Source organism: Sceloporus occidentalis, unplaced genomic scaffold (genome assembly GCF_023333645.1).
Source record: "Sceloporus occidentalis isolate IW3139 unplaced genomic scaffold, rSceOcc1.0.p SCAF_33, whole genome shotgun sequence".
NCBI classification, from domain to species: domain Eukaryota; kingdom Metazoa; phylum Chordata; class Lepidosauria; order Squamata; family Phrynosomatidae; genus Sceloporus; species Sceloporus occidentalis.
Genome location: NW_028317013.1, coordinates 2925034 through 2997122, shown reverse-complemented (window position 1 = coordinate 2997122; position 72089 = coordinate 2925034). Strand labels below are relative to the sequence as shown.

General features: G+C 37.3%; 2 protein-coding genes across 2 annotated transcripts; both read right to left on the bottom strand.

Annotated features, from left to right (window-relative positions):
• Nucleotides 1–14747: 14747 nt before the first annotated feature.
• Nucleotides 14748–56452, bottom strand: LOC149298340 (synaptonemal complex protein 1-like). Its single transcript, XM_089487501.1, has 26 exons — nucleotides 56447–56452; nucleotides 53809–53973; nucleotides 52931–52998; nucleotides 47250–47323; nucleotides 45979–46037; nucleotides 44082–44151; nucleotides 38196–38269; nucleotides 37112–37220; nucleotides 34766–34860; nucleotides 33210–33319; nucleotides 30692–30759; nucleotides 30113–30174; nucleotides 29615–29731; nucleotides 27065–27169; nucleotides 26881–26984; nucleotides 23898–23979; nucleotides 23143–23205; nucleotides 22706–22768; nucleotides 21524–21640; nucleotides 20795–20905; nucleotides 20077–20169; nucleotides 18080–18154; nucleotides 17451–17513; nucleotides 16693–16878; nucleotides 15950–16096; nucleotides 14748–14891 (listed from the first exon to the last, which is right to left on the bottom strand). Exons 1-26 carry the CDS (start codon nucleotides 56450–56452, stop codon nucleotides 14748–14750), a joined length of 2430 nt encoding a protein of 809 aa, XP_089343627.1.
• A 6133-nt stretch (nucleotides 56453–62585) lies between these two features.
• Nucleotides 62586–71602, bottom strand: LOC149298339 (bile acid receptor-like). Its single transcript, XM_089487544.1, has 10 exons — nucleotides 71509–71602; nucleotides 69509–69871; nucleotides 68618–68758; nucleotides 68097–68236; nucleotides 67532–67633; nucleotides 66378–66477; nucleotides 64934–65062; nucleotides 64500–64616; nucleotides 62983–63096; nucleotides 62586–62821 (listed from the first exon to the last, which is right to left on the bottom strand). The coding sequence occupies exons 1-10, from the start codon at nucleotides 71600–71602 to the stop codon at nucleotides 62586–62588; spliced, it is 1536 nt and encodes a 511-aa protein (XP_089343670.1).
• Between the last annotated feature and the right edge of the window lie 487 nt (nucleotides 71603–72089).

The following is a 72089-nucleotide window of genomic DNA, read 5'->3' as shown; positions in this document are numbered from 1 at the left end:
TGGATATGCCCTGCAGTGTGCTCCTGTGATCATAAAAACATAACGTGCGGACATGGACAATCCCTCATCATTTCTGTTTTCCTATGTGCATCGTTTCTGTTTTCTACCGTGACCTCCATTTTTTTTTCTCAGAGTTCAGAATGTTTGACAGATATCAGTGTATCGCAATGTTCTAAAGCCATAAAAACCAATATAAATATACATGTGTACATTATTCCTCTTCTACAGGTTAACAAATATATTTCTGTACTTCCAATATTTTTCCAATTTTACTAGCAGTTTATATCTTATATTCCTGTAAAACAGTGAATTTTTTTAAATATTATTTATAAAAAATAATGTCTAAAAACCATCAACATACCTAGTCATATCTGAGGTACAGCTAACCTGTGAGGCACTAGCAAAAAAGAATTAATGCAGCAGCAATCATGGGCTGGTTCCTTAGTAATTAATATTATAGATATGATAAGATTTGCTACAATAAATACTCAAAGCCTTAATTCTGTCCATAAAAAAGCTATAGTCTTGCAGAGACTTTGGAAAGAAAAGATAAACGTCTGTTTTCTCCAGGAAACCCATTGGCGGTTTTTAGATAAAACTGATATTTCTAATCAAAGATTTCCCTTTTCTATAAAAGCATCATTGAAAGCAAATAAAAAAAGAGGCGTGGCCATTTTATTCTCTAAGAGATTAGACTTGAAACTCAAACATGTAGAAATCGATCCGGAAGGAAGATTTATAATAGCAATAGTAGAAATCAATAATCTGCTTTTTACTCTACTTAATGTATATGCCCCAAATCGTTCTCCAGTTAGGTATCTGATTAAGCTATTAGATAAAGTTCTAAAAGTAAAACAAGGTTTTTTTTTTATGGATGGGTGATTTTAATTGTGTTTTAGATCCCCATCTAGATAAAATGTCTCCGAAGGGCCCCATTAAAGATCAAAGCCTTTTCTCACAAGCTTTAAGATTACAATCTATACTAAAAAAACATGCTCTATATGATATCTGGCGAATTTTTCACCCGACTGATAGAGATTTTACATGCTTTTCTAAATCCCACTGTGCATACTCCCGTATTGATTTAATATTGGGGGACAGCAATTTAGCTCTCAAAGCAAAAAATATAAAAATCCATGAAATAACATGGTCAGACCACAATATGGTATCAATGGATTTAGATGAAAGTAGGGAAAAATTTAGAGCAGAATGGAGATTAAACCCTAATTTAGTGAAAAAAGAGATTGATATTGATTACATAAAGAAGATAACGGAATATTTTTTCATGGAGAATGACTTAGAAGGTACATCAGCTTTGAATGTATGGTGCGCTTATAAGGCGGTCATTAGGGGGCATTTTATTAAACTTGGGGCTCATGCAAAAAAAAAAAACAGATGCTAAATTATCCGACCTATATATAACTTTATTTCAGTTAAATACGCTAAATAAACAGAACCCCACTAAATATAATACAGACAGAATTAAAGAAACAAAAGATAAGATAAACTCCCAACTATTAGAAAATACCAATAAAGCCCTGATGAGCTTGAATTCAAGGAGATATTATAAAGGGAACAGGGCAGATAAAATGCTGACTAACCAATTAAAGAAAAGAAGGGAGGATAAAATGATATCTAAAATTATATTCAAAGGGAAAACTTTATTAGCACCTAATGAAATAGGACAGGCCTTTAGTCAATTTTATGCAGACTTATATAATTTATCTAATACAGCTACAGAAATTGAGTTAAACAAATATTTTCAGGAAAGATCATTCCCTAAGCTTCTCAATCAGTCTATAGACAGTCTAAATGGAAGAATCACTTTAGAAGAAGTACACAGGGAAATTCGAAGATTAAAAGAAAAAAAAGCCCCAGGCCCAGATGGCTTTGATGCCACTTTTTATAAAGTTTTCACTTAGTTCAAGCATTTAATGAGGGTATGGAGATAGGGATACTTCCGGAAGAACTATTACGGAGGAATATTATTCCAATTTTAAAAACAGGGAAGGACCCAGAGAATATTACTAGCTATAGACCCATATCTCTTTTAAATACAGACATAAAAATATATGCAGGAGTCTTAGCCCAAAGATTAAGCGTGGTCTTACCACAGCTGATCCATAAGGATCAAGTTGGATTCATAAAAGACAGGCTGGCGGCCTGAAGAAAACGCACGCAAGGGAGTTCCCCACCTGACCCTGTCATTGGACGCTGAGAAAGCTTTTGACAGGGTCAGCTGGAGATTCATTGCTGAGTCTTTGAATGCTTTCGGAATAAAGGGGAATTTTCACCAGGCCACTATGGCCCTGTATAGTAAACCCATGGGTAGAGTAGTGGGCTCCGGCATAAAATCAAATTGGTTCCCCATTTCAAATGGCACAAGACAGGGGTGCCCTCTTTCTCCTTTGCTCTATGTGCTTTCGCTGGAATTGCTGGTGAGGGATATTAGATCCAATCCAGATATTGTGGGGTGTGGAAAGGGGAACTAACAAAAAATAAAGTTATATGCGGATGACGTATTACTTACAATCAGAGACCCCCTAAATTCCTTAATGAAGACAATGGATTTAATACATCAATATAGTTTGGTTTCTAACTATAAATTAAATTTAAAGAAATCCATTGCACTCCCTTCCCACATAGACGTAAAACAAAAGAAAGAAATGGAGAAAATAGGACTAAGTTGGGCTAATCACTCACTTTGCTATTTGGGAGTTAAAATTTCTACTACCCCAAATAATTGGATGGAGATTAATCTCCTCCCATTGATAAAAGAAACTAATCTCTATTTTAAAAATTGGCGTAGTTTGTATATATCTTGGTGGGGGAGGATAAATGTGGTCAAGGCATACATCTTACCAAAATTCTTGTACATCTTCAGAATGATTCCCTTGAGTATACCCTACAGCTGGATGGAGCTAATCCAACGATCCTTTAATAGATTCATCTGGGCAGCTAGGAAACCAAGATTGAAACAGCAATTGATTTCAATGAATAAATCCCAAGGAGGTCTAAGCGTGCCACTTATTCAAGACTATTCACAAGCGGCTATATTTTTACAAGCATGCTTAACACAGAGAAATGAAGCAACTCAAGAACCGTGGTATAGAGCAGAGATTCCAAGAAATTACCCATATAATAATTTACGAACTATTTTTTGGTTAACGACCAAAAAAGCTACTCATATAATGGAAACGGCAAACAGTATGGTTCTGAGACAGCTCCTTAAAAATTGGAATTGGGTAAAAAGGCAGGCAGGATTAAAAGATAAAATCATAATGAGCCTCCCAGTCCACATTTTAGGAAACTGTATGGAGAATATAAATCTGAAACCCTGGAGCCAAAGAGGTATACTCATAATAAAAAATTTGACGGATGGAATTGCTATTAAAGCCTTTTCTCAACTCCAAATTGAATACCAGCTTCCAACCGAAGAATGTTATAATTACTTAAGAGTAAAAAGTTTCCTACTAAAGTCACTAAAGTGGAACTTAAACCCCAAAATACAAGAACTCCTAGGCTATTTGACTGAAGGAGACACTCAGCGAAAAGCACTCTCTAAGGCGCTTCAACTTATAGCATTACTGAAAAAAGATCATACCCCTGTGGCCCTAAAAAAATGGGAGAAGGATCTGGGAAGTAGAATTACTATAGAGGATTGGAATAAATCTTTGAATCTAACTTATAAAAATATACACTGCCTAAACTTGAATGAGGCACAATATAAACTAATGAATCGTTGGTATTTAGTTCCTACAACTTTAGTAAAAATGTATCCAAACAATATACCGAATTGCTGGAAGTGTGGATATTTTAAGGGAGATTTTCTCCACATATGGTAGAATTGTCCCCTTTTAAATAGACTGTGGATGAAGGTGTCGGAAAAACTTACAGATATATTTGGCTCGCAATGGACATTAACTCCAGATAGAGCGTTATTACATTTGAATTTACCTAAAGCCACAAGTCAAGAAATACAACTATTATTACACATACTGACAGCTATTAAGATAGTAATAGCTAGAAAGTGGAGATCTCCAGAGCCAATATCATGGATCCTACACCAATGCCACATGGAGAAATTGATCATAACACAAGATAGAGGTACTATTAAAAATCAGGAAATATGGGAAAAGTGGATCAACCTCATTTCAGACAGCAAATTAGATTAGAAATAAGTCTGACTAAATACTGTATATCTTTTATACTTTTCTCTTGTCCCTGGCTATAGGCAAAGGAAATAAATAAGGCCAATATACCTTAGTAACGATAATGAAATATAATATACACACTATTATGTAAATGCAAAAACCCCAAATGAGTCCACACTTACATATTCAGTATATTTAATCTATGGAATCACGGAATCCACTATAATTGTTGTCTTAATTTTGTTAGTCTTTTTTTTAACTGTATCTTGTCTGTTATTTGTCCAAATATTGTACTGTATTTCCTTTTTTATGTTGTATTTTATACTCAAAAAACAAAAACAAACAAAAAAAAAAGAATTAATGCAGCAGCAATCATGGGCTGGTTCCTTAGTAATTAATATAGTCTTTATTTTTTTATTTTTAGTATAGTACATTATCATCAGCAACACACTTGACAGTACTCTCAGGGACTACATACTATCATCAGGTTTTACACAGAAGACATTTAATTACGAAATTCAAGCTAAAATGTTAGTGATGTTTTAGTAAAATATTTTTATTACAATACTGTAACCTTGAAGTAAATTAACATAATTGTATACTGAACACTATGTCCCTACAAAATCCCTCATGTCTCTTTGTGTCATTTAGTTTTCATCACAGTTCTGTCCAGTGATAAATTTACAGCACAAACCATTTATCTAGTGTTGTCCTATCTTTTGTCAGCAGTGTATACTATGGTGGCAGGTCCTCTGCTGCAACACCTGGGGCAGGTAACCAGGGGTACCACTGCTCTATGGGCTGGTTACAGGGAGATGATGAGTATATATATATATATATATATATATATAGGATGGTGAGGAGCTGGCACAGCCTCCATAGCATTATTATATATATATATATATATATATATATATATATATATATATATATATATATATATATATATATATATATATATATATAGGATGGTGAGGAGCTGGCACAGCCTCCATAGCATTATGTACTATAATTGGTAAACTAGAAAATCAAACACTATAACATGCAGATTTCAAAGTTTGACACAAGCAATAGCACCAAGCAAGGACAAAAAGGACATTGGTTGGTATATTTGCTAAGATTATGGATCTGGTCTGTTTTTAAAGGGAAATTGATGCTTAAAAGCTGTTCATTTGTTAATTGTTGATAACTGCAAAGATTTTCATAGTGTTTTGTTTTGTAGGTGGAGCAAGATTAACTTTAACGCATTCTGAAGCCATTTTGACTTCTGTCTTCAGCATTATCCTTGCTTTTGTTGCCTTGGCCGTCCTTATCTATATTGTCAGGAAACACAGTAAAAGGATATCGCAGTACTCTCACCATCCTCTCCACGAAACTTCATATGAGCCAGGTAAACACGTTTTATTTCAGTCCCAAACTTTTTCAATGTACTATGGTAGGATCTTCTGCCTGTGTCCTTGATGTCTTGCTATTATCGGAAGGACACACTTCTGGTAGCCTTTTTTTCTCCCAAGCTTCCTAGATTTTTATAATCATATGCTCTACTTGATACAGATCTTAAATATACTTATTCCTTTTTTAAAATAACATACAGTTTTGCTGTATTTCCTTATTGAAAACATTTCAGCAGGGTCTCTTAATGCTGTCTGTCTAAATTGCTCAGCCTGCCCATATCTGACATCACAGGCCATCCCTGAAACTTCAGGTAGAGGTGGATGTAGGCTGTCCGATTGCTGTGATTTAATACTTTGGATATATTGCTTTGGAGGAATGTCAGGACTCTGTTTCTAGGCAACTTTATTATTTTAATAAACTTTTACGCACATTTTTTAAGGAGGACAACAAAATGGCACACATTTCTTTTTACTTCTCTCTACATGACACAGAATTTATCTGGGATATTTTAAGAGGCCCACTTTTAATCAATGTATACATTATTATATTTCTCAATATGTATCATTATTAACACTGGAATATAATGAAACCATTTTCTTGTTGTTATAAAATCATTTCATATGTGACCCTCTGAACCAAATTGAGAAAATCATGTTTACAGTAAGAATGTATTTGGATTAACGTCTATCCTTTTTGCAGAGGAGAGATATTTGCCACCCGATGATACACTTGTGATTTCTGGAGGATTATATGATGCTCCCCGAATTTATAATCCTAACATGAGCGTTTTAGAAGAAGAGGAAGTTCAGCATGATTATGTGTCATTTGGAAGACCTGGACAATTTAGACTTGAGTTCTTGCCAGGTGACAAGGAAATAGATTCTACTCATGATGGTTCTTTGCATGGACCTTCTCATTCACGAGCCAGGAATGTCTGACATCATGAAATTCACTGATGGCCAAAACCTACCACCAATACTCATTTGTGCATGAGTATCTGCATCTTATTTTATAAACCTTACTATAGGATAGTTACTGCTTAATATTGTAACTAAAAAGGATATACTAGCAGGAGGTTGCATTGTTGGATATTAAAGTGTAATCCACACAATCAATTCCTCTAATGTATCCAATTATCTTCATATTTTAACAAATCTGATCCCTAAATTCAATTGTTTGTTTAGCTCCTAAACTACCACACGATGGGCCTATTTTCTTATGTATATCAATACACTGAAGTGCCTTGTTATTCTTAAAGGGAATGTCAGCCTTCGATAATAGAAAATCTAAAGTAGATGTAGATGAGCCAGCTATAGCAAAACAGGGCCAACTAATTTGGCTAAACCTGCACATGAACCATCCTACCAGCCATTGCCAGGATCCAAATAAGTTTTAGTCAGTTTGGCCCTAGCTTATGCGCCTTTCCTCTTGACAGGCCAGGCTGAGTAAGATGCTAAATACACCATTACAAAGACACAAGCACAGGTTTGAGCTGTGGGCCATTTCTCTAAGCAAGGGTACGTAGGAAGCTATGCAGAAACTGTACAGTAGCGTTACATTTTGATGCTAGAGAACACTTTTTAGAAGCAGCATATACCAGAAAGAAATAGAGGTGCTTGCCTTTCAAACACTGCTTTTATAATATGGAGATGCACATTTTTAGGATAGAAAGCACTTTAAAACTTTCTTTATGGCAGTTTATCTGCAGTTGTTGTCCTAAAACCAATGAGGAGAAAGTACTTTACTACCTTACTGCCAAAAAATAGCCTGTTGGCCAGATAGTAATTCATATCCTAAAGTGCCTATTATGAGGTGATGATATTACATGCTACAAAATCTAATAATTTTGCTTACTAAATCACTGCCACTGTTGAATTGAAGGTAACAAAATATTATTAAACTATTAGCATGATAAATATCCCATGCTATATAAACTAACATTTAAATTGCTATAAGGTTCTAGGTTCATGGTCTTCCTTTTATTTCATGACATTTAGGCCCATCCTTTTCTATAGCTACTAATACTTGTTACTCAGCTCATAAGTTCACAGTTTTCAGGGCTACCCTCTATTCTAATTATCTAGAACCCAACGTATTAATTTTAACAATTGTTCCATAATGAATATTCAGGTAGACAGGTAGCCATAGGAAACTAAAGGTGTATGTCAATGATGTCCTCAGTATCCTATGACTTCATATCTTATTCTTATCCAGTCGATAATCATCTGCTCCCCTCTCTCCCCCTCTTTCTAGGTTCCTAGTCAGTTTCCATAAATCTAAACATCTGTCCATTGAAAACTTACCATTTTCATTCAATAAGCCTTATAAGACTTAAAATAGTTGGGGTATTCAAATATCCCGAAATATCTCAGAACGCTTATCAATTGAACCACTCTTCCTCAATTGCTGTAATGTATTATTTATTAGTTGGGTTCCAGTGTAAATGTTAAATGAATGTGCTACCCAATATTTTATATATTTTTATATATTATTATTTTTGTGTTTATTATAAATCCTAATCAATTGAAACTTCAGGATCTACATGACCTTTAGAAATCTTTCTCATAGAGAAAATCAGGGACTACTAATTTATGTGCATGCCCATTAAATGCCCATTTGGCATTTATTTCGCAATGCCTGGCTGAAGTTGGGGGATAAGATGGATTGACTTTAAAGATTACCTTATTGGGTTCTAAGAGACTACAGCTTCATTATGTATGACAATCTCTACTAAACTTGTTATTTAGGAGAAACTGATGAATTATTCACACAATAATCTCTCTCCTCTTACCTAATAAAGCATTTTCTCCAAGTCTAGAGACCGATTAAATATTTTATAATGACCAGTCCATGTAGATTTTATCACTTATTTCAAGATGACTCTTTTATCCTCTAGTGATTTGTCCCAGAACTAATTCTTCACACCAATTCTTTAAATAAGGGCACACAGGGCCGCCATTGGGGGGTGTACAACCATTACAGTTGTAAGGGGCCCGGCTGTCCTGAGGGAGCCCACTCAAGGTGACACAGTGTCCCTTCTTTACAAAAAAGGATCTGCCCCCTGCACTGGACGACTTGGAGTACAAAAGCCTTTCCTGATTGGCTGATTCCTTCCACACTGAGTTCAGTGTAAGCTGCAGCCAGGTAAGAAACCCACTGTGTGTGTGTGTGATGTGTGTATATGTGACTATATGTGTGTGTCTAGTAATTAAGGGGGTTAATTGTCTGAGACTGCTCATGTCTGATAATGAATGTATGTATATTATTGTCACCCCCACAGTGTGTTTGTCAGGTCCAGGTTTGGAATCTGATGAAGGGTTCTGAGCAGGATGACCGCTGTCCACCAGATGTTGTGTCCTTGGCTGTGTGCAGCCATGTACAGATCTATTTGTAGTCTTGGAAGGGGACATGATGCATAATCCAGGTCAGAAGGCAGATACAGGATAAGCAAATGGCAGCGCGAGAAACAAACCGATGACAGGGCCACAGGCACAGTAGCAAACTAGAAACAAGACAAGGTCATGGTCACAGGTACAGCTGCAAAATATATAACAAGCCACAAGCATGGAGCCAGCAGAATAGGATGAAATAATGTTGCAGCACTGAGGTGTAGCAAAGGCTGGTTAATATAGAGATGCTAATTAGCATCCATGACAAGTGAATAACTTGGAACAGCTGTGGACAAGAGGAATGTCCAGACTTGTCCTGCAGAGCCAGAGTAATCTTAAAAGTCAGGACAGAGACTACTGGGGACACAATGGTTAGGGTTTTCTTTGGTTGCCACCAGGTTCTGAGTTACATTTCTGCAGGACTTTACAATTATAATATAAATATATTAAGTCTAAAATAAACTTCCCATTTTTAATTATGTATGTATTTTATGTCTATGTGACAGTGTGTGCATGTGTGAATCAGTGTGTGTAGGTGAGATATATATAAATATGTGTGTAATCTCATCCACTCCATACTGTGTTCCTGAATGGCAGAAATAAAGTGTGGAAACCCTAGCTTTCACTGGTAGAGGCGACGCTAGTCTACCGCGATGCTTCAATTGCCTCTTTGTCCCCAAAGCGGCTTGTCTGCCCCAGAATGACTTGTTTGTGCCATCTTTGCGCCCAAATAGCATGTCTGCGTGTTCAAACAGCTTGTCTGCATTATCTTTGCTTCCAAACTGCTTGTTTGCACCATCTTTATGCCAACATCACTTGTCACTGCCCCAAACGGCTTGTCTGTGCCATCTTTGCCACCAAAAAAAAAAAATGAGTAGGAGAGAAAATCCTGGTGGTGTGGAGGGGGGTTCATCTGGGGAGAGGGGGGCACCCTTTGTTCTGTAAGAGGATCCAAAACTTCTCAAAATGTTTGGCAGAACCCTGTGTATCTGATTCAAAGATGTCAAAGGCCACCATAATGCCTCCTTTGCATTTCTGAGAGGTGCAATAACCATACCTGGGAACTTGTGGGCTCAGGCTACCTGGAGCCTTCCCTTGCAGGACGTGGCCAGGACTGACCACTGACGTCAGCGGACGGTCCTGTGATGTCTGGGGGAGGTCCTCCTGACGGCAGAGGGAAACACCCCCATTTAAAGGGAAAATGGGCGGGGAGCAGGGCGAGTCAAGACCCGGCTCCTGCGACCCGAAGGAATCGGGTCTTGACCTGGAGAGGTGGTGCTTCACCAAGCAATCTGAAGCTCCGGAGAGTTCCCAGGTATGGCAATAACGAACATCCCTTTACTACGGTAGATTTGTAGCTGAAAGTGAGAAAATCTTTGTAGCATAAATTAACAGCTTTAATACAGTAATGATCAACTGATATTTTTATAATTTGTTTTTCTGTTAGCAACAGGAACATGCATTTACTTTGAAACTCACTTATAGTAGTGAAAGCAGATGGTAAAGCACAAATTAAAATGAAAACATTCAGTGCAATACAAAATTATATTCTGTTTACAATTGTACATTACAATGTCTTCCATAAATTCAAATCCTGTTATATTAAAATCTGTTTGCACACTGTTTGTAATTGCTTGCATTCACTGATAATATGGGTTATCTTTCTGGCTATGACATTTTAACTAAGCCAAAATGGTAATCCTCTTCTATAGGATTTTGCACTGAAAAGAGGTTTTAGATGTTTCCTTGAATAACCTGTAATGTGCCTCATTTTTAGTTGTATATGTTCTTAAGATCCTAAATGTGCCTATTTTCATATTTAAACAAATGTAAATATTTGTACTAAAATGACCAATAAAATCCAACTATACATTGTACTACCTACATTTCATTTCATTTCAAAGGGTCCAAAAAAGCACAGAAGGAATAGCATGCTGTTGATTATGCTTATTTAGTGTAATTTTAAAAATAAAAAATATAAAGAGAAATAAACAGAGTATGCTTGTCATGAGGTTGCGGTGTTTTAATATCTGTTCTTTTGAACTGCTGTCTTGCGTAACATGTAGCTCAACCTGATTAATCTTTAATAAAGGTAAGTTGGATAGCTCGACAAAAACAAGTATCCATTAAGCCACCTGGTCCTAGCCAACTTCATCTCCCACTCCAAACCAATTTAATACTATATGGAACAAGCATCTCCCTTGCTAACGGCTAGCACGCTGCTAACCACGTGCACAGCATGGCCTCCTTCAGAAGAGGGATATTTTAAAAGACCTCTCTACAGGTTTTTCTAGTATTTTCTAGTACAAACATTCAGGTTGTAAGTACATCATAAATATAATACATACCCCACTATATGGACAAAGGTATTGGGACACATGAACATTACACCAACAGGGACTATTATGACATTGCATTTTAAAAACATAGACATTAACTTGTAGTTGGTCCACACTTTGCAGCTATAACAGCTTCCATTATACTGGGAAGGCCCATTCATCCAGTGGAGATTTTCTGAGGACAGACACTGATGTTGGACGAGAAGGCCTGGCTTGCAATCTCCATTCCAGTTCATCCCAAAGGTGTTCGATGGGGTTGAGGTCAGGTCTCTTTGCGGGCTAGTCAAGTTCTTCCACCCCAAACTCGTCCAACCATGTCTTTATGGACCTTGCTTTGTGTACTGGGGCACAGCCATGCTGGAATAAAAAGGGCCTTCCCCAAACTGTTCGCACAAAGTTGGAATATGCAATGCTTTGGACATAGCATTGTCCTAAATCTCTTGGTCTGCTGAAGGGGACATACCAAAACATTATGGACAGCAGGGGGTAGCATGCAGGGTGAGCTACATCCAAGACAGGGTGAGGCTTCCTGGGGTAGTTGAGCAACCATGTCATTATCTGCCTGGTATGCATGTCAGTGTCCGCCTGCCTGGGTATGCAAGTCAATATCCGCCTGCCTGGGTATGCAAGTCAGTGTCTGCCTGCCTGGGTATGCATGTTATTGTCTGCCTGGGAATGCACTTTAGTGTCTGCCTGCCTAGGTATGTATGTAATTCTCTGTCTGCCTGGGTTTGTATGTAATTGTCTGCCTGCCTGGGTATGCATGTGATTATCTGCATGCCTGGGAATGCACTGTAGTGTCTGTCTGCCTGGGTATGTATGCTAGTGTCTGGGTGTGATAGTGTTTGTCTGGGTATGTATGTTGCTGACTGTCTGCCTAAGTATGCATGTTAGTGTCTGCCAGCTTGGGTAGGCATGTTACTGTCTGCCTGTCTGGGAATGCACTTTAGTGTCTGTCTGGGTAGGCATGTTAGTGTCTGTCTGGGTAAGCATGTTGGTGTCTGTCTGCCTGGGTGTGTATGTCAGTGTCTGCTTTCTTTGGGTATGTATGTTACTGTCTGACTGCCTGGGTATGCATGCTAGTGTCTGCGTCACCTAGGGTGACAAAATTCTTGCACCCGCCCAGCTGATATGTCTTAGTTTACTTACTACCTATTGTGTTGCATGGTATCAAAAGCATTTGCAAAATCTAGCTATATTACATCCACTGCATTACATCTTTATTGAACGTTGCTATTGCATAGACAGCTAGTAAGTTAGTTTGACATGACTCCTATGTGTAATAATATTGTTTCCTGAACCAAAGTCATGAATTTCATCCCTTCAGTTTCCCCACTATGAATGTTTGGCTTACTGGTCGAACGTTTCCCGGCTCTGAACGGGACTCCTTCTTGAACAAACACATCACATTTGCTATTTGCCAATCCAAGCATATTTTAGTATTTTTCCCATTTGTACTATATGTGGATCATTTATATACCTGTAAAATTGTGAATGTGTTTTAAAAATTCATAAAAAAGAATCTTTCATGTATGATTTTTTTTTTTTTTAAGAAACCCTTACTTTTACCAAAAAGCAAAAAAGTACATGTTAAAATTCAATTGTACTAATCAAAAAGCCCATTTTTAAGCCATAACAATAACTGGTTTTTTATGTGTTGTCATTACTACAAATGTAATAATCTGTTACAAGAAGGGTATTGTTTTCCTGCCACATAAATTTAAAAACTATATTAACCATTTATGATGTGTCAGTTGCATGGACCTTGCAAAATACAGGCAACAGAAGGGCCTTTTAAAATGTTGCAGGTACTCCATCCTGTACTCAATGCTCTGCCTGTACACATAGCATCTGGCATGTGATCTTGGACATGCATTCCTTATTTTCTAGAGTGTGCTGGAGACAGCACTGTTCAGACAGCCACTGATTGGTAGTAAGCAGGGCTGCTATAGTAAGTAGAAGAGAAAATCCTCATGTTGTGGAGGGGGGTCATCTGGGGAGGGTGTCCTAGACCATTTTCTCTGCAAGGGGCCCCAAAACTTCAGATGGTAGTCCTGGTAGTAAGAATGTAGTAAGGACCTTGTTCATAGAGGTGAATGGGGCTGAGGGCCAAAAAAAACAGCTGTTTTACAAAAAAGAGAAAGGGGATCCTAGGAGCTACAAAGGTTCAACACCACAGGGTGATTAAAGAAGACTGCCTTTGGGACAATCTTGTGTGAACTACCTAGAATCTTAAACCTGAAAACCCAACCAGAGGCAGGCTGATATCTTTTGGCCTGGGGCAAGTACATAATCTTATCTTGTCTTCTGCTTAAGCATAATGAACAGTTGTGCTGTCCACCTAAATCCCTGAGCAGGCTTTCTCAGCGAATCAGCCTTCTTCTGCCTGCTGACTACCCAGCTGCTCCAGTATGCCTTTTCAGGGGAAAAAAATCTTCTCTCCTGATCACATAAAAGAGTGTGATTAGCAGCAGGAAAAATTAGGAGACCCGATTTGGGTCTCTACTTGCACCCTAATTTCCCATGAACCAGCAGGGTGCAAGGTTTAGCCCTACTGATGCTTAAAGGGACAGCAGGGTTTGTGAAGTTCTATTATGCCCATCACCATAAAGGGTTTAAAATGATTTATTTGTTTTAGAATTGGATACTGAGAAACTTTAATTGGATGTCAAGACCTTAAATGAAGCACAGAGTGAAATTAAGTTGAATTAAAATTGAACCGTAAGGATTTAAGATAGAAAACAGAAATCCAACAGAATAACTAACATTATGTTTTTTCTACATCAGTTCTGCATCCTGCTGGCAGACATCTTTTGGAAATCATATGGGAAGAGTAATAGCATAAAGCCCAAAAGCAAAATGTCAGGGGCAGGGTGCACATGAGAGATTTTGTGACAAAATCACTGCACCAGCCCTGTGTATGTATAAAGGTTGCTTCCATATAAGCATACAATGTGATTCCCAGTCATTATTAAAAATAACACATGAAAAGTAGAATGTTCAAACAGCATCATCAAAAAAAATAAAAAAATAAAACCACACACACAACTATATGTTTAAAGTCTAAGTTCCCATTTTACTATTTTGTTATAATAAACACAATAGCAACTATATTGCTATAGAAACATATGTAGACATAAATAATAACACTAGAAATTGGAAAACAATCTACAATTTATCATTAAATACAACTCCACAGGATATAGATTTTTTTGTCCCTTATAGTGAAATGTATGTGACGGTATAGCTACAAACATTTAAATAAATACAATAGATGAACTCAATAAGCAGTTATTAATGCTCAGTATCAACAAAGCAAGTTCCTAAAACATCGCGTATAACACGATAACAACATGAAGGGAGTCATAGACATTACCAAGTCAACATGGACAAGAAAAATACCAATAGAAAAAACAGTGTTTAGTATGTCTGGCTTCATTGGTTCATTCCAGAAAACATTATGTTATTAACTAGTTAAAAAGGTCCAGAGCAGCTTTCATCTTCCTTCTTCTGTCTATCCTGGAGACTGCAGCCCAGCCAGCTTCTCGCATCTTTTTCATAGCTTGAGACTGGAGGACTGACCCTGGAGACTTCAGTACCGTTTCGGTGATCATCTGGTGGGAACACATAAAAACATATAAGCACATAAAATAGTTTCTAGAAAGATGGTGTGGCCTGATTTATTGTCAGATTTTTTCTCAACCTAAATTATAACCAGTCTGCGATGCAACAGATTAATCATATCAGGGTTCTCTCCACCTAATGTATTGGTTTGTCTTAGTCTGTCAATTCTAGTCTTGTCAGATCTCTTAAATATATTTAAGAAGTGCTGCGTAAGTTGTTGGCGCTATTTAAAAACCTTTTTTTGACCAGAGATGTACCAGGTAAGTCATGCCAAAGTGTTCTCATTGGACCAGTGACGTACCTGGTAAGTTATGGGTAAAAAAAAAAGCCCCATTGTGGTGGGATTGTGGGGGCACTACTGCTGGTGTCTGCCTGGTAGTCTGGACAGTCCAGCAACAAGGACACACAACCTCCCCAAGCCTATAGAGTGGAGTCAGGTAAACATTTAGTCTCTCCCAGTTGCCTCATATAGCACCCCTGAGTACTCTGGTACTTTAGGCAAATTTTTTGTATGTCATATTGGAGAACTGACCCTGAACAGAATTGAACATTTTCATAGGGCTCAGCAATACATTACAAAAACTGAAGAAGTCCATATTTTTACCTTTTTCGGGGTTGCAGCAAAAACTGGAGATGTTCTACTTTTTTGAGTTAACGTTTTGAATATCTTGTCACCACCACAAATACCCTTAAAATAAATATATTTTTACCATAAAAATAGCATATTTTCTTTGTAAAATAAAATGAATAGAAAGCAATGTTAATTTGCCCTACACACAGATAGCTCTGTCCTATTTCACAAGAGGGGAGGCTCTAGGTATTGTTACTCTGGGCATTCCCTAGGTACGTCCGACTGCATTTTTCAGGCCTTCGGGAAAGATTTCTGCCATATGACATTCTTCATGATACATTTGCAGGGGTGCATCATTAAAAATAGTTTCTCGTTACTACAGTCATGTATGTGAAAAACATTTTTTCAGTGTATACCTTGTGTGAATAATAATAGGACACCAACATGTAAGCACAGTATCAGTAATCACAGTTTTACCAAAATGTCTGTTGGCTCTGAGCTATCAGAATGAAAGTCAAATTCCACGGGAATTTTTCTTTTTTTCTTGTCTGATTCTTGCTGTAGTGCATTACATTTTTCATTTTGTAATCTTTCATACTTGCGCGGTGTCTTCACAGTATAAGTCTAAAGAAGGAATGCAGCATTATATTTCCACAGCTTCAAGAAGTCACCATACTACTGAACATGATACTATTATTTGTCTTTTATAGTGTTTACATAATCCTCAAGTATAATATGATACTGCATTTGTAATAAATCTGTCTGTCCAATTATCAGGAATTTAACAAAGAATAGCTTCAAGTGCTTCAATCCATGTTGCCTAATAATATGGCTATGTAATAAATTACAAAGGGCATGATTTGTAACAGATCTGCATAAGTGTGAAAATTGTCCCGAGGCTCCCCAACTTTAACAGCTAGTCTGTGCCATCATTGCCCCCAAACAACTTGTCTGTGCCTTATTTGCCCCTTGCCTCCCCTTTCAACATACAACATATGTAAACGCACGCAGGGGTCGCACCGGGCCCCCAGTGGATATTATTGCTAAGCTTGCCTGTTAAGCTCCAAATGCAATCCTACGCCTCTAATCTTCTATACCCTTCTAGCGATGTTATCTAACAGCTGGAGAGCTGCTAGGACCTGGAGTTTGAACCTATAAGAAGCTCCCAAAGAAGGATATTTACCTGATGCACAAGCACAAACCGTATATCAATTAAATACCTTTGGTGGTATATCCAAAGAACTTTTTGATGAAGTCCACGGAGATGCACTGTTATCCGATTTCTTGGCAACTTCCGTATGTAAAACTAGCTGTGGAAGTTGTGATTTTTTGGAATAGGATTTGGATGTAATGGGGTCTATTGTTTTGTTACTTTGTTTAGGAGTCTGCAAGGGAGTCTGAATGAGCTAACAAAAGAAAAGAAACATATTACTTCCTAAGTAGTATTGAGGTAGGTAATTTTTATGGCACTAATAATGGACAGCTGTACAAAGAGTGCTGATCATTCTATAACAGAGTGAGCATGCAGCCAAAAAGACACATTTATTTGAATGTAGATTTTTTTTTTACTCACCCTAGGACTGTTCTATGCCTCTCTCTGTCTCACGATCACAGTAAGGCAGAGAGAAGCAGCGATCACTACAATGTATAAAGTACTGTGATGTGAGAAACAATTAATAAAAAGATCCCATTTTTGACCACATGGAAATTCCCCCAAAAAAGCAACAAAACCCTTCTTGAAGAAGAGGAGACCACAGCAAGACGTGCAGCTGACTACATCAGTACCTGCCACGGAATGAGAAAACTATATGATTTATATTATTATCAACATACCCCCTTCATTTAATACCCAAGATATCTTATATGGCTTTGGCAACACTGAAAATATATGAATGAAGCGGATTTCATTTAATTTGAATACCTGATATCAAAAGCCTTGCAAGCACAACCAACTTATCTGTTTCAAATTACAGTTTACCTTGCCCTTAGATCCTTTTCTGCGATAGACCTTGTTTTCTTCTGCTTCCTTTGCAAATTTTTCCTATGATTAAATAATTTATATTCATAAATGTATCATCTGTAGTTATACATTACTCCTATTTTATGTGTGTATTGGTGAATGATATTAATCATAGTGAACTCGTAGTTCGTATTCGTATTAATTCGGTGAATCGTTTTAGCATATATACATGGGTTAGTCTTACTGGCATTAGATCCTTGCTGGAATACATTTTAGGTATAGTGTTATGGCCTCTTTAAATTGGGTCCAGAAGTACAATCCCAACACTAATAAAGACTGAGGCACTATAATCTATGAGGTAATATATATATATATTTATATATATATATATATATATACATTTAGTCAGATTGGTATCTTGTATGTTATTCAGTGGTTCTTCTTATGTTTACTGGTATTTTACTCAAACAATAAACCGGTGAAATTAGGTCATAAACCCTAAACCAGTTTAACAGGTATTTCCCAAACCTCTTTAAAGTAGGATGATTCCTGTTCTCCCTCGTGGGGATCTGTCATAGATTCTCCAATCACAAAAATATACAGTGAGAGAGTCCATGTGGGTTCTTATGTGTTAAAGTTAAATTTACCTTTTCTTCTGTTATGTGCTTTAGTTCTTCCTTAAGGGACATTACTTCCTGCTTTGTGTTAGATAAATTTGTTTCCTGGACAAGACAAATATAAAAAAAAATATCACAAACACTGACATTATACTTAACAGCTGGAAAATGTAAAAGTAAAGAAATATTGAATCTACATATTTTTCACTGTGGGAAAAAAGACCCTAGGGCAATTGGTTTTATAGAAAGAATCAAGAGGATTTCCTTCCTACCACAAGACCTACAGCACAGCAATAACAATAATGCTTAATGTGCTTGAGATGTGTATGTCAAATATGCTTTCCTGAATTAATTTGATAGAAATTCAACAAACAGCAGAATAATAAAAACAAAAATAATGGAGAGGATTGATTCACATGGCTACACTGTTATTGTGATCTGTATATATATATATATATGTGGTTAGAGGTCCAAAAGTCTCATTACCACTTTGGCACAAAATAACAGAAGACACTCTAAAAGGGAACGTTCTTTACTTGTGAAGGTTTAAGGAATTTGTGTAGTCTATGATCATACCTTGCCCTGACTGAGAGACTGTCATTAATATGTAGCACACACACACACACACACACACACACACACACACACACACACACACACACACACACACACACACACACACACACACACACACACACACACACACACACACACACACACACACACACACACACACACACACACACACACACACACACACACACACACTCTGCCACTCTTAACAGCTTCCACTCTTCTGGGAAGGCTTTCCACGAGTTTCTGTGGGAATTTTAGCCCATTCATCCAGTAGAGTATTCGTGAGGTCAGCCACTGATATTGGACGAGAAGGCCTGGCTCGCAATCTCCGTTCCAGTTCACCCCAGAGGTGTTCGATGGGGTTGAGATCAGGGCTCTGTGCGGGGAAGTCAAGTTCTTCCACACTAAATTCATCCAACCATGTCTTTATGGACCTTGCTTTGTGCACTGGGGCACAGCCATGTTTGAATTGGGGATTTTCCCAAATTGTTCCCACAAAGTTAGAAGCATAGCACTGCCCAAAATGTCTTTGTATGTCCCCTTCTCTACTGGATGAATGGGCACAATTTTCAATAGAAACTCTCCAAAATCTTGTGGAAAGCATTCACAGAAGAGTGGAAGCTGTTATAGCTGCAAAGGAGGACCAGCTACTTATTAATGTCTATGTATTTACAAAGCAAAGTCATAAAAGTTCTTGTTTGTGTAAAGGTCAGGTGTCCCAATACTTTTGTCCATATAGTGCATATGGACAAGGTACATCTTATTCTTTTGTCTGTAAGTCATTTCTTGACAAGGCTGTTTCACATTTTTTACACTTAGAAATCTAAGTATTTCTAACACTTTTGTTATGTCTTTGCTCAGTCGTTTCCACTACCCACACAAATTATATATTTTTAAGGAGAATCACAGCCTTCATTTGAACCACATTTACACACATAAAGTAATATTTGATAGAAACATAGAATTTGATGGTAGATAAGAACCATTCAGTCCCATTTTTCCTAATGTAAAGTCTTGGACCTAAACAAACCATAACCCCCCAAACACTTCAGGTGTCCAAATCAGGACGCTTATATTGGAAGGTCTAGCCAAAAGTAGAAGAAACAGGGCAGGTGTCAGAAATAGGCAGGGCAAGAGGCAATTTTTAGTTGCTGAGACAAACTGTGCACCTTGTGGAATCACTTTTAGGGCAGGGTTTCTATGGTTTCAATGTAGTATTTTCTGAGCGTTCCTTCTAAAAGGTTTAGGCGGACTGTGTGAGCAGAATATCAGAATAAGCTATGTTTTTTTATTTTTATTTTTTAAATTGTTGGGGACAATTAAGGTTTAATCAGGTCGTTAAATCGAGTCTTGTGAGTATTACAGAGTACATACCATCAACCCCAGAAATGAATAACAGATTTGTAGGATCAAATTAACTGTATACTAGTATTGTAATTATTATATCTCACCAAAAGAGCTTTTTTGGATGTTATTTCATTCTCCATGGCATGGTACCGATCCAGCTCTGCATCCTTTTCTTCAACTAGTTTATCATATTGGTTCTAACAGGAGCAGAAAGGATAGACGGTTGCTAGTATTACATTTCTCCTCTTATACAATTGTATTAATTAATTTATAGCTACCCCTCCATTTTCATAATTTAATATGTAGTTCCATCACTTTATTTAGCAGCCATCGCTTATTGTTGTTTCCACAATCATCCTTTCTCCAGCTGCAATTCAATACCTATCAACTTAACACATGCTAAAGGTCTTATAAGAGACCAGTTACTGATTTAAGATCTGTTTATTAATCCCCAGAGAACATTGAAATCTGTGTTTACAGGAGACACAATGTCAGGCAATACATTTTTTCTTCCTTGAAGATGCATGTGGAGTAACTGGGTAGAACACATTAGCATATTATTTACAAATGTGGTTGAGCATAGACAACTACAAATGCATGTATTTTAAAAGTGCCTGTTTTAATATACCAGTAACGGTTTACATGTGCAGGGAAGGTTGCTTTTTAGCCATTATCCCTTTGTGGCTCTTTGAAAAAAGCCTGAATACTCTGCATTAAAGTGTATCACTCCTTTTGAATCTGGCACATAATCTTATAGTTAAAACAAGAGCTTTTACATTTTCATGTGGCATGTAAATTGCTTATTATTGGAAAATCCCATACTTTATGTTTTTCCATCAGTGCTACCATTTCAGCAATCTTGTGCTGACATCGAATATCACTCTCTTTTTGTAATTTTCTTGCTTCTTCTGCTTCTAACTTTAATCTGTCAACCTATAAAATAAAGGAAGCTTCACCTTTAGTGTGACAGCATATTTTTTTCAGATTAAGCAGTGAGATATATGATCAAACAAGCTATCTCTTACAGTGCTGTGGTAACAATGACACATATAGGTGGAAGGATGAATACAATACAGTGAAATATGCACTGCTGCTATTAAAATGTATACAATCCCACCAAGCCTTTTATAAATTCAGCTGCCGACAGTATAAGACCAATTCAAGTGTGAAGTGATGCAATGAACAGGAACTTTGTGTTGGCTGCCATGACTCTTGCCACTCAGTTGTTATAAATACTTTGTTCTAAAAATTTGATGTGGGTGGCATGGGGAAATTGGCATCTGACAAGAAGAGAGGCATCTGACATGTGATTGCTTGTTTTTTCCTATGTCGATAATAGTTTAGTGACACCCTAAGTTGCTCAATGTTGTCCTTTACATTAAAAAGCTAGATTGTAATGCTCTTAATATTTATTAGTTTTTGTAAATTGCTGAGATTCACATTACTTCAGAAAATAATTTCTTGCCTGTACAATTTTGAATCAATATTTTGTTCTCGCATGAACAGAAAACACTCCAAAACACTCCTTGTTTTTTGGTAACAGCCCCATACCTCTTCAGAAAGATGTTGTTCCCTTGATTTTAAATCATCAATCAGTCTTTGTTTGTTGCTAATAGTTGTTTCATATTGCATTCCAGTATTTTCAAGTTGTTCCTTCAATTCTTTCACCTTTGCAAAGTGAAAAAGAAAATAAAGCTGAATGTGTCCCTCCTAGAGAATAAGACTAAAAGCTAAACACTGTCAATGGTTTGTGCTGAGGTAGTCCCACCCCATCATTAAAAATCATGGTTTTCTTGTGATGGTATGGGGCAAAGGGACAAGGTCGGATTGTTGATTCTACTGTTTCCTTCAGTTATCATAACAGATAGCAATGGGTTAGGCCACTGGTGTTCAGCTCCAGGCTTCAAGGGTAAAGAATACAAATAATTAAGTTAACCATCATTGGCTTAGATGACATTAGGTTGTTGGGGTATTTCCTTATAACCCGAACCCGGGCCTTTTGTCCTGGGAAAACTTTTTAAAAACATTAGAAAATGTTCACAGCACATAGAAGACTGACTAAATTAAACAAAACTGCTGTTATCAAATCTGTACGATTTAATTTAATCAAGAAATAATTATACATTTTCATGAGTTGATTAAAAAATAAAACTTTGCAAAACAAACCTCTGATTCAAGAATATTGCACTGCTTGCTTTGTCCTGTAATTTTCTTTTTCAGAGACTTATTCTAAAGAAACAAATACATTCTTTCCTTATACATGTGATTACTACTGATTGCTTTTAATTTGTGTGGTTGTGTGTGAAAGGGATGCATGTACTAATCATGTTATGATTTAGGCCTGGAAAAGTGTATAGCTATCAACTTTCACAATTTAGTTGGGACAGTCATGTAATATCTATTGACTGGCTTAACTGGCACTTTGAAGAAACACGGGACAATCGATGAGGAAATACAAGAGCTTCTGTAATGGAAGAAAATTGCAAAAAAAACATTGTTCATTAAAGAAAAGTTTCATTTTAACTATTTACTGATATTCTACTAGGAGAATGGGGTAATGTTTGCAGGAGGAGCTGTCAATATTGTGGCATAGCAATGCATAATGTACATGAAGCTTTCAGATAAAAATAATACTAGTCCATTCCAAAGACTGAAACCACAATTCAAATGATAAAATGTGAAAATATTCACTTAATTCATTCAGTTATTAAAAAAATCATAAATTTCACATACTTCCTGATGTAATTCTTCAGTTGATTTGTTTTTATTTTCCACCTGTTTCTTCATAGTGCTCAGCTGAAAAGAATAAAAAAATTTTGAGATGCATGTGGTACAATTGACAGTACTGCCTTTGTTTTATCTAATCGTTGTTTGTTCCATATAGGTAAGCAAAGCGTCCAAGGACATCGGTCTGTATCTTGCGCAAATCATTGGTGCCTTTGTTTTTCCAGGAAATTAAATTCAGTATCAGATTTCACCCCCTTTCCTGATTTTCCCAGTACAGATAAAACTCTGTTGGTGTATTTTTCATAATTTCATTGCTACATTCTAAGTTCCATCCACATGTTAGCAGAAACAATGTATCATCTGTATATCTGTTTATTTCACAGTTGTGTGAATTAAAAATACATTTAATTAAGTATTTGAAGTTAGCGATCACTTTATCTTACCTTATTTTCTAATGTTTTAAGTTGTTTATCCTTTTTGGAGATTTCACATTGGATGCTTCGTGTCTAGCAAAACAAAAAATAATAATAATACTGCTATTTGAGGGGTTAACAATTTTGGGTCCAGCCAGATGTATTTGGAAGCCAGACTTGTCATTTTTGTAGCCAAACAAGAGGCAAATCCAAAATAGTAAATATGATTTGAGGCATACAGAAGAAAGGAGGTTGTTAAGGTCGGCTGCAACACTGGACTGGGTCAGGCCTAGGGTAGCATCCAACCAAAATCTGACCGGTGCCAGAGATATTCTCTTATAGGACTACACAGTCATTTCATAAAACAATGAGCATTCTTTCTTACTATCCATTTATTTTAATCAGGAACCCCTACCACTTTGTACTACTAGTATCAGATTTCAAACGTTTTTAAAATGTTGCATTTTAAAAAAATGAAAACGGCAACATTGATTTTTTTTTTTATCTTATACTAGTAGTAAAAAATAGGAGTTCTAATGTTTTCAGACAGCTGTATATAGCCATTTGTATAAATACTAACTCTTTTATCTTATTCCAATCTAATAGGCAAACAATCTGACTCTTTATTGACTGCCTTAATCATCCAGTCAGACATTTAAATATGACTCTTGAGAGAAATTGGCTTTAAGAACCACCTAAGTATGGTATTTGAGCAAGGGAAGTCACCCCAACTATTTTCTTCCATGGAACTTCCCCTTTAATTAATGTAACAATGCATGTGATACCTTTCCCTCGCACTCGCTGAACTGGTTTTTAACCTCTTCATTCTTAAGTGTAATTTGTTTCTGAAGAGATTCAGTTTCCTTCCTAAAATGAAAAGTTAGAGGCAGTTAGAAAAGTGTTCCTTTACGTAATGTATTAAATAATTTAGGACATGATTTAAACATGCTTAAAATATATATAAATCATAATATCCTTCAAGGACTACTAAGACACATGTTTCTAATAATAAATGGAAAGACAGAATATGTGATAAGATATTTTTAACATGTAGAACTTGCCTTGCCTGGTAATTTCTTGCTTTTATATTTTCAATTTCATTTTTTGCACTCTCTTCTTTTTTCTTTACTTCCTTTAAATAAAATGAATAAATAACATCAACACGTTTCACTAGACATACATATCTGGTTTAAGCTATGTTAGAAACATAGAATTTGAGGCCAGATAAGAAACATTCAGCCCATCTAGTCTGCCCATTTTTCCTGACGTAAAGACTTAGACTTTGTCCTAATCCTGGTTCTAGTCTTATATTCAGGAAAGCTTTATGCCTATCCCAAGCACATTTGAAGTCCCTCACTATGTTAGCTTTTGTGACTTGCTTTAAATTCTTCGAGAGTCTCTTTTTGGGTCAAAATACAAAGCAGTCCCACTGATTAATATCATTGGTAAGCAACAAAGCCTTGAAAAATTAGATTGGACCTGCCAAACATTGATGTAGTTGAATTTGTTGTGTGCAACTGCAGAAAAAAACGCCAGTTTGTGACACCAACATCCCCCCGAATACTGTTATGGGGAAGGCATGGGGCCAAAACTGGAACATGTGCATTTCAGTTTTCAAATTTGGAATTTTCAGAAATTGGTTTGCTGGGCCCATATCCTATTTGGGACAGTTTAGCAGACCCCACAACTCAAATTACAGTAGACAATTCAAGGTTTTTCAGACAACCACCCACACACACACACACATTCCTGACATGCATTTTGGCACGGGAGCGGGATTCATAGATGACATTCCAGGTACCTCCGTGGTCCGGTGGGGCCACTTCCACATGAAGTATCTGGTACGCCTGTGGTCGTGAAGATGTTAAACTGATTTTTATCTAGGCTTTATAAAAAAGTGCACGCTTTCAGGAACCCACTGCATGATAATTCTTTAAGAGTGGCAAAGTAATAGGATCCTAAATGGTGCGCTGGCATGGCTATATAATGCATTATTATCATCATTGTTATTGCTAAAACTGATTATAAGAGATGAAGCTAAACTAGGGCTAAATGTGACTGATGGGCTGCTTTGCCACTTAGAATGAAGGAAACTACAGTAAAAACATGTTTTCTGTTATTAAGTAGTTATTAGGGGACCCCATAACTGTAAACAATATAATACACACGTTATGTTGCATTTAGTTTAATATATTTATGGTTTAATACTTTGCATATGGTTTATTATGAAAACATTATTATAGGGTCATGGTCCTGTGGTCTAGTTTCTGACTTAAAAAAACAGCAATCCATACACCTTAAGTAAGTGTCCAACAGCTAAGTTTGATCTACAATAAGACTTTTTTAGTGGGTAAATTCTATTTACCTTAATCAATGTAATATTTGATCCATTATTGTAGTCTAGTGGAAGAAGGTTATCTAGTATAAATCTATCACATTTTCAGATCTAGTATCAGGCTCAGTAGACGTTACATGAAAAGTGTCATGGGCAAATTTAGAAAAGTCCAGCAACCAAACAAATAAGTCCATTATTAGAAACAGTTAATTGATACATATGGTAATAAGATTTCAAATGATTAATCAGTTGCACGCAGTCACATGTACCATACCTATAGGAAGTTTTGCATTTACACATAATTGCACAAGACTTGTGACATGAAGGGCTCAGTGATGGTTCCCATGAACTTCCTTAGGTGCAAGACAGTACCCTGCACCAGAAAACCTTTGGTAACAGTCCACATAGACACACACGTTACTGAAGACATGACAGTCTATGCTATGACTATATGTTTTTTAAACCCACCTAATTCCTGGCACCATGGAATGTCATGAACAGCTGAAATGGGTCAAATAGTTATAGCTCAATATGACAACAAGTAAGTTTGGAGCTGACCTCAAGTTCATTTTGGATGTTTGTCATCTCTTTAGCCGTGATCTCCAATTTTTTATTTATTTCCATGTTTTTTCTTAAAAGTTCCTCGTAATCATTCAGTAGATCCTGGTGTTTTAAACTGTTAAAAGGAAATGAATGATTCTTGTTCAGTACTAGATTCTATAACCCATGTTTACAAATGACAGCTATATTGGTTTCTGAGCATGAATCGCCTTTTTAAGGTCATGGCGCAGCATCTCATTCAAAGTTAAGTCAGGACTTTGACTAATCATCTACAGAGAAAACAGAATATTATTGGGGGCTTGGGGGTCTTCAAGATGTTTTTTTTTAAGTCCCAGAGCCTTACAAATGGCTTTGTTCCCCATTCCAGACTGATAGATGCCAATGATTTTGCTTCTCATCTGTTAAATTTCTTCTCAAATCACGGCACCATGTGCTGAGACTATTTAGCCTACTTCACTTTTATTTGATTTATGTTTGATTCACAAGGGCTGACAGTAATCATGTCTGGGTGTGTCTAGTGAAATTAAACTCAATTATCAATTCATTTTGCTTAATTAGTTGCTTTAGTTACTAAGGCAGGAAATACTTTTTTTCACCCTTTTTCATGTAGGGTGGATAGCATTTTTCCTTCTTTACATGAAATCATGATTTGAAAACATGTTTACTCAAGTTTACTTAAGTGTGACATATACAAAAATAGAAGAAATCGGGAAGGGACAAATACAGCACTGTACATAATCATGTGACTTAATAAATGTAAATATTATATAGCTGTCTGTTCTGATTTTATAAGTTTGAAAAGATTGTTCATTTTTGTTACAAGCCCTACGCGAATGATGTTTAACACCCAAAAAGAGAAACCAGTTACACACTCTTTCTGCTGTATTTCAGCTTCCAGTTCTGCTATCTTCTTTATATAACTTTTCCCATCCTCAGATGAAATATTTACTTGGGTTCTTAGATCACTGATTGCTTTCTAGAAAAAGAAAGTTAGACAGTTTAAAAAAACCTTATTTAAAAACACCATAAGACCTAAAGATTTGCTAATTTTCCTACCTCTTTCTTTTCCAGTGAGTCAAGGAGCTGGTTGTGGGTTTCTTGTAAATCTACAACTGTCTTGTTAAGGGCACACTTTTCCAGCAAAATAATGTCAACTTGTCTCTATAAAGAATCAGTATATCAAAGTAAGATTTAAAGACCCTATATCTTAAACTAGATATTATTGCAATAAACGCATTCAGTGAATGTCCTTAAAGATATTTAAGTCAGATTTCTACATTAGGGGGCAGCTCTGGGAAAGATTATTACTGCAATGAGAAACCATAGAGCTCAATTCTCTGTGCTCAACTTCTTACTTAGTATATTAAAGATATAGAATATAGAATACAGCAATATGATATATATATATATATATATATATATATGTGATATATAGGTATATCATATTTTTAACCTTGGAATTTTGACAGATCAATTTACAGGGTCTATGTCTCACTTGAGACACAGTAGAGCATGGGTGGGTAAAATCTAGATGCCTTCCTGGTGCCTAGGGTTTGGCAGGGTCCCCAACTCCAGCACCACTGTCCTCCACTTCCCCCCAGGCTCATTACCAGCAAGTCGAGTGTGAGCGTGGATATATGATGTTCCCGCCACTCAGAAGAAACCAATGTGTAAGGACTGCAAGATAGCATGGAGTATTAGAGCTGTTCTAAATCAAAAACTTAGTGATTAACAAAATGCGTGTAAATATGTATGTTACTGTCTGTAATAGACATGCGCCAGCCTTTGCCTATGAAGGGCTTTAAAAGTAAGTCAGGATTTTGAAATGAATCCTGAAGCGCACAGGGAGCCAGTGAAGAGACTGACAAAAAGGGAGAGGTGTTAGTAAAGTGATCGGTGAGGAAGATAAGCCTGGCAGCAGCTTCCATGGTGGATTGTAGAGGGGCAAGATGGGTAAGAGAAAGACCAGCTAAGACAGGGCTACAATAGTCATGGCGGGAGATAATGGCATCTTGTGTTAGGAAGGGACAAATGCGGGCAATTGTTTTAAGATGAAGCCGGCAGTTTTTTGAGACAATGTGGGGGATGAACGAGAGGTCAGAGTCAAGGGTGAAACCAAGGCAGCGAGCATGAGGGGACGGGGAGATAATTGCACCATTAGCATTAAGGGAAACTGACGAGGTAATGTTAGCATCAGAGGGAGGGAATAGGAGGAGTTCGGTTTTGGAGAGATTAAGTTTTAGGAACAGTGCAGACATTCAGGAAGAGACAGATGCCTTACCACAAAAGAGAGTGATATTATAAGTAGATTACTGGACTGTACAAATCAGAAGTTAACAGGATACCAAACATGATGTGAGGGTATCCACCTGCGATATTTAGGTTTGCATAATATTCCAAACTGGGCGGTACCGATTCCAAACATATCTAAAGTACATGCTTGTTATCTCTACGAGTAGTTCTTGGAACAAGAATAGGAGGCGAGGTAATACACTAATTTTCATTTACTACATTAATCCTCCCTTTCCAGTAAATAGGGGTAGGGACCAGCTGAACATGTCCTCGGCAATGTTGTGCAGCTAAAAGGGTAAAGGAATTTGGGGTCAGTTGTAAAATGGGTACCCAGATACTTCAGGATTTGTGCACACCATTTAACAGGAATGTGTGATCTGAAAGAGGAGGCCCATTGAGAGAGGATCTCTCATCTCTTAGGATCTCAGATTTATTATAATTGATAGAGACATTTAAGAGTTTGCCAAAAATGGTTAGTTCTGAATAAAAGGTCATCTGCATGAGCTGCTATCTTATGGGGATGGCCGCCTTCTTAAAGGCCCTGAATATCTTGGTTTGTACATATAGCATTCAGAAAGGGTTCTATAGAGGGGGCGAATGACATAGATGATAGTGAGCATTACTGCAGTGTGTCATTATGAATGTAAAAAGAAACCGAGAGGAGCCTGTTGACTCTCACCCTAGCTGAGGGACCACTGTATAAAGACCAGTTCCAGTAAGAGGCCAGTCTGATTGTAAGAATCTTAGCCATCAGTTTAATGTCTATGTTCAACAGGGAGATGGAGTTTCCACAGAGTTCAGGGTTCCTGCCGTCTTTGTGGATATGTGCCTCTAGAGTCAGCTGGGATAAGGGGGTTGCTATTGAGACAGCGTTAAAAGGGTTAGCCATCCGGGAGTACAAGATATCTCTTTTGCTTGTAGTATAGGATTTGATAGCCAATAGGTTTCCTGTAAATCATGATATTACAGGTCTATCTAGTTGACATCCGTAACTATGTAACTAAAGGTAATCCTGTTTATCTTGTCAACCCTAATTTCCTAGAATTTAAAGCGTCGCTGTTGCCTACTGTAAATCTTGCAGTGAGATTGAGGTGAAAGCAGTATGGGAAATCTTGAACAGATAGAAAGACAAAAAAATTGCAAGCTCTTTTGAAATTAGGAAGTAAATAGAGTGGAGCTAAAAACAAACATTGTGTTTAAGGGGAATGGACTTTGCAATATCCGTGTTCAAAAACATTTATTCAAGAGTCCAGAAGCAATGAAAGCACGCAGCATAGTCTTAAAAAGTCAGATATTTTGGAAGTTTAACATTACCTGCAGCTTTTCCTGGTTGTTGGCCGTATCTTGTAACTGCTTTAACAAAACTTGATTTGTTGATTTTTCTTCAGTGACTTGCAGCTCCAAATTAGTTTTAGATTTTTGTGAAAAATCCTGACATATAAAACATATGTATACACAGTGTGAAATATGTGTTTGTGTGCGTGATAATATGCCATAGTAGTTACTATACACGATAAACATATTAAGTTAAACTTTTACTAAACTGGCCATCTACTTATGTATATTTATTGTGCTGTTTCTATAACATGAATGGTAATGAAGAGATAATATGAGCATCAAATCAAGTTCATTTGATTGCAGAGATATCATTATCATTGATGTGGTTATGTTGTAAACAACGGTTCTTTTCTAAAACCACTTTTTAGACAAACCACTTGCAGGTGACTTCAAGGTTAACAGATGAAACATGATCAGATTTTTTTCCACAAATACTACACTTTGCATAAACGTAAATGAAAAATAAGACGTTACCAACTCAGATTTTACAGCTTCAAGTTCTTCTTTCATATTATCTTTTATTTTGATCGTATCTTCTGTAAACCAAATCACAAAAAAGGAAACATTTGAGCATAATTAGAAAAGAATATGATTTCTTAAAAAAATAAATAAGGAAGCTTATTAATATTATTAATAATACTTTCGCTTTAATTGTAAACCTGCTCAACTTAAAAATCATTCTGTACAAAGTAAAAGTAACAAAATACAACTGGCATCCTTTTCTATTTAGCAGCATATACAGCAAAGTCGGTCTTGGGAGACATGGGCTTGGCAGCAGCAGCCCCTCTGCGAAGCTTGGGTCAGATTGTCCTGTCAAGCAATCAGGCATCACAATTTAACACAGTTCAATAGGCTGGTTAGAAGGGACCCCCTGCCGGCCCATTTACACTATTCCGTACACCATTTCCCCACTTCCTTGATGCCATTTGCTGGCACTCAACAATGAGGACAACAGTAATGGAGGTAAAGGCCTAGGGATGCTACCTTGGGTTAGGCCTAGGGCATTGGCCAATCCAACACCAAACGTACTGCAATCTAATGGTAATTTCTTACCAAGATCTGCAGATTTTCTTTGCATCTCCAAAGCATTCTTTTTCAAAGAATCTTCTTTTTCTTCTAACCTAGAAACAGATATATGTATTCAGATCACTGCTAACTACTATCATTGTGACTATACAATGTATAGTTATGTTTATGGAAGATTGCTAGAAGCAACAGTTTCAGTTGAGAATTACTGTGAGATACCAATAATAATATTCACTTTCCCATGATACCATTGAGTTCTTTTTTTATTATATATAATCATTTTTAACCAAGTTAAAACAATTTATACCATTAATGTCTTTCTCATTCATGATACAAAATAGTCAAGGTATATAAAAACACAATATTTGATAGCATTTGTGCAATATAACCCACACAATAATTCTAGACTGGTCAGAAAGAGACAGTTACCTCCGATCACAACACCACCGGATGGAAAGAGGGGGAACCCTCTTCAGATGCTGAAGGTTTACAGGGCAGATCACTTTCTTCGCTTAAACGGCGTTACTGTAATGCCTCTATGTCGAGGCATTCAGTAACGCCGAGATCGGCATCGGGGGCCATGTCTGGCCCCTCCCCGGGGCGTCAACAGCCGCCATACATCAACGAACTTAAATGGTGTCGCTGGAATGCCTCGATCAGGAGGCATCCAGCGACACCAAACACTTACCTTTGGATGGGCTGTGACCGCTCCGGAGCTGCCGGTGATCTTCGCCATCAGCAAGATGGCGGCGGCCCGGGAAAAAAAAACAATAAAGAAGAAAGAGTTCGCTAGATGGTCTCCAGACCCTCTAGAGAACTCTGGCTCCACTTGCAGGTTGAATACAGGTATTGCATTCAACCAAGCAAAAAAAAAATGGAAAAAAAAAATTAAAAAAAATGTGCTAACATTTAAAAATAATTATGCAGTGATGTCACTTGATGAACCATCCAGTACCAGCAAAATGTGTAAAAAAAATATAAAAAAAGTATAAAAAATAAAATAAAAAAATAAAGTTTATTATTTTGAGCAAGTGCTAAAATTTCTCAAAAATCTCAACAAAGAGTTAAAATAAAAGCACTTCAAATACCCAAGGGGTGTCTAATATATAAAAAAAATGGCTGATGGGGTAAATTGGAGTGGCCGAGCTCAAAGATAGGGCATAGGTACAGACTGACCAAAATGGAGAAAAAAAGCGCACTTCCCAAATGTGGCATTTTAAATCTCAAACAACCCGACAAACCCATGCATGTCGGGTATCACTGCACTCAGGAGATGTTCCTGAACACACATTGGGGTGTTGTTTGACAGTGACATATACCAGAACCTGTATATCTATAACTAAAGTACAATTTGTGTGAAAAAAAAAATTAAAAAAATTACTATTACAAAGTTTGACAAAGTGTAGTTCTATAATTGGTGCATGGAAAGGGTTAAAATAACAGCATTTGGAATACCCTGGGGTGTCTAGTTTTCAAAAATATATGGTTTGAATGGGTTAAATTGAGTTAACCGGCTTCAAAGATATTCCAAAGAGGAGATGGAGGCAGACTGACCAGATTTGTTAAAAAAGATTTGGAAATCATAAAACGCTGCTTGTGCTTATTGCCCTATAACTTACAAAAAACATCAAAAAAACATAAAAACATTGGGTATTTCTAAACTCAGGACAAGTAGTAGAATCTATTTAGCTAGTTTTTTTACTTGCTTTTTTAGGTGAGTAAAAGATTTTTCAAATAAAAGTCATAAAATGTGTTTTTTTTTCAATTTTTCACCATGTTTTTTTTATTTTTTTTATAGTAAATAAGATGATACGATCAAAATAATGGTATCTGAAGAAAGCCCATCTTGTCCTGAAAAAAACAATATATAACTTATGTGGGTACACTAAATGGGTGAGGAGAAAATTACACAAGCACCACAAAAGTGTCAAAACAGCCTCGGTCCCACAGGGTACAAAACGAAAAATGAGCCCGGTCCTTAAGGGGTTAAGTAGATATGAAGTTTTCGTTTAACCATATGGGCTACGCCGTTTGTCTGTTTTCATTCCGCCTTTTACTACGTTTCACTATACGGAAGGGAACATCCATCTAGTTAACTTATATGTTTTTTGATCTGTGTCCTGAAATTTTCATCCAATTAAGTATACCGTGGTGGAAGGGGAGGGGGTGTCAATATTCCAGGGATATAGCTCCTCATAGGAAACCTGTACTCAGGGTGGGCAGTTGTGGATTACTAGAATTCCTCCAGGGCTTTCTGATACCTTCATATCTACTTATCATCTCATTAAGAAGGAGAAAATATTTCTCCATACTACGCTGATAATCGATCTGACACTTACGTTCATCCCAATCTGGAGTGTCCAATCTCAACCAGTATCGTGCTATAGAGATCTTGCAGGCCAGATATCAATATGGAGTATATGTTGTGGAGTTATTATCAAACCAAGACCAAACAGAGCGATCGGCAGATACCATTGAGTTCTAACATACATTATTACCTTGTAGCACCTGATATTAGCAAAGATCATATATTTGCAAAACATACTGTGCCTTCAGGTCTTCAAGTTCTTCCACTAATGTTTGTTTTTCTTTAGTTGCTTGACTCAGCAAATCCTTGGCACACTGTAAATCAATTTCTGTGGTCTTTTTGACATTCTAAACATTAGACAGATACACACTGTATCACAATCACCATTATGGAAACATAACAATAAAAATAAAACTGAGTGTGCATTTCCTTTTTAAGCTGCAACTGCAAGTTTTGTGTAAACAGCTTTTAAATACATGGATACTATTCATTATATTACCAGTTTGGTAACACTCTCATTGTAATTTATATGTTTTTGGATAGGAGTAAGTGCTTCATTTAGTCCTGTTTAATTTATTATTGAGCGTTTGAAATGTCGTCATGCAACATTCAGGTAAGACGTGTAGCTTAGTTTTTCTCTCTGGAGAAATCACAAGCTCCATATTGACAGGCAGTATGTCTCTCAAGATGGTGGTGCCATTCTGCTGGGGGAGAGGAGTAAAACGGTTCCAAGACGGTATTCCCAGACCCTCCTGAGACCTCCAAGCTCCCCCTGCAGGCTGATCACAGGTACTGCGATCAGCAATGCAGGGCAACATATCCTTCCTGCTTATTGATATAGAACAGGTGCCCGAATATTATATTTATATATACAAAAAAATATGCATCCAAACTACAAAAGTAAGAAAAAATTAGTGTAGAATGTAAGGGGCGTTTAACCCCCTATACAATATACTTATTGCCGTATAACTTGCAAAACAAGCAAAAAACATAAAAACATTGGGTATTTTTAAATTCAGGACACATATTAGAATCTATTTAGCAGGTTTTTGCATTAGCTTTTGTAGGGGAGTAATTTTTTCTTCAATTTTACACATTTTTTTATACATTATATATGATGAAATGGATCTAAAGAAAGTACTTTTTGTCCTGAAAAGAAAAAAATACATATATAATTTGTGTAGGTACAGTACATGAGAAAGAAGAAAATTACAGCTAAACACAAACCCCACAGAAATGTTAAAACAGCCACTGTCACGAAGGGCACAAATTTTACAAACAGTCTGGTCATGAAGTCTTAATTATAGACTTCTGTATTATTTAAATATTTGGCTTTGGAGGCTCACTGAGTTATCTGGTGAGTCACAAACAACTTTATTTTATACACTTTGAGCACTGCAGCCCCATTATTTTGTTTATCATAAAAACTAGACACTTTTGTCTCATCTAGATGCTTGGCTGGGATCCTATAGCCCTACAAGGTGCCATGAGTAGCTGCTGAAATTTATGTCTGTAGTTTCAACCACCCCGCTAGTTAACATTTATGAGTCGGATCTTTTAATCCAATTTTCAAGTCTGGTGGGTGCATTGCAAGTCTGATACCTTAGCTGTTGAGTTATGTTCCCTTTGCAGTTCATCATACTATAGGTATTCATAGAGTGACGGACACTCACAAAAGCTGTCATCATTGCAAAGCCAGATAATTGCATGAAAAGTATCATTGGTTGGCTTAAAAAGTCAATTTATAATTTAAAAAGACTGCTCACATGTATGAATTGCATAAATTATAATACCTCTGTATTCCGAAGGGACGCTTCCACTTCTTCTAGTTGCTGGAGTAACTTCTCAGTCTTGTTGTGTGACTGTTTTATTTCAGAATTATGATTTTCTTGCAAAAGGAAAATATTTAAAGTGTATTTTGCAATTATATTTTAAAACAAACTATTTTATTAAGATTCAAATACCATAAATGAATTCAATGTGAATTGCAACTTAAACATTTATATTAATTCTCTTCAAATTAATAAGCTTAGAATTTACAGCAGGGTGAATATTTTATAGGATACCAACAGAATGATATAGATCAGGGGTGTCCAAGTTTTTTCTGCAGTGGGCCACTTCATCAGAATTGTATCCGTGCGAGGGCCGCACTCATTTTTCACTGTGAGAAAATATGGCCTTTCATAAAATATGCAGATTAAAATAAAGTAAATGACACAAAACCTTTACTTTTCCTCTCACTGATTTCTGGGCCTAGAAAGGTTTGTGACTACAAATTCAAGATAATTAAAAATGAAATACTTCTATTTATTCTAGGGATGCACCAAAATGAAAATTCTGGACCAAAACATTCACAGTTCACTTAGCCAAAACCAAAAATGACCCCCACCTTTATAAATAATAATAAAAACTCACATTTTTAATAAAAGTAGGTAACACACCACAATTGGACAAAAAAATTAGCAATATGACTTGGCATGATAGGTGTGATTGCTAACAGCAATCACACTCCTATCATACCCAGGCAACCAGTAAATGCAGGTACCTAGGCATGATGGGACTGTGCTTGCTGTTATCAATCACACTCCTATCATGCCAAGTCAGCCAGTACATGCTGGTACTGCTGGCAGCATCAATACACAAGGGGTGCAGCTAGCTAGGTTTCAGCATGTACTGGCTGACTTGGCATGATAGGAGTGTGATTGCTAACAGCAATCACAGTCCCATCATGCCTAGGTTCCAGCACTTACACATCCATGCTATCACACACACACTCATTCATTCATATACTCATTCATTCACAGATTAATTCCCTCAATCACGCATACTCATTCAAACACCCTCCCCACCCTCTTACCTGCACTGCAGCTCCTCACAGACTTCAGCAGAGGGCGCGGCCTCCCTCTGCAATCTCTGGTACTGCACAGAGGAAGCAGGACTGGAGCAGAGTCATGTGATGTCAAGTGAACTCTGCTAGGTTCCGCTTCCTCTATGCAGTACAGAAGACCCTCCCCCAGGTAAGTAGCAGGGCTCGAGGTGCGGCCAGTTGCCCTGGCTGCCGATCTTACGCGGGCCGCACCTCGAGGTCTCGCGGGCCGCATTTGGCCCGCGGGCCACATGTTGGACGCCCCTGATATAGATATATAAACAGACATTAGCTTTTCATTTACACTCGAGATCTAATGATCATCTAATTTCAAGAGTATTGTGCTTTTTCCTTTTTTAAACAGCTCTAGCTTTCCACAAGATAATATTTTCAAACATATGCATATTCGTCATATATGTTTACATGTGTTATCCTAGCTTAACTTACTAAACAAGCACTAATTCCTTATAAACACAGCTGGGTCACATAATGCAATATTACGTGACCCTGCAGTAAAAGTAGTACTTGCAAGCAGCCAGAAAAAAAAGCTGCTTAGAGGGGGTTAGAGGGTAAGTGAGTAAGTATGTATATATTTTAGAGTACATTTATAAGAATGTATCAGCTTGAATGTTACAGAGTATATAGAAGAACAGGGCCGGCCCGACAATGGAGCCGAGTGGGGCAACCGCTCCAGGCGGCACTTTTGAAGGGGCGGCACTTTGCCGCCCCAAGCCCTTTTTTTTTTTTTTTTTAAAGCGAAAGAGAGAGAAAGGGGCGCCGAGTGGTTTTGCTTACCAAGCTGTCAGTACCCGCTCGGCGCCCCTCTCTCTCTCCTCTGCGGCAAGTCTTCCTGTTCGGTCTCGGTGCCGGCTTGTAATGCTGAGTGCCGGAAGATTTCCAGCGCTCAGCATTACAAGCCGGCACCGAGACCGAAAAGGGAGACTCGCCGCAGGACTGCTGAAAGGTAAGTACAAGGGGGGGCGGCAGGGACGGAGGGAGAGGAAGGGTAGATAATGGGGGGGCGGAATTTTAAAATTCGCCCCAGGCGGCATTTTGCCTTGGGCCGGCCCTGTAGAGGAACCATGTATTATAATACATCATGTAAAAGTACTATTCCATGGAGTTTATAAAAAAGCAACACTATGGTTACCATATGTTTTAAAATTTGGCTTCTACTGTTAATATAGGTAAAAACAAAAGGAAATGCCACCATAGAAAAGTATTGTCAACAAACTTGCAATTCTGGAAAAAAACAATGGACGTGTTTGCCTACTTGCTTCTTCTTCTAAGACATTAATTTTTTTGTTGGACTCATTCAGCTGGGACATTAATTGTTGCAGCTTTGTTTCCCCATCTTCTTTCTCATTTGTCAGTTGTGATATCTAATGAAATGTATGGAAGAAAAAAATACAAAATAAACAGTTAAATAATGTAGCACAAACTGCAAAGAGGCCTGTTCACAGGACTGTTTACACATCAGCTGTACATGTGGCTCCAATGGAAGTAAATCAGAAACTGATATAGGTAAATATTTAGTTATTCTTCTCAATAAAGAGAAATTGGAAGCCATTAAACAACGGTAGAAGTTACAGATATGCAAGTTCAATAATACAACTTAATATCTACAGTATATGCCTCAGATAGGTACTTTCAAATAGTATTTGCTATTTGTGCGCTAAATTCTTGCTTTGTTGTGTTACATGTTGGTCATTTCAGTAGCACTCCAAAATCAGAATGATGTGCTTCCATTTCTGTATTTTTTGTACATATTTGCATGTCCTTACCGAACCTCAGGGTAAAGACCCAGACTTCTACACAGGCGCCTCATTAATGGCATCCAGAGAGGACTTTTGTTCCAGAGGTTTTTGATGTACCCACACAAATTATACATGCTTTTTTTTAGAAATAGGGCTTTGATTTAAAACCATAGAAACATGCGAGATTAATAACTTGAGTGATAGTATGTAAAAAAAAAAAACAATGTAAGAAAATGTTCCTCATGTTGTGGTGACCCCCAACCATAAAATTATGTAACAGGGGGCGACCCCTGTGAAAGAGTCGTTCGACCCCCAAAGGGGTCGCCACCCACAGGTTGAGAACTGCTGGTCTAGACAGACCCTGCAGGGGATATCCTGTCGTCAATGACTTCCGGTTGACGTCAGCAGTAACAGATCACCGGCGCTTGCCCCGACAGCCGTTACAAACAATCAAGTCAGCATGAAGTTTGATGGTAACCAATATACCCATGTAAAATTAGATAGGAAAATTGGAATTTTTTGGAATCCAAAATTGGAATAATTTGACGAAGTGTCGCACTAAGCAATATACTTCCATATTTTTGACAGAATCCCCAATACCTGATGTTTAATTCTGTTCATTTCACTACTGTATTCATCATCTAGTTTCTGCCTTTTTTCTGCTTCTTCTTTCACTGAAAAGTGGATCAAACACACTTAATTACAGATCATTCAAATAACACAATTATAAACATTTACTAAGGAATTTAACAAGTGCACTTTGCAGAAAGTTCTCCTTTAACAAACTTCAGTGCGTTAAGAAGCAACTTGCATGACCCATGTCTACAATTTACAACATTTTAAGATGCAGCTTTTATAACCCTATAACTCAATTGACCTGTAGATTTTTTTAGTGAATTAACTCAATTGTTGTTTTAACCCCTTAACGACAATTGCCGGTCCTGGCACGACACGGAAAAGCATGTGCTTTACGACAATTGACGTGCCAGGACCAGCACGTCTTTAACCCCTTCGAGACAAAGGCTGATTTTACTTTTTGTACCCTTTGTGACAATGGCCTTTTTAACATTTCTGCGCTGCTTGTGTTTAGCTGTAATTTTCTTCTTTCCCGTTTACTGAACCCACACACATTAGATATTGTTTTTTTCAGGACAAGAAGGGCTTTCTTTAGATGACATTGTTTTGATTGTATCATATTATTTACTATTAAAAAAATTATAAAATATGGTGAAAAATTTAGAAAAAAATGACTGTTTCTAACTTTTAGTTGAAAAATCTTTTACTCATCTATAAAAGGTAATGAAAAAACCTGCTAAATAGATTCTACTATTTGTCCTGAGTTTAGAAATACCCAATGTTTTTATGTTTTTTTGCTTTTTTCTACCCATTATGGGGCAATAAGTACAGGTAGCGTTTTGCTATTTCAAAGCCATTTTTTCCAAATCTGGTAATTCTTCCCCCCATGTGCCATTTCGGGTATCTTTGAACCCGGCCAATGCAATTTACCCCATCAAGTCATATATTTTTGAAAACTAGACAGCCCAGGGTATTCCAAATGCTAGTATTTTAACTCTTTCCATGCACCATATCTACCACCAGTCTTTGTCAAACTTTATGGTAGTCATTTTTTTGCATTTGTTTTGTCATACACATTTTACTTCAGGTATGAATTAAAATGTTCTAGTTTATGTCACTATCACAAAACACCCCAATATGTGTTCAGCAACATCTCCTGAGCGCAGCGATACCCCACATGAATGATTTTGCCTGGCTGTTTGGGGGCAAAAGGGCCACATTTGGGGCATGCGCATTTTTCAATGTTGAACTTTGGCATTTGGGGATCCACTGCCCATGCCCTATTTGGTACATCTTTGAGCCGGGCCATTTCAGTGTGCCCAATAAACCCATATATTTTTGAAAACTAGACACCCCAGGGTATTTCAAATGCTAGTATTTTAACTCTTTCCATGCACCATATCTACCACCAGTCTTTGTCAAACTTTGTGGTAGTCATTTTTTTGCATTTGGTTTTCCACACACATTTTAATTCAGGTATGAATTAAAATGTTCTCGTATATGTCACTATCACAAAACACCCCAATATGTGTTCAGCAACATCTCCTGAGTACAGCGATACCTCACATGAATGATTTTGCCTGGCTGTTTTGGGGCACAAGGGCCACATTTGGGGCATGCGCTTTTTTCAATGTTGAACTTTGGCATTTGGGATCCACTGCCCATGCCCTATTTGGTACATCTTTGAGCCAGGCCATTTCAGTGTGCCCAACAAAACCATATATTTTTCAAAACTAGACACCACAGGGTATTTTAAATGCTGGTATTTTAACTCTTTGCATGCACATATTTTACCACCAGCATTTTTTCAAAGTTTGCAGTAATATTTTTGTGTGTGTATTTTTCCCACACACACCTACTTTATGTATGAATTTACAGCTCCTGGTATATGCCGCTGTCACACGACACCCCATAATGTGTTCAGCAACATCTCCTGAGTACAGTGATACCCCACATGCATGGGTGTGTCATTTTTTGGGGGAACTAAAAGGCCACATTTGGTACGTGTGCATTTTTCTAATTGGAAATTAGATGTGTGGCCATCCTTCCCCCCGTGTTAATTGGGACGTTGTTGAACCTGGCCCATTCAATTTACCCCATCAAATCATACATTTTTTAAAAGTAGACACCCCACGGGCATTTAATATGCCAGTATTTTAACTCTTTCCATGCGAGAATTGTTTTAAGCTAATATGCTAATTTTAGGACTTGCTCACAAAAATATATTTTTTATATATATATATTTTTTTTTTATTTTTTTTTAAAAAAAATTTAACTTTTTTTCAACTTGGAGGTTCCCCTGATAGTGACATCAGTGGGAAATGATTTTTACATTTTACTGTTTTTTTACTATTTTTTTCTAATTATTATTAATTTTATTTTATTTTTTAATTTATTTTTACTAATCACACTGTGATTAGAAAGCTGGGCTCCATTGACTTGCATGGTGAATGCAGTACCTGTATTCAACCTGCAAGTGGAGCCAAAGTTCTCTAGATGGTCTGGACTATCTAGCGAACTTTTAAAATTTGTGGTTCCTGTTACAGGACGGCGGCCATCTTCCTTGATGGCGAAGATTGCCGGCAGCTGCGGCTGTGACCGCTCTCCGGAGCGGTCACAGCCCATCAAAAGGTTAGTGTTTGGTGTCGCTGGATGCCTCCTGATCGAGGCATTCCAGCGACACCATTTAAGTTTAGGAGGCGATCGTCGATCGCCTCCTAAACGCTTTTAAAACGGGCGTCCGCCGCCATACAAAGTATGGCGGATGTTGACGCCCCGTGGAGGGGCCAGAGATGGCCCCTTCGTGCCGATCGCGGCGTTGCTGAATGCCTCGAGGTCGAGGCATTCAGCAACGCTTTTTGGGTGCAGAAAGCGATAGTAGATCGCTTTCTGCACCCGTTTAAAGACGTGCCGGTCCTGGCACGTCAATTGTCGTAAAGCACATGCTTTTCCGTGCCGTGCCAGGACCGGCAATTGTCATTAAGGGGTTAAACAGGTGCAGAAAGCGATCTGTTTTCGCTTTCTGCACCCAAAAAACGTTGCTGAATGCCTCGACCTCGAGGCATTCAGCAACGCCGCGATCGGAACGAAGGGGCCATCTCTGGCCCCTCCACGGGGCGTCAACATCCGCCATACAAAGTATGGTATACGCCCGTTTTAAAAGCGTTTAGGAGGCGATCGACGATCACCTCCTAAACTTAAATGGTGTCGCTGGAATGCCTCGATCAGGAGGCATCCAGCGACACCAAACACTTACCTTTCGATGGGCTGTGACCGCGCCGGAGAGCGGTCACAGCCGCAGCTGCCGATGATCTTCGCCATCAAGCAAGATGGCCGCTGCCCTGTAACAGGAACCAACAAATTTTAAAAGTTCGCTAGATGGTCCAGACTATCTAGAGAACTTTGGCTCCACTTGCAGGTTGAATACAGGTACTGCATTCACCATGCAAGTCAATGGAACCCAGCTTTCTAATCACAGTGTGATTAGTAAAAATAAATTAAAAAATAAAATAAAAATAATAATAATTAGAAAAAAAATAGTAAAAAACTAGTAAAATGTAAAAATCATTTCCCACTGATGTCACTATCAGGGGAACCTCCAAGTTGAAAAAAAATGTTAAAATTTTTTTTTTAAAAAGACAAAAAAAAAATATATATATATAAAAAATATATTTTTGTGAGCAAGTCCTAAAATTAGCATATTAGCTTAAAACAATTCTCGCATGGAAAGAGTTAAAATACTGGCATATTAAATGCCCGTGGGGTGTCTACTTTTAAAAAAGGTATGATTTGATGGGGTAAATTGAATTGGCCGGGTTCAACAACGTCCCAATTAACACCGGGGGAAGGATGGCCACACACCTAATTTCCAATTAGAAAAATGCACACGTACCAAATGTGGCCTTTTAGTTCCCACAAAAATGACAAACCCATGCATGTGGGGTATCACTGTACTCAGGAGATGTTGCTGAACACATTATGGGGTGTTGTGTGACAGCGGCATATACCAGGAGCTGTAAATTCATACATAAAGTAGGTGTGTGTGGGAAAAATACACACACAAAAATACTACTGCAAACTTTGAAAACATGCTGGTGGTAAAATGTGTGCATGCAAAGAGTTAAAATACCAGCATTTAAAATACCCTGTGGTGTCTAGTTTTGAAAAATATATGGTTTTGTTGGGCACACTGAAATGGCCCGGCTCAAAGATGTACCAAATAGGGCATGGGCAGTGGATCCCCAAATGCCAAAGTTCAACATTGAAAAATGCGCATGCCCCAAATGTGGCCCTTTTGCCCCCAAACAGCCAGGCAAAATCATTCATGTGAGGTATCGCTGTACTCAGGAGATGTTGCTAAACACATATTGGGGTGTTTTGTGATAGTGACATAAACGAGAACCTTTTAATTCATACCTGAAGTAAAATGTGTGTGACAAAACAAATGCAAAAAAATGACTACCACAAAGTTTGACAAAAACTGGTGGTAGATATGGTGCATGGAAATAGTTAAAATACTAGCATTTGGAATACCCTGGGCTGTCTAGTTTTCAAAAAAATATGATTTGATGGGGTAAATTGCATTGGCCGGGTTCAAAGATACCCGAAATGGCACATGGGGGGAAGAATTACCAGATTTGGAAAAAATGGCTTTGAAATAGCAAAACGCTACCTGTACTTATTGCCCCATAATGTGTAGAAAAAAGCAAAAAAACATAAAAACATTGGGTATTTCTAAACTCAGGACAAATAGTAGAATCTATTTAGCAGGTTTTTTCATTACCTTTTATAGATGAGTAAAAGATTTTTCAACTAAAAGTTAGAAACAGTCATTTTTTTCTAAATTTTTCACCATATTTTATACTTTTTTTAGTAGTAAATAATATGATACAATCAAAACAATGTCATCTAAAGAAAGCCCTTCTTGTCCTGAAAAAAACAATATCTAATGTGTGTGGGTTCAGTAAACGGGAAAGAAGAAAATTACAGCTAAACACAAGCAGCGCAGAAATGTTAAAAAGGCCATTGTCACGAAGGGTACAAAAAGTAAAATCAGCCTTTGTCACGAAGGGGTTAAATAACAGAAAAGGTAACCGGAATGCTTCTGGCTCTCAAAACCAAGAATTACCAGTTTCTGTTCTCTCCCAAAAGATAATCTACATTTTTCCACTGTTTACAGAGCATTGGTTTGTTTGTGCCCTTATGACAAACAAGGATAGGTATGAATTTGCCTGCATTACTCAATCAATAACTACCATAAAATCACAGGTATAATATGCACAGTTTGTTCCATTTTTAAGTGTCTCGAAATATAGGGTCCATAGTATGCCAAGTACTTAGAACCGGGTAACTCCCAAAAGAAACTTACCTTCGAAACGCAGCGTACATTCGGTCTCCTGCTGAATTTCAGTCCTCGCATGCCGCCTGTGTCTGAGCACCGGTTAGTGCAGTGGCCAGAAAAACCCAAATTTAAAAACATAACAACCTAATTTCCTGGCGCATGTGAAGATTGTGAGGGAGCAGGAGACCAGACCTGTCACCAGCAGCGGGACCACAAGGGAAGCGCATTCTCTTGAACCTACAAAGGTAATTAAGCTGGGAGGGAATCCTAAAAGTACGGTATATGTCTTTGTGATGCATGAAGTGAGTTTGTATATGTAAGTGTGTACATGTATAAGTGTTAGTACATGTGAGTGTGAGTATATGTTAATGTGTCTATGTGAAGCTGGAGTTATGGGTGTGTATTTTGAACATGTACTTCTTTCTTCTAGAAACAGGGTACATTTGTACTTTCATATTATACCTGGAACTTATGGTGATCCATTTTTTTGCAGCTATAAGCAACTAGTATGAAAATTATTATTTTTATTATGTTAACAAAAAAAACACCAGATAATAAACTATTCTTACGCTGGACATAAGCTTCTTGTCTAGAATTCTCAGCTTGTACGCAAAGTTCTTCAAAAGCCATTATCATTCGCTAGAATAAGATGTTAAAAGTTACTTGGAGTAAAATTCTTTGCACAATTATCAAATAAATATTATATTTTTTCACAGCAATCGATTGAGAGCTTGCAAAGGTAGGATTCTCTTCTCTGTATGTCTTAATGTCAATGTTTTTTGTATATTGTGAATTAATGTGAATAATGTGCTCTAGGGACATAGTAACATAGTTCATAAGGTTGAAAAAAGACGAAGTCCATCAAGTTCAACCTATATACATATTGTGTCCCTACTGTGTTGATCCAGAGGAAGGCAAAAAAAACCTTTTGAAGCAGATGCCAATTGCCCCATACCAGGGGGAAAATTCCTTCCCGACTCCAAATATGGCAATCAGAATAAATCCCTGGATCAACGTTCTGTCCCTATTAATCTAATATCCATAACTTGTAATATTATTGCTTTCAAGAAACACGTCCAGGCTCCTTTTGAACTCTTTTATTGAGTTTACCATTACCACTTCCTCTGGCAGAGAGTTCCATAATCTCACCGCTCTTACTGTAAAGAACCCCCGTCTGTGCTGGTGTAGAAACCTTCTTTCCTCTAGCCGTAGAGGATGTCCTCTTGTTATAGATACAGTCCTGGGTATAAATAGGTCCTGGGAGTGATCTCTGTACTGTGCCCTTATATATTTATACATAGTTATTAAGTCCCCCCTAAGCCGTCTTTTTTCTAAACTAAATAACCCTAATTCTGATAATCTTTCTGGGTACTGTAGTCCTCCCATTCCCCTTATTACTCTGGACAAATAACCCAATGTTCTAGTACTCAAGTGTAAAGCTGAAATAATGCTTCTACTATAAGGATTTTCTATGGGAATTGAAACTGTATCACATCCAAAATGTTTGATTGTGTATTCATTATATGTGGGTAAATAATTGCCTGGAAGTTTATAGATGGTCTAACAGAATGAAAGTACTTTAGTGTGAAAAGCTGTAGGTCTCAACAGTACCACCTTAAGTCTGATTCCCAGGCTTGTACTGCTTTAATGGAAACCTAGCAACCTTAAAGAAAAATACACACGCAAGGCCTACACCTGGACTGAAATAAAATAAAAAGTCCAAAATTGATCAAGACACACATGACCAAGTTACCACAGAGTCTGGATAGTACAATCAACATTTAACTTATTAAAAAATATATATATGTGCTCGAATTCTGCATTAAATTCAATAGTACAAGTTTCAAACGTAGGAGAGAATGTATTAAAATAACACACAAACCCAGTATATCTGTAGTCCCACAGTTTGGCAAGCGCATGCTCGAGGGATTCTGCAGTGCCACTTGCCAGGTAAACGTAACAGCAAATACTATTCTTTTAACTGTGTATCAGTGTTTGTTTCACACATCCCTCAAAAGTGGGCATAAATTGTCTCACAAATGCAAATCTATTTTGATTATACAATGCATTCCGAAGGGGGTGGTAATGATTTTTTTGTTCCTTGCAGCTAGTATTTAAAAAGGCTTCTGTTTTCGGTTGATCATGGGGTAGAAAGAATTCCCAAAAAATATTTTCTACAAAGGCCCTTGGTACATTACTGACTGCCGGTATGCTGTTGGAGTGCTAGAGTGTATGGTTTTTGTAGGTGATAAGTTTATAGGGTGCATGTGTTGCCGTTGATATTCTACTGAAGCTTACCAATAGGCTCAAGCTAGTAGGGCCTTAGCCATCAAAATGCTGAGCATTATGTTAATCATGAGCATTCACTAGACATAGTTCTGCAGGGAATTTAATAACCATACATAACCAGATGTAGGTTGCGAACTTCTAACTCTAGCATACTATATTGTCAAAATAACGACTTGCCTCTATATTGTTGTTAAGATCTGCATACATTTGTCTGGTATCCTCCACTTCTTTGCCATCTGGTATTAAAAAAATCAATTGTAATACTGTGATAAATAGTTACATAATAGTTACAATCAGTCACTTAGACCATTTATTTACATTAGTTTTACTATGGATGAAAATAAAGAGTGATTCTTTTAAAAGGTGATAGAATGTGAAATGCTATCAGAAATTCAGAAACCAATCTCTTCCCACACATTTGTCAGTGACAAACATTTGTCAGTGTAAAAAGCAAAAAAAAGCATAAACTGTATCTGTATGACATGCAGATTTAGTGCAGACTGCCTTGATATTGCACAAAATGCAAAGTAGCATGAAGTCAAAAGCCAAGCTTAACTAAATGTCATTGAACAGGAGTATGTGCAGTCTCATATTGATTATAAGATGACCCCCCAAAATTTGAATATTAATTTAGGAAATAAAGAAAAGGCCTGAATATAAGACTACCCTATAGGAAAAAAAGTTTTACTAGTAAATATTAATTCACATGTAATCTATTTTTTCATATTTAATAAAAACTATGATTAAGAAAAATGCATTTCTTGTTTTTATTTCCTATTATTTGCCAACCTGTCCCCCAGTTGTGCACATCTGCCCCCTGGCTTGCCACTCTGCCCCCCAGATATGCCTTATACCCCCTATTTGCCACTCTGCCCCCCAGACTTACCAAGGCATCCCCAGACTTGCCCCCTGTGCTCCAGACTCCCAGCCTCTGCTGCTGCCTGGCACGTCCACCGGGGTTTCTATGACGGATCGCCGGAAGGTCATGAAGCCCTGGCGGAAGTGTCAGGCAGCAGCGCAGACGGCCGCCGGCTGCCAGAGAGGAGGATCCAGGTCCCCTGCAGCCCTTAGTCTTATAGTCAGACTTCTATTTGAGGTTGGATTATAAAATGACCTTGAATATAAGAGGAGGGGTATTTTTCACAGCATTTGCTCTGAAAAAAACCTTGTCTTATATTTCAGCAATTGTGGTCTAAAGAATACAAGATGCAATCGTGAAAAACAACAAGATCTCACGCTGCAAGGAGATAAAAACTATATGTATTATTTTACACAATCTTTGCAGTGATGTATGGTGGCTACATTTTACAGTTCGTAAAATCAATAAAGATAAATGCATTGCTAAAATAATTACATTTTAAATTTCTAAACTTGACTGTGAAGTGAGGAAAAGTTAGCGAAGATAAAGATATTTTGTAGCAGAAGTCTTCAAAACGTATACAACTTACACATGTTTGCTTTCTCTGCAACTCGAGTACAGGTTTCTTTCAAGAGATCACAAACATGTCTTGTAGAATTGCTCCTAGAAAAAGAGACAAACATATATTATTATAACTGCGCAGAAACAATATTGCTTACTGCAACTTAATCAATGTAATTCTATCTGCTGGAGACTAGCTAGGGGTTTTTTTTTTTACATCTGTTTATTTTTGATTTAACATGCATTCTTTAACCCCTTAAGGACCGGGCTCATTTTTCGTTTTGTACCCTGTGGGACCGAGGCTGTTTTGACACTTTTGTGGTGCTTGTGTTCAGCTGTAATTTTCTCCTCACCCATTTAGTGTACCCACATAAGTTATATATTGTTTTTTTCAGGACAAGATGGGCTTTCTTCAGATACCATTATTTTGATCGTATCATCTTATTTACTATAAAAAAATTAAAAAAACATGGTGAAAAATTGAAAAAAAAACACATTTTATGACTTTTATTTGAAAAATCTTTTACTCACCTAAAAAAGCAAGTAAAAAAACTAGCTAAATAGATTCTACTACTTGTCCTGAGTTTAGAAATACCCAATGTTTTTATGTTTTTTTGCTGTTTTTTGTAAGTTATAGGGCAATAAGTACAAGTAGCGTTTTATGATTTCCAAATCTTTTTTAACAAATCTGGTCAGTCTGCCTCCATCTCCTCTTTGGAACATCTTTGAAGCCGGTTAACTCAATTTAACCCATTCAAACCATATATTTTTGAAAACTAGACACCCCAGGGTATTCCAAATGCTGTTATTTTAACCCTTTCCATGCACCAATTATACAACTACACTTTGTCAAACTTTGTAATAGTAATTTTTTTTATTTTTTTTCCCACACAAATTGTACTTTAGTTATAGATATACAGGTGCTGGTATATGTCACTGTCAAACAACACCCCAATATGTGTTCAGCAACATCTCCTGAGTGCAGTGATACCCGACATGCATGGGTTTGTCAGATTGTTTGGCTGGTAAAAGGCTACTTTTGGGGCATGCGTAATTCAGGTGGTCATTTGGTCATTGTGCCTCCCTCTCCTCTTTGGAATATCTTTGAAGCCGGTTAACTCAATTTAACCCATTCAAACCATATATTTTTGAAAACTAGACACCCCAGGGTATTCCAAATGCTGTTATTTTAACCCTTTCCATGCACCAATTATAGAACTACACTTTGTCAAACTTTGTAATAGTAATTTTTTTTTTTTTTTCACACAAATTGTACTTTAGTTATAGATATACAGGTCCTGGTATATGCCACTGTCAAACAACACCCCAATGTGTGTTCAGGAACATCTCCTGAGTACAGTGATACCCGACATGCATGGGTTTGTCGGGTTGTTTCAGATTTAAAATGCCACATTTGGGAAGTGCGCTTTTTTTCTCCATTTTGGTCAGTCTGTACCTATGCCCTATCTTTGAGCTAGGCCACTCCAATTTACCCCATCAGCCATTTTTTTTATATATTAGAAACCCCTTGGGTATTTGAAGTGCTTTTTTTTTAACTCTTTGTTGAGATTTTTGAGAAATTTTAGCACTTGCTCAAAATAATAAACTTTATTTTTTTATTTTATTTTATTTTTTTAATACTTTTTTTATATTTTTTTTTACACATTTTTCTGGTACTGGATGGTTCATCTAGTGACATCACTGCATAATAATTTTTAAATGTTAGCACATTTTTTTTTTATTTTTTTTTCCATTTTTTATTTATTTTTATTTTTTTTGAATATTTTACTAATCACATAGTGATTAGAAAGCTGGGCTCCATTGACTTGCATGGTTGAATGCAGTACCTGTATTCAACCAGCAAGTGGAGCCAGTTCTCTAGAGGGTCTGGAGACCCTCTAGCGAACTTTTTCGTCTTTATTGTTTTATTTCCCGGGCCGCCGCCATCTTGCTTGATGGCGAAGATCACCGGCAGCGGCGGCTGTGACCGCTCTCCGGAGCGGTCACAGCCCACCCAGAGGTAAGTGTTTGGTGTCGCTGGATGCCTCCTGATCAAGGCATTCCAGCGACACCATTTAAGTTTAGGAGGCGATCGTTGATCGCCTCCTAAACGCTTTTAAAACGGGCGTCCGCCGCCATACAATGTATGGCGGCTGTTGACGCCTCCGGGAGGGGCCAGACATGGCCCCCGATGCCGATCTCGGCCTTGCTGAATGCCTCGACATCGAGGCATTACAGTAACGCCGTTTAAGCGAAGAAAGTGATCGTTGATCACTTTCTAAGCTTATTTTACTTTTTGAACCGGCAAAGGTCGCGAAGGGGTTAAAAAAATATATATATATACCACTACCATTCAAAAGTTTGGGGTCACTCAGCTGTTTTCATGCAAAACAAGTACATTTCTAGCTGCTAACATAAGCCAATTAAACCACAACGTGCCATTGGAACACAGGAGTGATAGTTGCTGATAAAGGACTTCTGTAGGCCTATTAAGATATATTCGATTAAAAAACAACTAGATCCGAAAAATCAAATAGTCATTTACAACATTAACCATGTCTACACTGTATTTCTGATCAATTTGATGTTACTTCAATTGACAAAATTTGCTTTTCTTTCAAAAACAAGGAAATTGTGACCAAAACCTTTTGAACGGTAGTGTGTTTATATATATATATATATATGTATGTATATACCGTATTTGCTCGATTATAAGACAACCCTGATTATAAGACGACCCCCAAAATCTGAATATTAATTTATGAAAAAAAGAAAAAGCCTGAATATAAGACGACCCTATAGGAAAAAAGTTTTACCAGTAAATCTTGTAATTCATGTAAACTATGTGAACAATTTTTTTTTTATAAAAGCTATGATTGAGAAAAATATTTTGTTTTTATTTCCTTTTTTTTTCAACCTGCCCCCCCACTTATGCACATCTGCCCCCTGGCTTGCCACTCTGCCCCAGAAATGCCTTATACCCCCTATATGCCACTGTGCCCCATGATATGCCTTTTAACCCTCTAAATGCCACTGTGCCCTATAATATGCCTTTTGACCCCCTATGTGCCACTCTGCCTCCAGAATTGCCTTATACCCCTATATGCCACTCTGGCATTTAGGGGGTTAAAAGGCATATTATGGGGGCAGAGTGGCGTATAGAGGGTTAAAAGGCATTTCTGGAGGCAGAGTGGCATTAAGGGGGTTAAAAGGCATTTCACCGAGCACTCTGCCTCCAGAAATGCCTTATGTCCCCCATATAACACTCCCTCCCTCCTCCAAACTTACCGGTGCTTCTGAGTCCCCGGTGCGTATTCCAGGCAGCGCGAAGAGCTCTACGCGATTTGCGTAGACAACTTCCGCTGCAGCCGGGAGGAGGTCACGGGGAACTCTGATCTCTGACAGCCAGGGAAGGTCTGCGCGATGGACGCTGCTAACCGCACCTCCTCCCGGCTGCAGCGGAAGTTGTGTACATGAAATCGCGTAGAGCTCTCCACACTCTGCCCGGACTAAGCACCAGGGACTCAGAAGTACCGGTAAGTGGGGTGGAGACAGGAGGATCCAGGTCCCCTGAATCGCTGCAGGGGATATGGATCTTAGTCTTATAGTCAGACCTAGTTGAGGTCTGATTATAAGACGACCCTGATTATAAGACGAGGGGTATTTTTCAGAGCATTTGCTCTGGAAAAAAACTTGTCTTATAATCGAGCAAATACGGTATATATATATATATATATATATATATGCACACACACATAGGCAAATTGTATGAATCGTTATTGTCACGATCCCTGCCGGAGTGCATTGCGGGGAGACTCGCAGCATCACGCTCCTGTTCGGAGCGCGTCGCCCGAGTACCCGGGTGCTCGTGGCGTCGCGCTCCGGTTCGGAGTGCATCTCCCAAGTACCCACGAGTGGCGGGTACTCGATACTTACTCCTCCCGGGGTGATTCTGAGACGCTGTGTCCTCATACGTCGCGGTTCACAAGAATGAACCGCCGCACAGTGACACCCACGGCACTACATGCCACGCCCCCCTTCCGATCCCATACCCCCGTGGAGAAGCAACGTCCATTGGACGTCATCACGGTTGGGTGCGGGATCTAGAAGGGCGGCTAGTTTAAAAACTGAGCACTGATACCTGTTCAGTGCTCAGTTGTTCTTACAACTAAGCTGTATGCTTACCTGTTGCTGGTATTCTATGTTGATTCATGTTGATTCCTGTTGCTGACCATCACCTGCTTATGACCACGTTGACCTCTCTGCTCCTGACCCGGATTGCCTGACCATTCTCTGCCTGATACCCGGTACCGACCTTGGCTTGCCTATTGACCTCGTTGACCTCTCTGTCCCTGACCCAAATTTCCTGACCACTCTCTGCCTGATACCCGGTACCGACCTTGGCTTGCCTATTGACCACGTTGACCTCTCTGCTCCTGACCCGGATTGCCTGACCATTTTCTGCCTGATACCCGGTACTGACCTTGGCTTGCCTATTGACCTCGTTGACCTCTCTGTCCCTGACCCGAATTGCCTGACCACTCTCTGCCTGATACCCGGTACCGACCTTGGCTTGCCTATTAACCACGTTGACCTCTCTGCTCCTGACCCGGATTGCCTGTTTATTCTCTGCCTGATTACTGGACTATGTTACAGGGTCACCGTACCCAATGCTGGGTCCCCCTGTTTGAGGGCTGAGGAATCACCAGTCAGTCCCTCATACGGATAGCACTCCATGGATCATCCAGACCACCATTCGTAGTAAACCAAGAAGAACTCTCTTTATTACAAACACACAGAACTTTATACAATCTCAATTCAATGTGCACCGAACCCAACCCCCAATCCCATCAGCCACATCCCATCAGCATACAGGGGATGTATCAGGTGAGGGGATTAAGGGGTACAATGGGTTCCCCCACCTGTGTTATCCCCCCTGTAGTGCGGGTGCCGTCTGGGCAGACAGGGCTGTGCTGGCTGATTAAGAGCCCCAGCCAGATTATAGGATCGTCTCTTTGAAGGCTGGAGCTGAAGCCACATCAGTCTCTGGGCCGAATACACAATAAAACGTCTTATAAAATATTACCGGGTCACGGTATACGGAACCGGACACAAAAGTGCTCCATGACCCGGCTAAACTTCATATGACATATGAGCCAGCTAGCCTGGCCCTGTCACAGACTATACCTATTGTTGCACTGTGCTAGCAACACTGCTCCTGCCTAGGAGGCATCCATACCAGATTGGGTCCGATAAGAGACTGATTCATTGTATCCTGCATCCTGGTTTCCTCACCTGTGCAAACGTAACAGTTATAGGCATACAGGAGCCTTTTATCGGCAAACGTCACTCCTGTGTTCCAATGGCACGTTGTGTTAGCTAAGCCAGGTTTAAGTTTAAAAGGCTAATTAGCCTTTAGAAAACCATTTTGCCATTATGTTTGTACAGCTAGAAATGTCATTGTTTTCCAGAAAAACAGCTAAGCGACCCTAAACTTTTGAGCCTCTCATTTTCTAAAAAATATTTCTAATAATTTTTTATTTTCTGAATAACAAGCGAGGACATGCAATTTGTAGATGTTTACATCACATGCCCTCACAAGCGATCTGCACATTAGTGAACATGCAAGCTGTTTCTGAATAGACCTAAATATTATTTTCCCATTTCACATATACAAAAATGTTTACAAAATAATGTTCAGTAACATACTGGTTTCTTAAATCTTTATTTTCATCTATTTCTGCTTCCAGTGTTATGCTCAGTTTTTCATTTTCAAACTGAAAAAGAAAGGAGGAAAATGCTAATAAACTGTCGTAACTATATGTCTCAGGTTGTCTCTGTTCAGTAACTTAATTCTATCTTACTATTTTACTTTTATATAAGATGATGTCATGCACAGTTTGCCTTAAACTAGGCATTTATGAAATGTAAATTGTTTGGAAAGTTTCCCTGTGTAAACTGAGACCTGTTTGTAAGGTTGCAAACTAAATATAAAAAAAAACAAGAAAAATAGCCTGGACTGCTTGGGACAATGTGATGAGATTTCCTGCACTCATAGCAGTTCAGGGATGCACATAACTATATTTACATAACCATTCAAAAGTTTGGGTTGACAAACATTTTCCTTGCTTTTGAAAGAAACATTAAATTGATCATAAATAACATGTAGACATTGCTTATGTTGAAAATAACTATTATAGCTGGAAATGGCTGATTTTTAATGGAATTCTCCATAGGCATAAAGAGGCCTATTATCAGCAGCCACCACCGCTGTTGTGTTGGCTAATCCAAGTTTATCATTCCAAAAGGCTAATTAAACATTTGAATACACTTTTGCAATTATGTTAGTACCCCTAACTGTACTCGTGGGAAAACAAGGAAATTTCTAAGTGACCACAAACTTTTGAACAGTGGTTTAGTTCAGAGAAGCACCGTAACATTCTAATCAATTCTGGCATGTGCACTTCCCTAACCAGGTAGTAGTAAAACCAAAAAGCAAAAGGATTATCAAATATAACATAATAATATTACATTAAATATATTTATTTTAGTTTTATACTGCACTCTGCATTTGCCCTCTTACTTACTTGTAATTCCTGTATGACTTTACGTTGTGCATCAATTGTTTTTTTGCTTTCTTGTAGCCTTTTCTCCTTTTGCTTCACCTCAGTCTCAATGGCAATTTTCCATTTTTTTATTTTTTCAGCTTCCTTGTACAGCTTTGAATAAAGCTGATTAACAGGTTCTACATTCTGTAATTAGTATTATATTACCATATTATTAGCATACAAATGCACAAACTTTTGCTATAACAAAAAGTATTGGGAGACCTGACCCTTACAGGGACTTTTATGACATTGTATTCTAAATACATTTCAAAGGTGTTCAATGTTCTTCCACACAAAACTCATCCAACCATGTCTTTACGGACATTGCTTTGTGAACTGGGACACGGCCATGCTGGAATAGAAAAGGGCCTTCCCCAAACTGTTCCCACAAAGTCAGAGGCATAGAATTGTCCAAAATGTCTTAGTATTTCCCCTTCAACATACCAAGACATTTTGGACAATACTATGTTTTCAACTGTGAAACAGATTTGTTCTATTCACATCCTTGTGTCCTGTGCTCCTCTTACTGGGTCTGAGTGCTGAGATATGATGCCATGTCTTCAGACAATGTAAACAGAGGAGGGGATCGCTGTAGGCTACAGGAAATGATGCTGACAGGAAAGGTACTGCGGTGTGCGTGAAAGGTTAGAAGATACTTGAGCTGCTGATGGAGGATACACTGATAACAGAGGATGGCAGAATTAAATTAATATTGGGGTCTAAAATGGGAAAAATGCAATTGAGAGTGTGCCTTGGCGTGGCGGGTGAGCTTAATTATGTTTTGGCCAACTTTATCAGGGTGATAAAGCACAGACAGTTTTTGTTTTTTGAACATAAATTGGATTACTGTTCAGCTTTGGCACTTACAGTACTGTATATTAGAAAATTTCAGCAAGATTGCAAAAACCTTTTTTTTTTCTATTTTAGCATATTTTTTTTAATCTATTTTCATTAATAGTTATGTTTTATGTATGTACGGTTTTAAAAGTAGGCCCTACTTATGAACAGAATGATGTATAAATTATGCTGGGTTAATCAAATATGGAAAAGGGAAATCAAAATGTAACAAATATATGGTAAAACTGACAAAAATAATTTGGTCTGATCGGGTTAAAATGTCAGGATACTTGAGAAATAACTTTTTTTCAGAAGAAGTCAATGTTATTTTTTAATGCCTCAAAAGGTATGAGTAGGCAGCTTGCACTTGAGCAGTAACTAGCACTACCAGCTTACATACAGCGATGTAGTCGACAATCTTTATCTAGATTGGTAGATCTTAATTAGATCCCCTCTTCCATCTGTGAGCCAAAACAAGTGATCCTCACTGCCGGAGCAGAGTCAGAACATTGCTTTGTCAGACCTCAGTCTTAGCTCATCAGTCAATTAAAAAATAAGGTTTATTGCAGTAGCTACACATCATCTTCTGGAAATTACAACTAGAAATAAAAATTAATTTTGGTTTTTAACACAGAAAAAAATGTTATCTTAAACATTTACAGGCCCTTAAAACTGTTTAGTCTGCCCTTTTAAGAAAGTAGGTCCAGAACGTAAAAGTGTAAAAAGATATAGAGGACTTTTCTCCTCATCTGTCAATTTCTTGCAAGCTAGATATCAAAAACTTGCTTACAGCACAGTTGAGTAACCAGCTTCCTTCAGAAGTAACATTTTAACTTAGTAAGTGCAACACTAATATCATTTACTGTATCTCAGAACAAAAGTATAAAGTGACTGCATTATGTACACTACACTAAATTAAATAGATAGATAGATAGATAGATAGATACAAAATTATAAAGAGAGAGAGAACAGTGAAACAAACTGTTAAGCCCAGTTTACCTCCTCTTCAATTACTGGCAAATGTTGAATTTTTTCTGAAAAATAATCTACAGAAATAAAAGTGAGATGTTTCACATTAATATATCTAGCAAAAGGTTGAAATACATTTTTATTACAAAATGTTAAAAAATAGTGTTACCTGAGGTTTCGTTTGGGTTGTTTGGTGCGTTTGCAAATGGAGAGTTAAAACTCTAAAGAAATAATAAAAAGTGGTTTTGTTTTTAATATCTGCTCTCTACTTACATAAATCTATTCAATTATTAGCATAGTCAATACCACTTTACAAATCTCAAAACCCTTTGCTATTTCAAACTCTTGCATTATTTTTCTTGCTTTGTAAGAGCATTCATGAGAAAATAAAACAATAAATATCTCACAGAATACATATTTCTGGAAAGTAGACAACTGGCGGTATTTCACTGGCAGCTATTTCACTTATTGTTATGCAGCCATTTGGCCACCAATCTTTGCCAAAGTGAGCTATTATTTGTATTTATTTTTTTTAAAATGCCTTCTCGCGTTGGTTATAATTTCCTGCAAGTAATCAAAATGTCTTCAACTGCCCTTTCAAATTACAGAAATACCCCACATGTATAGGTTACTGTATAGTTTCATCAAGGCTGTTTTCACAGTGTGCGAGCAGCCAGAAAGCAAGCTGCTGGTGAAGTAAGGGGGTAAGTGAGTGGGTGAGGGAAGGACTGTGTATGTATGAATGTACGGTAAGTACACGTATAAGTGTGTGTGTGTGTGAGCATGATTGTGTGTGTATAACAGCACCCACCTGCATGTTAACTCTTTGTTTTTTGTGTGCACCTGTATCACTGTCATCATCGGCCTGGCTGAGGCTAATAGACTTTTTTCCCAGTGTGCCAGCCAGCTGATCTAACAACAGATTAGCTGGCAAACTGTTGCTGCCCTTTTTTTAAATTATTTTAATTCTATTTTTTTCAACTTTTAACTGCCTTTTTTAAGCACTGATTGCTTCCTTTAGGCAGCAGTCATTTTATATATATATATACAGTACATATAATTTTAGAACATATATTAAAAAAAGCCTTGTGTTACTGGGAATGTCGTGCAGCAGTGTGCACGCACTGCTACTTTTAGGATGCTCCATTACACACATGTTCAATTTCTGGCATATGTTTTCATGACAGCATGAAATGCCATGATGGTTTTAAGGAGCTAAATATGATTCTATTCTTTATGGCTAAGCAATGTGATGTTCCTTCTGATTGATCTAGGCAATCGCTTAACATAATCTCCCCATCAAACATAGCATAATAGTAAATGCTAGTGTTACTTTGGATGGAAAGGATGAATAAGTAAAACTGTACCTGTCAGAAAGCTGAATCATATTTTAGATTAAAGTAACAGTCTAGTCCAGAAATAGAGTTTTTATTTTTAATGCACGTTAGCATCCAGGTCCATGGGCATTAATGCAATTTACTGCATGCAAATCAGAGTACTTGCTGATGTTAGAAAATAGGATTTCACTTTCCCACAAGGTGTGTGTATTCTTTTCCCTCCACAGACATCACACAGGGTTTATAATCAGAGCATACAGTACATATATGGTACTAAGTATTCCAATTTTAAGTAATTTTTTTATCTCACAACTTCACAATTTACCTCTTCTTGGATCACAGGCAAATGTGAAACTTTCTCTGAAAAATAGCCTACAGAAATAAACATGTGATTAATACCTAAGTGGAAACAAAAGTAGTTATATAATATATATAAAGCTATATATGGTTTGCATACCTGGGCTATTTTTCATGATGTTTTGTGGGTTTGTAATTCCAAGTGGAGCATTATAACTCTATAGAATTCAAACATATTTTGTATTTTTAATATCAGCATGATAACCCGTTGTGCACATTTGCACAATATTATAGTGCTATATAAATCAATAAACAATACAAATAATTATTTTACACAATTAGCCCACTAAATATTACATTATAAATTAGACTCTTCTGACAAAAGTGGTTGTCAAGCCATATAGATGGATAAACTTAAAGGACAGAAACGATTTCATGAAATAAAAATTAGATGAAGCACTGGGTGAAAAATAATGAAATATTTAGTTTTTATTTTAATCACATCAGATAACATACGGATTTTTTACACACATATTGATAAATATATATATTTATAAAAAGCAGAAATTCAGAGGACTTATAGTACCTGAAAAAAGCTACAATTTTCTGTAAATGTCTGTGGCTTAACTGCAGACACCTGACTGTTTTGTCTGGTGGGTAATGGGAAAAGTTTGAAAGGTTCACCCTTTTCCATATTTTTCAACTGTAAGACAAGTAGAATTCATATTATATACATATTGTGTCTTTATCATGTTCACATTGTTGCAATTTATACTAGCATAACAACACAGCTTAGGAAATTGCAGTTAGTTTTTTATTTTTTTCCCACTGTTCAATTTGTTGATTAAAGACATGTATATAGTGTAATATAAAAGAACGTCTAATAAATCAAATAACTGGTAACTCGCTATAACTGGAGTTAACGCACTTAAATGTCATTGCATTCCAATCAAAAACATAACTGTGCTTCCCCTACCTTCCTACTTGGAAAGCAATTTTTAGCTTAATTTAGCATTATAGAGTTTGAAAGGTGCAGTAGATCTATTTCCCTCTTTTTGAGGAAGACTCAACTGATTTTTCATTAGGAAACCTTGTTATATGGGCAAGACTTTACAATACTTTATAATAGTATGAGCCCAGCTCCCAAGCACTCCTGTGATGTTTGAAATCTTATCCCCAACTTTAAGAGTTGGACTGGCATCTATTGGCCTGTGGGGCAGGACCAGCCAAGTGACCCCCAAATAGGCTTCATCAGACCATCCGTCTCACACACTCCCTTTCATACCTACATACTCCTCATGCACATACTCTCTCCCAAAGCTTACCTTACTGTGGCTGGTTCCTAGGCTTGCTTCTGCTGACACAGTGAAAGCTACTGCGCTGCCACCATGGGGTTAACATAGTGGGGTTATACTAGTGACCACACAGAGCACCTGCTTCCCACAGTGGGGTGGCCCAGTTTTAAGAATCACATTGGGCCAGTCCTGACAAACTTGAAACATGCGGCAGAATATGATCTATACGTAAATCAATAAATAATAAGAAAAGGCACTTAGGCTGCGCGACTGGCCCTGTGTTTAGCTTTTAAACCAGTGTGCAAGTTGTAATGCGGGGTCATACCGAGTGCCCACCTCTAGGATACAGTGGCCCAAACAGTATGGCTACTGCTGTTCTAACAAAGTAACAACAGATTATTCGCTAAAGCAGTTGGAACCACCAAGAGCTCAGGCCTGCACAGTACTTGGCTTATGTCAGGGGTGTCCAACCTGCGTCCCTCCAGCTGCTGCAGGACTACATCTCCCATACTCCCCAGCCAGCCCCTTAGCTGAAAGAGCATTAAGGGAGATGTAGTCCTGCAGCAGCTGGAGGGCCGCAGGTTGGACACCCCTGGCTTATGTTTATTCTTGGCTATACTTGTCTTTGGAAGGCATTCTGGATATAAATATCCCTTTTGGTAAAACTAGGCTCCCAATCTATAGAAATTAATGGAAACCCCAAACTTTTGCCTCAGTAGTGCACTTTAAGGTCTCCGATGGGTCATTAACTTCAACTTTTTCTGCTATAAGGGAAAAAAGTAATGCCTTTTAATTGTAACAAAATGTTATAAATACAAAGAACCACCAACACATTTATATAAAAAGGGTATATATTTTTCTTCTAAACTCCCTGCCAAGCATGCATCCACAAGGATTTTTTGTATGGGTATTGTGCATAAATTGTTGTCTTGGGCACATGAGTGAAACTTTAGGCTATATTTGCTGCATTAGGCTTTTGGCATACAAAATGCAACTGAATTCTAATAGATGTAATAGGGTTACATATGTATTTACAAGCGCAATGTGTTTACAAAACTTTAAAAACTATAACTTGACCTCTTCTCATTTAATTTGATGGCAGATGTACTTTTCAAATTTCAGTCACAGCAAAGAAAGGTGGACAATATGTGACAGGCCCGGATGTCATGTTCGTCACTGGCAAATACGATTAAATACACTTCTTCACGGATGGTGTCTGGGGAGCAATTACTGAGAGGGAAGGCAAACAAAATATCAAACCGGTAAGAGCTGGTGTAATTTATACGTTTCAACAAACAAAAAATCGTAGAGAAGTGAAATCGCGTACAAGACGCCGCCGCGCAAAACTGCGCACTTAAAATAAGCTTACAGCGGGAAAATCGGGCTGCGTGCGGCGATTGCTTCCTCGAGTACGCGCGCTGCAAGTCCCTTAACCAATCATTGTCGAGCGCGGTCTTTCAGAAGCGCAACTAGGCAATAAGCGGCGCGCGTTTGAAAAGCAACTTTGGCAGTGCATGGTAAGGCCTTGCCGTGTCAGTTTTACATATCGTCAGCAGGGGTCGCCCGAGATTCATTACAGCGTGTACTGATTTTTTATTAGGTTGGGTATAGCCAAACGCATGTAAGGTGCGTGAGTGAGGCCAAACAGCATGGAAAAAGACAAACAAATCAATATGTAGTAAAATAGTAAGCAACCACAACTTTGGTTTGTTTACATTCATTTATTAAAAATGGCAGCATATTCCTTTCATATTTAACATTAAAAACATGTATTGAAAAGAGGCACTTCATTCATTTGGTATGTAATATTTATAACAATAGCTTAAAGTCTCATATAAAAATGTATAAAAATAGTCTCACTTGATGAGATTCCCTTCAATAAAATAGGATCATATTTCACAGCACAAAGTATTATTGTACAGTAAGCAAAGGAAAACCCTACACTGTTAATTCGTTTTTATGTCAGTCAGCTGACGGTCTTTTTTTTGGAGACGTCATTCCTTTTTTTTTGAACAGTGCAAATATTCATTCGCTTCAGTTTGCAATATTTCTTAGGCCTATGCACAGTGGTGTATTAGGCCTGAGCCAGGGAAGCGATCACAGTTGTCCCCCCATAGCTCCTGCCATCCTTACCGAGGAGCACCTGGATATGATGTCATATCCCGACACCCTGTGTTTCAAAAGCGCCTTGCAATCTATCCTATGGAGGCTGTGCTGAGTCGGCACAGCCCTCCATAGTAAAGCGGACCACCGAGTAGCCGCATATGCCACACCAGGCCTAGAATAAGTCACTACCTATGCAGTGCTTGCATGAGAAATACTACCATATCATTTAACTCTACTACAACTCACAGCTTTTATGGCTGCGCCCTATCAGTGTAGACTGTTAATGGTATGTGTGCACCACAGCCTCCCCTAGTGGCTAGATCCAGGAACTGAATCGAAGAGGCTTGGGTGCTGACTTCGGGCAATAATGAGGTGTGAAGTTCTTCAAAATCATGGAAAGTGAATCTGGAGAAGTTCACTCTACGTTCCTACAAAACATTGCTTTTTGAACATTGATTATTTATTAATACATGTATATACGCTGGAATTTGACAGTATTTTATGTTGACTGAACAAATATTTTAGTTTTTTTAATCTTGATTTAACTCTTGATCCCTTGAATTTCATCCAGCTCATAGTTAACCTATCCCCAAATACCCCATGCTTAAATTGCTATAGAATCAATTCATTTACAATTAAAATGCACTCCAATAACTCATTTGTCATATTTGTAATTTTGTTTTTTTCCTTTGTGTACATTGATAAATCCTATCTGTAACCTGCTCACATTTCACGGTCATTAATTTTTATGATAAAATATCATTGTAATTCTGTCTACTGATACATTCAGGTCTATAATACTTTTGCTTGTGATTGTCAATCATTTTAAGAAAGGGTCTAATTAAACAGGAATTATTTTTGTTGTACCGTGTGTCAAATTGGGCTGGCGACCTTGGCAGTGTCATTGCTTGATTAATTTAAAGGTGTGATCAAGAAGGTACTTGATAGGCACAATGCCTAAAATCATTTCATATGGTATATATATATATATATATATATATATATATAATTAAAGGCCTTTATACACATTTTGTGCTTGTGATCCTGGCACCTCATACATAACATGGCAGCTCATTTTGTCTGTTTTGGTTTGAACACCTTTAGAAATCTTCCCCAAAGTGCAAGTGTTTATAAGAGCTGTGTGAAGAGTTTTGTCCCTATTCACAAAAACTAAACGGGATTCTTCAGCTAAGTTTCTGTGGTCATCATGTGATGTTAGCAGAATGGAGGTTTCGCAGTCCAACTCGAGTGTTTATGAGGGAAAAAATATGTGTGTGAAAGACAGAGAGAAGTGAAGATGCACCAGTATATATATATATATATATATATATATATATATATATATATATAGTGTTTGACAAAAACAGACTGATTATTCCTGATAGACAAAATAACTTTGGGCTGTAGTCCTACATTTCAGCGTTATTGTTCTTTATCGCTATTTAACTATGCACACTTACGTTTACATCTTTAGCTGTCCATCCAGGTGTGTATGGTATGTTTAATATACATTAACCATAATCAGAAAGCCAGGGATACCAGTAACCAAAATAGTTCCTCCAATAAGAAGTTCCCGGAAATCCCAACAATGATGACAAATGTTGTCAATATGAATGTGCAATGGCAATCAAGACACTAGCTGATTGGGATCCATTACTTTATCACTGTAGGCCAAGTTTCAATACTTTTAAAAATAAATCATCACTGTGTATTATGTAACTACTAGCATACCTGTTTTATATATTTTTTTAACGTGCTTGCATGAAAACATTTATAACTGAGTTTTTTAGACCAATACCTATGAAGCAACATAACTATGATTGAGACATTTACATAAATTAGTAACATTATTGATTTATATACAGTCCGAAAATGATAAACGACGGGTGACTAAAATTTTGAGGTTCTTAATTCATTATAAATCCCACGCACCATACAACAATGAAGTAAGTTTGGGGTCTCTGGTTTTCCATGATATCAGTATTTCCGAGTGATTGTGATTTAGGGTCCGGAGCTCAGTCAGACGTCCAATAAGTCGTGCAAAATGCTGTGGATCTTCTGGGTGATAGATCTTTGAATACTTGTGTAATATTCCTAAAAGTGGCTCCTGCAGTTTCTCCACACGTTGCTTGTTTTTTAACAGTGGGCGATCTGTAAGCAAAAATTATGTTACGTTATGTAAAAATGTCAACACTTTCTTTCTGTATCTAAATAAAAAAAATGCTCGTTCAAAAAAGTATGTGAGATACTTAGAAACTAAATACACATCACTGATTGCAGTAAAAAGGGTAGAAACAACTGCAAAAACAAACCTGAAAAAAACACTGTGATTGCGGAAAGCAATGCATACTCTGTTTCTGTGACATTAAGGGATCCCATACTTCTGTAAAAGTTGAAAAGTGGAGTAATAAATTCCTCACTGAGATCTAAAGACAAAGAGAAAAGAAGTATTAACAAACAATCTCCCCGGGACTTTTTCGTTTTGACCCCTGCCGCTAAAATCCACTTTCTGAGGAGCTCCAAAAACCAAAACTAAATCAAAATCAAATTAAAATCAAATCATAACCCATTATCTAGTTCAATGTATGTGATTAGAGAGCATTCCTGTGACAAAACTATTTTTTATGTATATGTTCTGTTGTATAGTTTCATACTTTGAAGATATAATTCATTATTTATGTGGTTTTCCTGTCGCGAGATTCTAAGGATATATTATGCAACTATATTTATGTTGTAATGTTTTGTATATTGTTAACACAATAAATTTGGGGGGGAAAAAGAGAAAAGGCATTTATGTTGATAGATTAAGGTCAAGTTGTAATACTGATCTCTAAACTCCTTTCCAAAATGCCACATGAATGGTCCTAGGTTTCTGTGTCAACTGTCCTTGAAATACAACGCCATTGATTCTATGCTAGATTTTGGCTGTCAGAGAAACACATAAGTTTCAGGAGAGTTTTAGGTTACCCATGAATGGATGCTAATATTTCATCACACTTGCTTAGCCTGCTAAATTTAAGAAGTAACCTTGGAATATCAATGCAGAACTATTTTGACAAGATGATTTAATGCTACATAATGAACAATAAATTTGGGTATTTTTATGTATATTTTGTATCACAAAGTATTGTGTACACAGATTCAAGGTTTAGTTTACGATGACATGTAGTCAATACAAATTCACCATCAATGTTTACTAAACCTTTAATTTCTATGTTTACTACTACAAGTAGTATAAACCATCAACTTAAAGGAACAGTAGTGCCCATCTTTATTTCAGGGGCAGGTGATGATCAAGGGTGTCTTCTATGGAATTTCCTTATACTTATATTATACTGACACTCTTTTTTTCTACATATGTCTGCTGAGAAACCTATTTGGAGGTGACAGGGTGAGTCCATGCAGGCATTAGTCAAAACAAGTAAAGATTCGGATTTATGTTTAGTGTAAAGCTGTATAACTAGAACTCCTTCAAACCCAACAAGGTGGACCGATGCCTTTAACTGAAAGCTTTATATATCAAAACAAAGTGTGTTTGAGGCATGTCTCACAATTTGTTTTTCTACTAAATGTCTACTACTAGGAAATTTTCACAAAATCAGTGATTTGTTATGGGAAATGGATATTTTATTTATAATGTCTCTATTTATAATTGTAAAAAAATGACCTCATGTAAAAACATCATGCTTGGACAAGCACAAGGTTTTATTCATGATTTTGGATTACAAGAAGCAGAATTGGAAGCAAATGTGGGATCTGAAGTTGTAACTTTTCACCCGTGTGAAAATTCAATGACTAGATTTTAAACAGAGATAAAAGGCAGGCAAACCTGTGCTAGATGCTGGAATCTCTTGTCTATGAGGAGATTCTAAGGAGTATAGAGGACATCTGTTAAACTCCTGGATGTGACAGTACTCTGCAGGATGACTTTGGTATCTTGCAAGACCTGAAAGATGAAATGCTATTTTTAAGACTGGCTTCATCACATCACATCCAATATGTTTTGAGGTAAATAAAAATCTAATTTAAGACAAATGATGTGCAACTTCAGTTTGACTACAAGTAAGCAGTTAATACATACAGATGTCATCTTCACTCAATGAAATAAATCTTGTCTTCCATCCATTTTGTGTGCTGCACTGACCAATTCATTAGAGCCAGACTATTTATGCACATACATAGTTTCAGAATATGTTTTTACAGCTATGAAAACTATATTTAAAAATATATAAGACATTCCATTTTTTGTACATAAACTTTTACCTTCGTTGATAGGCAACACACATCCAGTTATTCGCTGATTGTATATTTGTGCTGAACGTAAAAACATTGCTTCAACAGTGGAACCTTTTAGGAGAGCGATCTGATCCTCATGATCAAGCATCTCAAAACCTACAAAAAAAATTGGTTTATAGCATAAATAGAGGTTGGTAATATAGAAATATATAGGAACATTTAGGAACATATAAGTAGAAGTTTCATAACAATATGGAACTCAATGTATTTCATTTTTTGATGCTTTTAAAATATTCTTAAGAAATTAGCTTAAAATGCTGTATCACAGAAAAGGATATTTGTAGTACAATTTAAAATTGTTTTTGTTTTGAGGGTAATTTCTTTTTTTTATCATTTTGGTGTCATTAATGTCAGGCTTAGGATGTGTGTGCAAGGATGCACGTCCCTTTGGCCACTTAAAGTGTATATTAACTTGGATCTATTAGCTGCAACTCCCCTTAAAATCTAAATTAAAGAAAATGTATTTATATCCCTTAATTGTTCTTTACATCAAAGGAAAAGGTCAAAATCTAAAGTTAGCCATTGTGTTCGTTCATGACATACTAAAAATTGTCATTATAGACATTAAGGATTGCATTTCTCTGCGAGGTATACCCACTTCTTCCATACATAGGTATTTGCAGTGAGGGGATCTGGAAGTAGAATGAAGAGTGAACGGCTTGGCTATTTTGTGGGATGCAAATGGAATGCAAGGACATGGAGCAACATAGTAACATAGTAACATAGTTCATAAGGTTGAAAAAAGACCAAAGTCCATCAAGTTCAACCTATATACATATTGTGTCCCTACTGAGTAGGGCAGAGTATTTAAGACAGAGGAAAGTGATGCAAGGAAATGGGGTTTGATTCAAACAAAGAAGTGCAGGATGGTGGTAAGACATCACATGGTCAAGATTGTAAAAGACCCATGATTGAGAATAACTTGAGAAAATGTAAATACAATTGGAAAAAATAGAAACTTTTCCATCAAGAAAAAGAAACTAAAATTAGCATTTGGCAGGAGCAGATGTAACATTTTAAACATAGGTTTATCTAGTAAATACATCAATTTTAAATATTTCCCCAGTGTTGAAGGGTGGAAAGAGGCAGAACAGACAGGAATGATTTGACACTACAATACTTCAAAAGGTACAAGTGGCTAAGGGCTTAATGTAACTCCTTCCTTCTAGACCCCATCCTAAGATTCTACTGGGATGGTAGAAGAATTAAAGAAAGAAACCTTGAGTGCGGCCAATGCGAGAGCAGCATGGCAGAGGTTTCCTTTCTATTGGTGGCATACAATAGTACAAATTCCCTCACGTATCACATGTCTGTGACATTTACATTTAATTTAGGGTCCATAATAAACACTGTGTGATTGTTACAAGTGAGTGCTTTATTCCCCTTTCCCATTTCTAGGTGAATAACAAACCTGGGAGTCGTTTAGTAAATTCCACAAGGAACTGCACATGAAAAACAGCGGCTTCTGAGATGTGGTAGAAGATTTCTTCTGGATTCCCTGACTCTTCCAACTTAACAGATGAAAAAAGAGGCAAGAAAGACCACAGAATTAAGATATGAAAGGTAACTGTTCATTTACTTCTTCTTTTGTTTGGCACAAAAAAAAATAAGTAAAGTAAAGGTAGCAAAGAAAATGTAACCATGCATGGGACAAGCAAAACTAAAGCCGTAATGTTGCATAATAAAATTGCTCATAGAGCATGTCATTTTCTAGGAATAGATAGAAACATAGAATTTGACATCAGATAAGAACCATTGGGCCCATCTAGTCTTGTTGTTGTCTTGGATTCAGAACAGCTTTATGCCTATCCCATGCATGTTGAAATTCCCTTACAGTATTAGCGTAAACCACTTCTGATAGGAGGCTGTTCTGCTTATCCACCACCCTCTCAGTAAAGTAAAACTTCCTTACATTACATCTGAACACCTGACCCTCTAGTCTTAGACTATGACCTCTTCTAACATTTGTCCTCCTTTGAAATAAGCGTCCCCTCTGTACCTAATAACTTCATTCTTACAAGTTTCCATATCTTGTATGTCATTTATTTTTTTTGTTGATTGGTAATTTCTATTGTGCTAATTCACAAGTAAATCTGTGCTCTGTTCAATAAGTGGCCTTGCCACAGGAAGGAGGACATGTGGTCAGAGATAACATTCTTGTTAAGGCATAGAAATATTGGATATACAGAGAGACCATAACTTACATTCATTTGATGGGGGTTACGTATAAAAAGGTCATTTTGGTGCAAAGTAGTATTATAACTGTATGTGCAAACCTTACATTGGTACTGCTGATAGGAAAATTGCATTGGTTGCTATGAGGCCATTTTTTAAAGTTTGCATCAGAAGAACTTTTTAAATGTTCTACCTCCATGTATGATTTCCATTTTCCTACATATGAGAGTATTATAACAGATAACAGATAGTTGCCTATGATTTCTCATAAACACATTATTTATTCTTCTAGAAACGGCTATAATAAAACATGGTTAAAAATAAAGAGAAAACAAATTAAAATACTTAAGAAGTAAAGAAATATCTTTAGGTTCACACTGGAAAACTTACAAACATTTTCTGTTCATCTGTAGGTAAGCCAAACTTTTGATGGGCAGATACAATATGATCGATCAGTTTACATTCTTCAACTGTGAGTTCCAGACGAGTAACCTGTTACAATTTAATAGAGTACTTAAAGGCTAACAAATAATTTAGGACTAACAGATATAGTAAGCATCTAAAGGTTTTTGAGGAGCCATTGCAGAGGTCTGTGTAAAACATTACAAAGAAAATGACAGGGCTCCAGTAATAACATTTTTCAATGGCAGTGTTCCTGGGTTTGTCACACCCAATGTTCCAGATTAAAATTAATATACTTAGTAATTCCTAAATTAAACTATTTTATGTCCTTGTGAAACCTTTATTATTTACTCAGTGGTAGATCATACATGGGTTATAAATCTATGACTATTGAGTGTATATTTTGGGTGCTCATGTACCTGCACTCATAGGCAGGCATAGTGAAACTGGCACATGTAAAACTAATATTCTAATATATAATAATAATCTCTAATTATTAGTGCATGAATTATTATATGTGCATTTTTTTAAATAATTTTTTAATCAGTCTTACTCTGCTTGGCTTTGTTGTTGATGAAACATGTCTACTGTCACTCCCATCATCTTCCACCTTCACATTACAAAGTATGGTGCTGTTTTGCTTGCAGTTTTTTCGGAGCCTCTTTGATTTACACTGTACTTCAGTTAACAAACCTATAATATAGACTCAATTATCATACACATGCAATGCTACAAATAAACCTCATAACAAACTATGCATCTTAATATAAATAAACTAATTAGTATGACACTATATTAGTTGAAAAACACACTTTTACTCATCTGCTAAAGATTTTTTCTCTCCAGCGGTTATTTTTTATTTTTACTATTGTGACCAGTTGGAAAATTTTACTTTCTTTGATCAATAAGTAAAGTTCCTTTGTGAAGGTCTGTGTAGCAATATGATTGCCTACTATAGACTCAAATTCCTGTTTTGGAAATATCTTTCATTCATTAAGGGATGCTGGTTGGTAGATGCTCAAAATATGCTGTACAGGCATTTCTGACTTTAAATGAGTATTAAGCACCACTCACATTCTGCTAGCATTCCTACAGCTTTGCATTTCTTTAAACGGCACTCCTGACACTTCCTCCGCATATACATATCCATCTCACAGTGACCCCCATTCTTGCACCTGTACACTGCATTCTTTGTAATGCTCCGACGGAAAAAACCTGAAAGAAACAGTTTGACAAATTTAGAAGAGATATATATATAATACAATACAAGAATGTGGCTGCATGTGGGATTTATTTAACTCTCCTTGACATTTTAGCAGTCATTCTCAATGTGATTTTAATAAAAATCTGATTTAAATTGCAAAGTCCACTAACAATGGCCCAACTAATACAAAGTATTCTGTCCTTTTTGTTCTAAAACAAAATGTATGAGGACATCTTCATCCATCGTTTAGCATTGCCTAGACTTACTGTGAGTGCACTGCCCAATTCATGGTCCCATGTTTGCTCCACTGATTGGCTGCTTGAAGCAGCCAATCAGTGGCAGAAAAATGCCCCACTGAGCACTGTCTGTGCATGTTGACGGGGGTTGACCAGGGATGCTCACATAGCCAGGATTAGAGCTGACTGCTAGTGAGAATATCACATGGATGCAAGCAGGAGGAGACATATATCAGCAAACAAAGTAGTTGGGGGAGGGGGTAAATGCATATGGGAGTATACTGCACAATCCTTCTATGCATTTACAAGGTGGGACTACACAGACATTTAAAAGGACCACTCAGTTGAATGTGACGTTTCAATCTACATAGTGAACTTGGTTGTAAAGATTCAATACATTAAAAGGGGCTTAATGTAAGTCCAGTAACATTGTCAATCAATTTTAATAAAGTACATAACCTTTTTATAAAGTCACATCTTTCAATCAAATTCTTGTTGCCAGATAATATGTTGTTAATTGCTTACCTTTGCACCCTTCGCAGGTAAGTGCATTGTAGTGATAGCCTGATGCTTTATCCCCACATACCACACATAGCTCTTCATGCCCTTTCATTCGGATGGTGGCGTGGCTTATTCTTGGACGTTTAATGGACGGATACACCTCCTCTACACCGTGACTCATTACGGAAGGAGGTTTACTCATTTCACACGTGTTTAGAACATACTGGCCATCACCATAAGTGTTGTCCAGGCTGTACGCACTGTAGTGACACTGTGATGATGGTGATTGCAACACAGGCGAATATGGCATGTTTGTATACTGACAGTAGGGGGTCGCCTGGAAGTCTGAATCTGGAAGTTGATAATTAATGTGTTCTGGCAGGACATCTACGATTCAAGGAAAGAAAAAGATAAGCTGGAAACAAACAGTGAAAAGGAAAAGATTCCTAAAGTTTGGAATAACAACCCTTTAGCTGCTGTTTGGTTAAAACTTACCTAATGAGTATTATGTCACGTGACACTCTTTGGGATTTACTCACTAAGGGCTAACTTTCTTGAGAATCTGGCTATTAAAAAATAAGTTTAAAAGGGCAGCTTGGCTTTCCTAGTTACACACTTAGGACGTAAAAAGCACATCCTTTATGCTTATTATCATTTTAAAATAAAAATTCATTTCTCCATATGCCATCGGACTGAAATAATACAATATTTTAATAAAGCCCATGTTTAGCATTCATTAGATGGATAAACACATTTTAACAGTTATAAAACAATAAGAAAAAGGGGCATCTATTCAGCCAAAAAAAGTTACGAACTTTATACCCAAATACCGATGTTCGCCAGATCACACATGCCTGCTTTCTTTTAATCTGACTTTGAAATATGAATTTTCAGCTTCAAATGGATAACTGCCATTCAAAATGTTGGGGTCACTTAGCTGTTTTCATAGAAAATTAGAAAATTTCTAGCTGCTAACATAATTGCAAAATAATTTTCTAATGATTAATTATCCTTTTAAACTTAGCTTCTGTACATTAAAAATGTCCACGCTGTATTTCTGATCCATTTGATGTTATTTTAATGGACAAAATTTGCATTTCTTGCAAAAACAAGGACATTTCTAAGTGACCTCAAACTTTTGAACAGTAGTATGTATATATATACATATATATATATATATATATATTATATATACATATATATTGAATAGTGAATAGATTTATATATAGTATGTAGATGAATGCCTCTCAGTTTAATTTATTTCTCAATATTTTCAGATTTATTTTGCAGATTTATTTTGCAGACTTTAACTATAAAACATGTTTTAGTGCAATTTCACATTTGACACCCTTTAACGTTTATACATTTATATCCTTTATACATTTACTGTATGCCCTGAGGAAAACCCATGTTTATTTCACTATGATTCCAACATGATTGCATTATCTGCAGACCCGGAGACTGCTTAAAGAGGTAGTCAACTGATATTTTGTGCGATTTTCCCTGTCCAAACACTACCCTGAGCTGATTATTAATGGCAAAGGTAATGAGGTTCTGTTTATCTGATGACGTCTGTTCCTCCATAGAATCTCACTAGTCAGTGCCAGTGTCTGTAACATTAAGATTGATCCATTTTATTGTTTACCACCGGCAGTATGACGATGAGTCAGGGTGTCTGTCTAGTTGATTGGGCTGAGATAACAGTAAGAAAGCATCCAGAATACCAATATGCCGCTATCTAAGTACATTATTCAATATATAAACCAGAACTGTTTTAAAAGGAAAATAGTACAGTATTTTTGGAAAAATGATTAAATTTGGTAAGGGCGGATTCATAAGTCCATTATCTAGCCATTGCCTCATCACCCAGATGAGTTAAATGACTTATTCTTACGCTTTATGAATATTAGGCATGTTGATAATTTTTTTTGCATTATAATGTCCTGTTTCATCTACATTTTTTTCCAATTTGTAGGTATTGCATATAATAGCACCCTACAAACATCAATTGTAAATAAACTTACCATAGTAGGGCAAGGGTTCTGCAACACAGTATGTATCAGAAACTGTTACATAGCTGTTTGCCATGGTCTGCTCCAGCTCTTCCCACTGTCTCATTAACACGTGTTGCTCTGACGGTCTACTCCAGAAAACCTGAAAATCTGTAAAAGAATAGCCAATTGTAATCTGTTTTCACAATTCAAGATTGTAAGCTTGTCTGAGCAGGACCCTCCTTGCCTCTTGTAAGTCAAATTGTTATGTAATTTACTACTTGTTGTTTTATGTTTACCCCTTGTTACAGCGCTGCAGAATATGATGGCAGTATATAAAACAATAAATAATAATAAGTGCTTTACATTGTAGACAAGTACAAACACCTGGTGGGTTTATTACTGACCAGAATCCTCCAACATCCTTTTTCTCGTAATATGCCACAGATCTTGTTGGATATGTCAACAAAAAGTGCACACAGGGCCGGCCCGACAATGGAGCCAAGTGGGGCAACCGCTTTTTTTTTTAAAAAGCGAAAGAGAGAAAGGGGCGCCGAGTGGTTTTCACTTACGAAGCTGTCAGTACCCGCTCGGCGCCCCCCTCTCTCTCTCCT

Bases quoted from the DNA above. Each gene is read 5' to 3' on its own strand.
- LOC149298339 (XM_089487544.1), bottom strand. From the start codon at position 71,602: ATGAGACAGTGGGAAGAGCTGGAGCAGACCATGGCAAACAGCTATGTA. The intron at 67,634-68,096 runs GTAAGACTGATT...AAATTGTAACAG, and splicing joins CAACAACAAAGCCAAGCAGA to GTTACTCGTCTGGAACTCAC. The intron at 66,478-67,531 runs GTAAGTTTTCCA...TCATCTGTTAAG, and splicing joins CAGATGAACAGAAAATGTTT to TTGGAAGAGTCAGGGAATCC.
- LOC149298340 (XM_089487501.1), bottom strand. The intron at 16,097-16,692 runs GTATTTAATTGA...TTCCTTCTTTAG, and splicing joins CTTTGGATATACCACCAAAG to ACTTATACTGTGAAGACACC. The intron at 14,892-15,949 runs GTAAAACTGTGA...TGTTCCCACCAG, and splicing joins CAGAGCCAACAGACATTTTG to ATGATCACCGAAACGGTACT.